The sequence below is a fragment of the Convolutriloba macropyga genome, chromosome 15 (assembly GCF_964194025.1).
Source record: "Convolutriloba macropyga chromosome 15, txConMacr16.3, whole genome shotgun sequence".
Lineage (NCBI taxonomy): Eukaryota > Metazoa > Xenacoelomorpha > Acoela > Convolutidae > Convolutriloba > Convolutriloba macropyga.
In genome coordinates, this window is record NC_134482.1 from 34,439,537 (window position 1) to 34,511,625 (window position 72,089).

The window sequence follows — 72,089 nt, forward strand, 5'->3', positions numbered from 1 at the left end:
CCAGAATTGAACGCCAAGCGGAGAGATCTCGACGATGACAATGATAGCTTAAACGCTGAATGCGCAGTTTGCATGCAGTATAATAGCGACACTGTGATCTATGACTGTGGACATTGCTGTCTATGTTACAACTGTGCGCACGACTTGTTGAGGTTGAAACACCACTGCCCTATTTGCAGAAGACCAATCAAAGACGTTATTAAAGTTTTCTATGGTTGACAAAGTATATATATAGACTTTATCTATGCGATAAATCGAGTTGGTACTGGATAGAAACAACTCCGGTAATGATATTGGTGTCCATTAATTATTGAACAGTATTTTCGGATTGTTATTCTCGTACTTCTATGTTAATTGATACGAAAATCTGCTTATGTGTAAATTGATTGGGCTAAAAGAGGTCCCAGCAGTTCCCCCTCGTTATAATATGACCATCTATAATTAATATTTCAATACCTTCATTATGGTATATATCCTGTGGTTAGACCCAGCTCTTATAAAGCTTCGCAACCATTTATAAGTGCACAAACATTTGTATTTACTGTTGGTTATAAAAACAAAATTATGTGTGCTTAGGAAAAAGGAGAGTAATCATGCATGGATCTTGTTAACTTAGAGTCCTCTTTTGACATTCGAATATTGACCGGCATTGTCGTAAAGGCCATATGAAGCTTGCTTCAACGCTGGAAATGTTTAATGGTTGGGGAAGACAATATCTTCGAATTTTATTATATGGCTATACTCTTCATTATCTTTTTTTATGGAAATTTCCAGACAATTTTAATTATGGGTTGGGCTAATTTTGTCCATAATTCGGCTTCCTCCGCCCACTTATTGGCTTCTCTATTGTTTGTCCTTGATTGTCTCGCGGACATCTATGGTAACAAGATCCTTTTCAAGGCTGACTAATAAATTTAGATTTGTCTTTGGGGCGTGGTTTTAATAAATTACATGTATGACTGGGTTTTGAAATTTGTGCATTACTTGATAAACTGATAATAATGAAGGTCATATTTCGTAGTTTTGTGTTTATCATGTTGAAAGATTGTATTTTTACAGATTAGTTTTTTCCCCAATTTAGCTGCAATGTTTAATGTGCAATGCAAATCGAAATTGACAACTGTCACGGGCGGTGTATTTAAAAATTGCTTTAAATCTGTATATTTTAGTTGTTATTAGATTAGCTTCAGATTTTGAGTTTTCTATCAAAATTTTTGTTGCATCTACAAATTAATTTTTTATTTCATTGTTCGTCTTAGCTTGTTTATAGTTTAATTTCAGGCTATATAGACGAGAATAGGTCAAATTTTTTTAGTGTGATCGAGCCAAGTCATTTTGAAAAAGCTGTGAAATAATTTATCAAACGATTATTTGAAGAGCCTGCTGTTTAATCAGAAAAATGTTTGGTGGAAAAATCATGTTCATCATTAAGCTAGAATGTTGAGAGCTAACCAACGAATTCAAAGTGATTTATCCTCCTAGAGAATGTGGGATAATTTTTTGATGATGAGTGTAAGGAAAAATTGCCCGCATCAATCGAACTGGTTACTTATCTTTTTATAATTGATGAATAAAAGAGATGCTTCTCGATGAATTGAGAACAAAGTGGTGGCAAACGCACTTCTGATCCTGTTTTCTTTTTTGTTCGAGGATTCGTTAGTGAAAGCTCACTTCTATAATTCAGTTCTCTTAAATCAATCCATTATAAATGTAATACGTTGCGCTGAAGCTTTTTAAAGTATTGCGTGCCTCGTCAATTTGTCAGTTTCATTTAAAAATCCAAATCTCGAGTGCATTTTGTATATCTTGTCCTCACTTTTTGTTTGGAGCCAAATACTGAAGTGCCGTCTGGTTTTTTGTAGCTGTTTTGGTCTACCAAATTAGCGGACTAATCGATTATAGGAATCCTCTTGTTTTCATGAGGAGATAATTAAAATGTAAGTTTTGCTACGAGTTCAATAAAAATTCTTTTTTTTTCAGTTTCAAGGTTAAATGAAACGAAAACAAATATTGCTTCACACGCTAAATCTACCATTGTTAATTTTTTAAGGTTAACGGACATTTCATGCATTCATTTGGAGTTCAGTAACGAAATTTTCCAAATATCGAATCACATCAGTTCCTAAACGTAATTTGAAAACCCCAGAGTGATTCTCAGCTTTGTAGTTGAAAATATGGCTAAAGAGGAAATAGTGTGATATTTTGACGTATTATTTCATGTACGAGATTTTTTCAGTCCTGTCTTCTTTTTTTGGGGAAATTGGACGAGATGTGTACCCAGTATTCTTTAGAAACTGACAGCATTTTTGCGCGACGTTAAGTCTTCTGTTTTATTTTGTTGTATTTTCACTAAGTGTGGCAGTTGGTGTGTACGTATTTGACTTTTTGTTTCCAGAAACAATTAGCGAATATTTGGGTTTTTCTCTTATTTGTACATTTTTTCTGTTATCACTTATCCCAGCTTTTTTACACTTCCAATCAAGTAGTGAAATATTTAAAGTACATTGTTTGTTATATCTTTAAAATTAGATACAGTGCTAGTAGTAAGTGTCGCTAATGCATTCAATTAACTATCGTTGATATTTTCAATGGAGAGATCATTTCATCGGACATATCATGCATTCATTCGGAGCTCGGAAACAAAATTTTCTAAATATCGAATCAGCTCAGCTTCTTATGCGGTATTTTGCTTGGACATTTTTTGTCTGACCTTATTGATTTTTGACTTTTTATGCCGGCAAACAGGATAAACATGAAATGCGTGAGGGCATTAAGTTCTCTTAGAGCTTTTCGACCTTCCAGAATAAGTGTTTGACTCACTGAAACTGTTTCGATTCATATGTTCATAGTGCGAAGTGCGGGTCTTAGTATGACGCGTCCATACACTTTTCCCAACATCAAGCCCATATCTCCAGCCCCTCCTCAGCGATCCAACCGTAACCCAGCGCGCTAGCCACGCTCACCCCACGCCGTTTAGAATTAAGTTAAAGCTAGGTAGCTGATTTAAAGTTCCCAAACCGTTAAAACTTCCCAAACCGTAGCTGACTTCTGACGACGCCAACCACTCGCCAGTCATTTGAGAGCAATTTGCGTGACGTTATACAAGTTATGTTTTATATTGTTGTCTTTTGGCTAAGTGTGTTATTAAGGACAGATATCAGCGGTTGCTAATCAGGCATAAGCGATTCAAAAAGACGTATCAGTTCATAGCTATTAGTGTGTACGTATTTGACCCTTTTTGCTTCCAGAAACTATTAGCGAATATTTACCTCGTTTTTGTACATTTTTTGTGTTATCACTTATCCCAGCTTTTTTACAATTTCAATCAAGTAGCGAAATAATTAAAGTACATTGTTTGTTATATCTTTAAGCCTAGATACAGTGTTAGTAGTAATTGTTGCTCATGCTTTCAATTAACCATTGTTGATATTTTTAATGGAGAGATTAGTTCCCCGGACATATCATGCATTCATTCGGAGCTCAGAAACAAAATTTTCTAAATATCGAATCAGCTCAGCTTCTAAACGTAATTTGAAAACGCCAGAGTGAGTATCAGCTTTATAGCTGAATGTATGGCTAAGGAGGAAAATACAGTTTAATTCTTGTAAGTATTTTTCCTTGGACGAGATTTTTACTGCTGTGGCTAATAATTGTATGCATACTGTGGGGAAATTGAACAAGATGTGTACCGAGTGTTGTTTGAGAAACTTACAGCAATAAGAAGTGAACGACTCATATTTTTTCTATGAATCTTAAGTCCACGTGGAGATCTGTGAAAGCTGTGAGATTTTCAAGGTGGTGTCTGATGCCATCTGTTTTTTCAAATGGATTAATATAAACTGTGAATGATGAATTTAAGCTTTCTTTTGAATGGCTAACATATAGACTTCCTTCATATTTCTTCCCATATACGCCATCAGTGAGAGGGCACTGAAGTTAATTTCCTTTGTCTGTGCTCAATTGCAAAATGACTCAAGTTTTTAACCTTTTTAAACCTTTTCTAGAAATTTATAGAAATTTTCAATCTTTTCTTGAGTGCTGCTTACCTCTCCTTCGCATTTTTGTGTTAGATGGGTTCTCCTTTTTTTGTTCTGACTTTCAAAATTGTTGTGAAAAATTTTTCTGAGCGAGCAAAATTTTTTCACGTGCGGTTTTTTGAAGGAGATCTCTTGTTGACTTTATTCCCTTCAAAAGGCTATTGTAATGATTTTAATGTTAATGATATTGATAGTGTTTCAGGTTTTTGGGTTAATCTGCTTTTTATAATGATTTGAAGGTTTTCAGCTATTTTGTGTTTTAGACTACTTAAGCAATTTTTTTGCCCTCTATTTTGTCTTACCGCCTTAATTGGGGATTGAATAGACATCTATTGCTGGGAAGAATTTTTAGGTGTCAATTTATTTTAGTTTTGATGTTATTAAACAGTGTTTTTGATGAGAACCAAACATTTTTTTTTTCTATTTGACCAAAATTTTAGTTTTATACGATTTTTTTAAATTTCTGTTGTTCCGATTTTTTAATAAAAAATTACCTGTTCTGTTTTTTGTTTTGCTTTTTATCGCTTGAGTAATTTTTAGCATGAGAAAAAAATGCTTGTGATTATTTTTTGAATCCTTAACTTTTTAGTTCTACATACCTGTTGGCTTTTTGTTTGACTAGATTTTTTTGTCTGCGTTTTTTTCGTTGTATGCGTAGATGCTGGCTACTTCAAATGTTAGTTATTTGGTGAAGACGACTTCGAGTCGTTTCCCGAAATTCCTGTATGTTTTTGGATTAATTCACTTGGTTGATTTTTTATTGTCAATGAGAGGTCTAATTAGAGCGCTGATTTAGGTCAAGCTGGAGTAATAAGGGGAAAAAAGCGCACAAAGATTTGCAACCTGTTTTTATTTGCTCTCAATTGAAGATGGTAAGCAATTAGATCAGTGTTTGAGTGTTCTTTAGAATAAGTGTTCGGTTCACCAAAATTTTTTTGAGAAATAAATTCATTGCGATGGGCGGTTCTAAGCGTACCCCTTATCCACTTCAGGCCCATCCCCGACATCACGCCCGAAACCCCAGTTCCTGCTCAGCGCTTCAACTATAAACCAGCGCAATCGCCACGCTGACTTCACACCGGTCATATTTAAGTTAAAGCTAGCCTCCCCAAACGGAAGCCGACTTCTGACGAAGCTAACCATTCTTAAGTTGTTTGAGAGCATTTTGCGCGACTTTAAGTCTTCTGTTCTTTTTGTTATATTTTCACTAAGTGTGGCAATCGGTGTTTACGTATTTGACTTTTTTGTTTCCAGAAACTTAGCGAATATTTGGGTTTTTCTCTTATTTGTACATATTTTGTGTTATCACTTATCCCAGCTATTTTACAGTTCCAATCAAGTAGTGAAATATTTGAAGTACATTGTTTGTTATATCTTTAAAATTAGAAACAGTGTTAGTAGTAAGTGTCGCTCATGCTTTCAATTAGCCATTGTTGATATTTTTAATGGAGAGATTAGTTCACCGGACATATCATGCATTCATTCGGAGCTCAGAAACAAAATTTTCTAAATATCGAATCATCTCAGCCTCTAAACGTAAATTGAAAACGCCAGAGTATCAGCTTTATAGCTGAATGTATGGCTAAGTAGGAAAATACAGTATAATTTTTGTAAGTATTTTGCTTAGACGAGATTTTTACTGCTGTGGATAATAATTGTATGCATACTCTGGGGAAATTGAACAAGATGTGTACCGAGTATTGTTTGAGAAATTTACAGCAATGAGAAAGGAACGACTCATTTTTCTTCTATGAATCTTAATTCCACGTGGAGATTTGAAGGCTGTGAGATTTTCAAGGTGGTGTCTGATGCTATCTGTGTTTCAAATGGATCAATGTAAACTGAATGATGAAATTAAGTTTTCTTTTGAATGACTAACATATAGACTTCCTTGATATGTCTTCACATATACGCCAGCAGTGAGAGGAAACTGAAGTTTATTTCATTTGTATCTGCTGAAATACAGAATGACTTCTTGTGCTAAGTAGAAATTCTTAACCTTTTCCGTGCTGCGTACCTCTCCTTGACATTTTGCTGTTAGATGAGTTCTTGTTTTTTGGTCTGATTTTCAAAATTGTTGTGAAAAAATTTTCTAATCAAGAAAAAATTGTTCACGTGCGGTTTTTTAAGTAATTCTTATTTTGACTTTTTTTCAGTTTAAAGGCTATTCTATTGATTTTAATTTAGTGATATTGATAGTGTTTTGAGTTTTCGTGTTAATCTGCGTTGTATAATGATTTGGACTTTTTCAGCCATTTTGTGTTTTAGGCTACTTAAGTAATTTTTCGCCAACTATTTTGTTTCATTGCTTTCATTGGGGATTGAATAAGCATCTATTGCTTGGAAGATCTGTCAGGTGTCAATTTATTTCTGTTTTGATAATAAACAGTGATCTTGTTAAGAAATTGAAGCAGTTTTTTTAAAATTTGACAAAAGTTTTAATTTTTGACGGTTTTTCTAGATTTCCTAATTTTTCATTTTTTTTAATATACAGTTTTCTGCTTTTTTGGCTTGCCTTTATCGCTTTGGCAATTTTGTGATCTTGATTGCATGAAAAGTTTTTTTGCTTGTGACTATTCGATTTTTTCTCATTTTTTTGGTTCTATTTACTTTTTGGCTTCTTTGTTTGGCTCGAGTTTTGTCTGTTTGAGATTCGTTTTAGGAGTTGATGCTGGCTACTTGAAATGTTATTTATGCAAGACGACTTCGATTCGTTTCCCGAAATTCTCGATTGTTTTTTTTTAGGATCAATTTATACTTTTATTGACTTTTCTTTGTCAATGATAGGTCGAATTAGAGCGCTGATATAGGTCACGCTGGAGAACTAATGGGAGAAAAAAGCACGCATTTTTGTTTGTAATTGAACGCTACTGTGTTTAATTGCTCTCAATTGGATATGGTATCAATTAGATCAGTGTTCGGGTGTTCGTTATGCGGTATTTTGCTTGGACATTTTATGTCTGACCTTATTGATTTTTGACTTTTTATGCCGGCAAACAGGATAAACATGAAATGCGTGAGGGCATTAAGTTCTCTTAGAGCTTTTCGACCTTCCAGAATAAGTGTTTGACTCACTGAAATTGTTTCGATTCATATGTTCATAGTGCGAAGTGCGGGTCTTAGTCTGACGCGTCCATACACTTTTCCCAACATCAAGCCCATATCTCCAGCCCCTCCTCAGCGATCCAACCGTAACCCAGCGCGCTAGCCACGCTCACCCCACGCCGTTTAGAATTAAGTTAAAGCTAGGTAGCTGATTTAAAGTTCCCAAACCGTTAAAACTTCCCAAACCGTAGCTGACTTCTGACGACGCCAACCACTCGCCAGTCATTTGAGAGCAATTTGCGTGACGTTATACAAGTTATGTTTTATATTGTTGTCTTTTGGCTAAGTGTGTTATTAAGGACAGATATCAGCGGTTGCTAATCAGGCATAAGCGATTCAAAAAGACGTATCAGTTCATAGCTATTAGTGTGTACGTATTTGACCCTTTTTGCTTCCAGAAACTATTAGCGAATATTTACCTCGTTCTTGTACATTTTTTGTGTTATCACTTATCCCAGCTTTTTTACAATTTCAATCAAGTAGCGAAATAATTAAAGTACATTGTTTGTTATATCTTTAAGCCTAGATACAGTGTTAGTAGTAATTGTTGCTCATGCTTTCAATTAACCATTGTTGATATTTTTAATGAAGAGATTAGTTCCCCGGACATATCATGCATTCATTCGGAGCTCAGAAACCAAATTTTCTAAATATTGAATCAACTCAGCCTCTAAACGTAATTTGAAAACGCCAGAGTATCAGCTTTATAGCTGAATGTATGGCTAAGGAGGAAAATAAAGTTTAATTTTTGGTAAGTATTTTTCCTTGGACGAGATTTTTACTGCTGTGGCTAATAATTGTATGCATACTGTGGGGAAATTGAACAAGATGTGTACCGAGTGTTGTTCGAGAAACTTACAGCAATGAGAAAGGAACGACTCATTTTTTTTTCTATGAATCTTAATTCCACGTGGAGATTTGTGAAAGCTGTGAGATTTTCAAGCTGGTGTCTGATGCCATCTGTGTTTCAAATGGATCAATATAAACTGAATGATGAAATTAATCTTTCTTTTGAATGACTTACATATAGACTTCCTTGATATGTCTTCACATATACGCCAGCAGTGAGAGGAAACTGAAGTTTTTTTCATTTGTATCTGCTCAAATACAGATGACTTCTTGCGCTAAGTAGAAATTCTTAACCTTTTCCGTGCTGCGTACCTTTCCTTGAGATTTTGTTAAATGAGTTCTCGTTTTTTTTGGTCTGACTTTCAAAATTCTTGTGAAAAAATTTTCTAAGCAAGCAAAATTTGTTCACGTGCGGTTTTTAAGGAATTTTTATATTGACTTTATTTCAGTTTAAAGGCTATTGTATTGATTTTAATTTAATGATATTGATAGTGTTTCGGGTTAATCTGCGATGTATAATGATATGGAATTTTTCAGCCATTTGTTTTAGGCTACTTAAGCAATTTTTTGCCAACTATTTTGTTTCATTGCTTTCTGTGGGGATTTGATAAGCATCTATTGCTTGAAAGATTTGTCAGGTGTCAATTTATTTCTGTTCTGATGTTATTAAACAGTGTTCTTGTTAAGAAATTGAAGCAGTTTTTTTCTAAATTTTGACAAAAAGTTTTAATTTTTGACGGTTTTTCTAGATTTCCTAATTTTTCATTTTTTTTAAAATACAGTTTTCTGCTTTTTTGGCTTGCCTTTATCGCTTTAGCAACTTTACGATCTTAATTGCATGAAAAAAAATTTTTGCTTGTGACTATTCTTCGATTTGTTCTTATTTTTTGTTTGGTTCTTTTTACTTTTTGGCTTTTTTATTTGGCTCGAGTTTTGTCTGTTTTGAGATTCGTTGTAGGAGTAGATGCTAGTTACTTGAAATTTTGATTATGCAATACGACTTCGAGTCGTTTCTCGAAATTTCCGATCCCGTTCTTTTAGGATCAATTTACACTTTTATTGACTTTTCTTTGTCAATGAGAGGTCGAATTAGCGCTGATATAGGTCAAGCTGGAGTAATAATGGGAGAAAAAAAAGCACGCATATTTGTTTGTAATTGAATGCTACTGTTGTTAATTGCTCTCAGTCGAAGATGGTATCAATTAGATCAGTGTTCGGGTGCTCGTTATGCGGTATTTTGCTTGGACATTTTTTGTCTGACCTTATTGATTTTTGACTTTTTATGCCGGCAAACAGGATAAACATGAAATGCCTGAGGGCATTAAGTTATCTTAGAGCTTTTCGATCTTTTAGAATAAGTGTTCGACTCACCGAAATTGTTTTGATTCATTTGTTCATAGTGCGAAGTGCGGGTCTTAGTCTGACGCGTCCATACACTTTTTCCCAACATCAAGCCCATATCTCCAGCCCCTCCTCAGCGATCCAACCGTAACCCAGCGCGCTAGCCGCGCTCACCCCACGCCGTTTAGAATTAAGTTAAAGCTAGGTAGCTGATTTAAAGTTCCCAAACCGTTAAAACTTCCCAAACCGTAGCTGACTTCTGACGACGCCAACCACTCGCCAGTCGTTTGAGAGCAATTTGCGCGACGTTATATAAGTTATGTTTTATGTTGTCTTTTGGCTAAGTGTGTCATTAAGGACAGATCTCAGCGGTTGCTAATGAGGCATAAGCGATTCAAAATGACGCATCAGTTCATAGCTAATGGTGTGTACGTATTTGACCTTTTTTGTTTCCAGATACTATTAGCGAATATTTATTTCGTGTTTGTACATTTTTTGTGTTATGACTTATCCCAGCTTTTTTGCAATTCAAATCAAGTAGTGAAATATTTAAAATGTATTGTTTGTTGTCTCTGTAAACTTAGATACACTGTGAGCAGTAAGAGTAGCTCATGCTTCCATGTTATTGCTGAGTTTACGTCTTTCAAGAAAGAGCAAGAAACTAACAATTGCTAATTTTTAATTGTCTAGAGTCCAACATAACCCATTGAAACTTTCATCGCCATTGGAACATCAATTGAATGGGGAATTGAACAGTGTACTGTGATATCTATATACTGACATATTATAAGGAATAAGCATGATAAGGTACTGGTTTCTGAAAACAAATTTGTCGTTCCACGAGATGTTCAGTTAAAATCAGACTGAATTTTTAGTATCTGTTTTTCGTGAAAAATTTATCGGTTATTATCAAATGATAGCGAAAAATTTAGGTTGTCTTACAAATACATCCCTGCCCTAGGATGGGGAGTCTGCCAAGGCCGACCAAAATGTGACTATTGTGATCAACTATTTAGGAGTTTCTTTGTAGGTTGGAAAAATGTGTAACTAAGGAATATATAAAGTCCAACTATTGAGTACAAAAGACAAACGTTGGCATGTCACAAGGGAAAGTGTTGGCAGATATCGCGGCTGCTAACAAGGCTGGAATGGTGCATAAAGGTTACATGGTCGATAAATATGCGAGATACTTTGTGAAGAAAGTTGTCCATTACAGTCCAGTGGTTCATAAAGAGCATTTTGTTAAATCAAGGTGAACGGATAAAGACACAGTCGCGTGCTTTCAGGGAACTCTTGCATTTCACCGTAAACAAATGTTGTAGTCCTGACATTGTGTGCACAACCTAATATATGTTTTTGCATATGATCATTGTTTTAATAACCTATTAAGAGACCGGGCTACTCATTAATACTCATTAACATTTATTTACGGAATGAAAAACTCTGGCTTGGAAAAATGAAGATAATCATATCCTCAACGGGGGATATTGTCATCAGCATCCTGGTCAATAGACTCAGGTATAACCTTCTTGGCGGTTGCAAAAAAAAAACAGAATATGATTTTCGCATTAGTATGTAAGTGATTCAACCTCTGATTTTTGTTTCATAATCCGTTCTTAATTCTTAGAGCTATTCAGTAGTGGCCCAGGACGTTTCGATGACGCATTTTTTTTTGTCTGACTCGGCAATGGTCTGTTATAGTCTCATTCAGACTGTTTTTCTAAGTTCTAATCTACGTTTCGTCTAATTACTTTGGCAAACACGAATAATGAAAAATGTTAATTGGATAAAATGCGAAGTAAAGCGTTAACTTTTGGGCAAACAAATTCTCAAGAGTAAGAGAAATTGTTTTTTTTTTCATTTTTCTTTGGAGTAAGACCACAATAGTATGGTCTAAAAGCTTAATTTAGAATTTTTAGCCATTCAGTCTAACGATCTTGCGTTTATTACGTGACGCTTAACATTCTGTTGAGTTTCATACAAACAAAGTATTAGAAACTAAACTTTAAAAAAAATCTAAAGATTCTTTTTTCCATCAGTTTTTGGGAAAGATAACAAATCACATTATCTCGTTTCATGATATGGAACGAGATTTGAGCAAAAAGCTAGAGTTTCAACCCAATGAATTGAGTGAGAAAGACATGCCATTTATTTTTCCATAATATGTCATCAAGACGAAATCTGATTTTAACATTGGAAATTATTGTAATTTTTAATCTCTGGAGCTTTTTTCGATTATTAGTTGTTTGAGAGGCAGCAGAAAACATTATGATTGAAAACATCTGTAGTTATTGTTGCGCTCCCTGTGAAGAATTATATCATAACTAAATGATATAAAGTTGCTTTTGAAAATATTCGAAATAAGCTCTGTCATTTTTCAATTTTTTTTAGTGGTTTCAAATAATGTTTTTTCATAATCCGTATCAAAACAAACCTTAGTTTTTCGTCAATGCCTCGAAATATTTTGTTTAAAAAAATAATTGAAGTAACGGAAACTGGCGGAATATTAACCAAAAATGCGAAAGAATAAGTTTTGGCAGTTGAAAACACTAAAATGATACAAGTTTAATAAAATGATAAAGCCAAAATGAGATAATCGCTTTTTTGCCTTGAATGATTACCTGTTGGGGTGGAAACATTGCGCCAGCGCTCAAAGCGAAACCTAATTGTTTGCCTCATGTTTTCTTTCTGTCTATTGAGCTTATCGATTACGGGTAGACAAATACTGTAGAAATGGTATAGTCCACTTTTTTTTAACTATACTAGCATGTGTTCAGTTATGACGCAATGAAACTAAACCAGAAGGCTCACCGATGTGCGATGGCAAATAATGTTACGACTCCGCTCGTCCACAATATTGTCTCAATTTTTTAACCAATTGAAACAGAGATAGACGTGCGTTCAAACTTCGATAGATTCTAAAAAGGGAGAGACGTCTATACCAAGAGTTCATAGCAGTGAGATCATTTTTTTATTTCACTAGAATGAACACTTGAACAAACGAACCGACAGACACGAATCCAACTCTAAGGCAAATTCTCAAGTAAAAAAAATTACCACGTGAAAAAAAAATCACAAGAAAAAACAAGTGAGTCCAAAAGTCAGCCGACAAATACAAGAAAATGACCTCAGCACTCACTTAGAAATATAAATTGAGAATGCAAAATTAGATCAAATTCAAATAGGTTACCCAAGCTATATAATCACGAGGTAAATCGTGATTGAAGTAGTTCATGTTTGCACTTGGAACTTATCAAAAGGTTGCTCTACCTAGTTGGTCATCAATTCAAGTAAACAAGAATATGCGGTAATAAAAAAGAAGATCCTGAATATGACTCAATTTATTTGAAAAATTTAATGCTAACCAAATACAGCCTCACTGTAAATTCCGAAAAACTGAAACCGGGGAGCACAAGCACATGGGATTGAGTTCGAAGCAGCTAGGACGTCTTGTTAATGGGATGCATTATTGAAATGTCAATACAATTTTGAAGAGCAAAACTTTTCCAAAATCTGTTATTATTTCTGAAACAAAATTTAAAAACAATTCGTCCAATGAACGCATTCAAAAAAATTCAATTATGCCTGCTAACTATGACTTGGGGTCTGAACAATTATTTGAGGTAAGTAGTGACCTCAAGAACCCATATATTTTGTTCAGAATATAAATTGAACTTCAAATAGTTATGTGCATAGTTGTGCTTATTTCGGTGCGCAAATTTGGTGCATCATGAACGTTATAATTATTTTGAAACTTCTCAAATAATAATCAGTCTATAGAACTTGTATCCTAAAAATCTTTTTTAAAAAATACTGCGACGGTGGATCTCACGCAAAGGTGTATGGAGACATTAGTGATGGATCTCCTCTTGCAAGCCAAGAAAGTGAACAGACCAGTGAGGCAAATCATCTGCCTCGGATGTGGTTTCAGTACATTCTACATGCGACTGAAAGAGGACGGGTTTGTTCACTCGAGTAGAGGTATTTCAAAGTATGTGGAAGTTGATCTCAGGGAAATTCTTATCCACAAAAAGAGAATCATGGAGAGGAATAAACTGATCAAAAAGTGGTCAATTTGCGTCCAGTTGAATAATTGAGGTATTCAGTTAGTGTAAACTGAGTGTTGTGGTTAGTTGAAAACGCATAAGTGTGCAATTTTTGGGAATGATAGACAAAACAGATCCAGGCAAAAGGAACTCCGAAAAATACTTAAAAAAAGACTAATTTAGCCCCATAATTTCATGAGCAGGCACACCTGCTTCAAAAATGGGCCAGTAATGGATCTTAACCAGCATTATACTTGCAAGCATAGTGTGCTAGCCATACATCAATTGGGAATAAACTCGAGAACTTGAGCATCTCATAACTTTCTCTTGTTCCTCGGGCATTCATGTCCTGCCAAAAATACGTTGAACAAGTAGACCTTGTAAAGCTGAGGTTGTACGCTCGATTGATATTAAGCTTCTCTCAACGTTCCAACAATGTTTAACGATGCAACAATATAGATCTTTATAATTATTCAATCGAATTGTTTGGCGCTTGTTTGTGCTGTTTTCCAGTGAGGGTCTCTATCCACACTTGAAAACTCTTAAAAGTGGCATTGCGTTTGTCTTGTGTTCCGTCGTGCTATGTTCAACTGCCCGGCATCAAATGGTTAAATTTTTAGCCATTTTAGTAAATCATACTCCGTGTCTCCTTGTGTACCATTTCACTGGCGGAATATTGAAGTATACATCTTTTTTGTTCCGACCCCACTTGTGGGGGAAGGAACTATATACTCAAATGGGTTTTTTTGTTCAGTCAATTTCGGCCGATCGATATATTCATCGTAGAGAACTGTGCGTGGTATCATTATAAAGCTCGTCCAGCCTAGAATTTGAAACTAAAAAGTTTTTTTTTGAATTTCGTATTTTTCGAGGAGTTATCGAGCGTTGAAGTTTTGTGTGAACGCGTGATATTTGGTATGATTTCGTTCACTTTTAGTGTATTTTTTCTTCAAATTATAATATTTTCGAAAATTTTTCAAAATTAGATTTCACGCCACACAAGGAATCAGTTTCAAATTCCTAATACACGAACGGCGATAAAAAGACTAGTTCTGGTCTCATAGGGAAGTTTACTATTTAAGGAAATTTGAATTCTATTTGAGAGGTTTTTTTTTAGAAAACTTCATATTTTTTAGGTCACCGAGAGACTGGTTACTTTTCACTTTTCATATCGATGTTTGGTTAATGATTAACTTGATTTACAGTAAAATGACGTCTAATGAACAAAAAACACGTTTTTAAGGAATTGCACGTGTTTTTTATGGCTTGGATTCTGAGCTTTTGTAATTTTTAATTAAATTTTGATTTTTTTTTGAGGTTTTACTAATTTTTTGGAGCCCTATGGCATAAAATTGTTGACTAAAAGTGCAATGGGTTTCGTAATGAGTATTAGTCGAGCTATTCCGTGCTTTGATTGGAAAGCTAATGGCTGTTAAGACTTTATATATAATTTTTCGAATTTTTTTTTTAATTATTAACCGACCATAAACTTTTTTTTGTAAACTGTGAATCAGCCTCAGTACTGACAGGATCCCCTTCCTTTCTGCTTCAACCAAAACTAATCTGTTTTATCTTCTAACTATTGGTTTGATAAAAATCGATGCGCGAGTTTTCTTAAATTTTTTTGGACATTTGGAAAGTTTTTGGTTTTCTTTTTGGTTCTTCTGAAATCTCATGACATAATCCTATTAATGTTAGTTCTGATTGGCTTAGAAAGGACGTTCAATGGATCATAGATAAAGTTTTTAGAGAAAAGCTTGTGGTTTAAATGGCTTCGACATTTTCTCGCACTTTTTTTTTACTGATTTTTCGGTTTTTGCCTGTCTTTGTTGTTGTTTTCATAGTCATTAGACCCATCTTATTGATTAGCCATACATGTCAAACATCTTTGTCTTTCTATTGTGTCATGACTGAGCGTATTTATTGACTTCTGTTGAAAGCTATTGAACTTATTGTCTGTTTAGACTTTAAAAATAATTTTTCAAAAAAAAGTTATTAACCAATTTTAAACTTTTCTTTATATGTAGGAAATTCTCAGTATTGACCAGAACCCTTTCCATTTCTTTACTACAGCAATTTAATTTATTTTGGTTGCGGTTTTTTTCTAACTCCTGGTTTTATGGCTTCGATGCCACAAGATTTCAAAAAAAAATTTAAATTTTGGGTATTTTTTCATTTTTGATTCCTGTTGAAATCTCCACACATTATCCTAATATTGATAGCTTCCATTGGTTTTGTGAAGACATTTAATTGAGCATAGATAAAATTTTCAGACAAAAGCATTTGGTTTTACATGGCTTCGACACCTTCTTGCACTTTTCTAATGAATTATTGGATTCTATTTTCGTTTTTGTTCCCAGTCATAAGACTTATGGTGATATCCTATTGATTACCCATGCATGACAAACATGTTTGTCCTTCTATCGCTCGTGCCTGAGCGTATTTTTTAACTTCTGTTGAAAGGTATTGAATTTAATGGCTGTTAAGACTTCAAAAATAATTTTTCGAAAAAAATTTTTCTACATTAACCAATCTTAAACTTATCTTTGTGAACTGTACGAACGTCTCAGTAATTACCGGAACTCCTTCTTTCCTACTTCAGCAATAATAACCTAATTTGCGGCTTTATCTTCTAAATACTGGTTTGATAAAATCGATGCGCGAGTTTTCTTAAATTTTTTTGGACATTTGGAAAGTTTTTGGATTTCTTTTAGGTTTTTCTGAAATCTCATGACATTATCCTATTAGTGTTAGTTCCAATTGGCTTAGAAGTGACGTTCAATGGATCATAGATGAAGTTTTCAAGGAAAAGCTTATGGTTTAAATGGCTTCGACACTTTCTTCTTGCACTTTTCTAATGAAGTTTTGGTTTTTGCCTGTATTTGTTGTTAGTTTCTTAGTCAATGACTTATTGTAATGTCTTATCGTATCGATGACTTGTCAATGGCCAACATCCTTGTCGTCCCATCGAGGCATAACTCTTGTGCTCCCATCGAGCGCTTTGATTGCCTTTCGCTGAAAGCAATTGAGTCTAATGGCGTTGATACTACAGGTTTTCTCAGAATATTCGTGTTTTTAATGTATTTGTTCATATTCATGGATATTTTGATGTCATATTGAAAAAAAGAATCTCATGTTGTTAAAAAATTAATGGATGATAGAAAATTCATTACCGAAAAGTTATTTTTTAATGACTTCGACACTTCGCTCGCTCATTTTTTTTTGAATTGTAATTTTTGCCTATTTTTTGAATCTTTAGGTAGGCGTGAAATGCTGACTGGTCTCAAAAGCTTGTGATTGAGTATTCAAGGATTGATGTTACCCGAGGCAGTCATTTTGTAGCGAATAGTCTCATTCGAAGTTTATGATATTATACATTTTCAATTATTTTTTAAACTTTTCAGTTTTTGATGTTTTTTTTTCGTCAACTTGTAGCTTATTCTCATCATTGAGAGGTGTCATTCAGTTTCTTGTATTCGAAAGATTTAAATTTCCAGTGATATCATATCGGAACTGATGTTTTGTTTGTGGACAATATGCGTTTAAATAAAAGTTTCAGTGGTGTACTTGTGTTTCTTTTTTAATAGCCGCACAGCGATAGCAGGGGCTATTATTGGCCTTCTCTTGGTTTTTTATTTCGTCGTTGTGATTTTTGTTACGCACATATGACGTCACAACAACTTCAAATCTGCTTTTTGTTCATTCGTTCATGCAATTTCAACTGAAAGGCGTGTGTGACGTCATTTTTCGCTCTTAGTGGAGAGAGTTTTTTCTTCATTCGCGTGATTTAATTTTTGGTCACATTAGATTTACCTCACTCCCAAAGATGACTTCCTCACTTTGAAATTGACTTTTGTATACTTTAAATCAAAGAGATAAGGTCAAATGGGTGTGATTCACTCTAAATGAAGGTTATTTAAGGGCAGCTAATAGAGGCAGCAAAAACTTATACAGATGTTTACTAAAAATATATAACAAATCAGCCTTCAATGAAGACGAATGTTTTGGTCTCTCTTTTTTTACTGTTTTTGAGACTGCAGATCTACGAAGCTATTGCGGCTGTTTTCTGGCAATCTGCCAGCTATGTTTTCTTTTAGCTCATTCGCGTAATAGCAGATCCCAATGATTTTCAAATGTGGCCCAATTGCACTTATTTAATCTTTCAGTATAATTTTCGTTGCATTAGTCTGATTGAAAATGGAAGGAAGAATACATAGTGTTCAGATAACATCTAATGATTATAATGGCTTCAATTATTTGTGTTTTCGTAAATTGTTTAGTATTTTGAGATTTTTTTCTGCTTCTGTAGTCTGTTCCTATGCCTTAATCTAACCAACGACAGGTCCTATTGGTTTCATAATGAATATTTAGTAATTTTATTCAGAAATATTTTGTTAAAATCTAATGTTTTTTAAGACTTTAGAAATTGTTCGGTTTAAAAAAGTTGATTGATTATTCAATTTCGCCTTATCATTTCCTTTTGTTCTTTTAGTTACCTAGTCTCATTAAGGAAATTTGCCATCTGCTGTATAGTGTGGACAAAGTAAATTTGTGCAGTTAAGGTTTTATACGATTGCATTTTGGCGTTGTTACTAGGTGCGTTCAAATTTTGATACTTAGTTTTTGCCGTGAAAATTTTGTTTTTGCTTCTTTTGTTGTTTGTTTTTTTTTCTCGTTGTTTCTTCAATGAAATATATCGTCAGCGCTGTAACGAGGCATGACATTATAAAATGCAATAAGTAGTTAGGTTTTCAAACGTTTTTTTAACCTCAGACATCTATTTTTATTATCTCGTCATTTGGTTGACAATTAAGTCAAAAGTGTAGATGAGCTGGGGTCGGAACATCATGTGCGAACGCACATTAACGAGCATCCTTGTTAGCATACTATTTTTAGCGTCATCCCTTAACGTCATTCAAATTTACCTCGTATTTGATTTTTGTCTTTTGATTTTAAAGCCTGCTGGCTTTTCAACTGGGTGATTTTTAAACCTTTCTTTTCATTATCTGTTTTGTACAGCCGGTTTTTTTATCAGTAACAAATCTGTTCGCATAGTTATTACTGCGGATATTGAGCGAGTTAACCGTTTCCTTAAATATCGATTGAAGAAGAGAGTGTATTTCTCAATTTGGTACAAAAGGAGACACGGAATATGATTTACTCAAATAGCTAAAGCAAATCAAGCGGACAATCAATGACATCGAATAAGACTGCATCTCAGATTGCCCAAAGTTTAATATCAACAAATAATTCAACAAAAAGTGACAGTCAGAATAGCATCGATCAAGTTATATTCATTAATAAGTCGTAAATGAACTTCACCAGCTCCCAATTTTTACGAGGAAAGAATTTGCAAGCCGAAGTTAAAAGGCTCATACTTCTTTGAGATGCATCCTTAAGTATTTTAGTTATGACTTTGAGTGTTTTTAAATTATTGTAAAGCTTGGGAGATCGATAGTGAGTTGAGTAATAGCGTCCACTTCCCAGCCGGCTGTTTTTGCGCTCTGTTTTAATTTTAAGAAATACGACTCGAAGAGGAGTATTGGTAGCCAGTCTTTTACTAATGGCCACAAGCGATAGCTGGGGCTATTATTGGGCTTCTATTGGTTTTTTACGACTCGAAGAGGAGTATTGGTTTTCTTAAGGTTTTTTTTATCGGAAGTACTATTTGTTCAGACGGCGTTTTGACCTAAAAGCGAAACAGAGTAAAATTGCCGTACGAACTAATTTTTTCTGAGAGAGTTTTCAAGAGTTTTTTGATCATGCTCTTCGCTCAGTGATAGACTTTCCGACTTTGAAAAGTGTTTTTTTACAGAAACCATTTTAAGCCGTTTATTTGTCCTCTTGAGGCATTTTTTTATAGTTTTTTTCAGAAATAGTTTTTTTTAATAAAAGCTGTATTAATATATGAACCACTGCAATTGATACCACAGTGTTTTGAGTCTGATAATGCGTTTTAAATTGTAAATGAGCACATTTATTACAATTTTTAAATTCATTTTTGGCCTTTTTTAATTTTTTTTCAATTTTGGATCTTAAAGCGATTTTTTTTGAAATCGGTGCATATGGCAATTTAACTTTGATATTTCATGCATTGAATGAATCCTTATATAATGTGAAATTTTTTGTTTTAAAGAATTGTACACATGCTTGCCCGATTTTGGCAGTTTTTTTCTAATTTTCTCAGTTTTTTTGGATTTAATTACGAGAAGAAGTCTTTTTGTGCACTGTCAGGGATCCTAATTTACTTTTACTAATAATCGAATAATTTTGTGGCGTTTAGTATTTGAAATTCTGAAAGATTTTCGTAAAAGCAAATTTGACAATTTTAATGCAAAATATTTAATTGTTTCCAATCTTTGAGCTATGGTTCTACATTTTAATCTATAGAGGTGATTAGCTGCATAATTTTATGCTAAATAAGGAAATGAAATTGTTTTTTACTTCACATTTTTCTCAATTTGATTTTTAACTTTCTAAAATTGAGAAGTTTTTTGTTATGTTTTTGTTTGTCCTTATTCTACGCTTTCTACCATGTATCCGTGCATCATTTTTCCTGAGACCTATAATTCTTACCATCTCTGCTTTTGCCAGTTGTTAAAAATTGATTTTAGCCCTTTTCTTAGATTTTTATGCTGCGGAACTGAGAATTTGCTTGAAATGCTGTTTAAATATATTGACTGATCATTACTTTCTACGATTAGCATTGATTTCTTAATTTCTGTTTCAAACGTTTTTATATCCTGTTTCTTTTGTCTTTTTGGTGATTAATTTGCTGATTTTCAATTCTTTTTGCGATTTTTGACCCATTGTATCGTTTAATTGAATTTATTGGTAAAGGATTTATAGCCTCATGACCGTAGGCTTGTTTTAATACAAAGGATACAATTTTCTTTTGCTGCAAAATTGTCTCCTTCTGTGCATTTTGATTAAAAAAAATTGAGAAAATTTACACAATTTTTTAAAATTTTTCTTTAAAAGTAGAGATTTTTCTCCTTTAAAAGTCGCAACCACTGTTTTTTGCTCCTTCGTTCAATGCAGTTTCAACTGAATTGCATGTGTGACGTAATTTTTCTCTCTTTGTGGAGCGAGTTTTTTTTGTCCATTCGCGTGATGAAGTTTTGATGGTCACACGTGACTTACCTCACTCTCAAAAATGACTTCCTCTTTCTGAAATTAACTATTCTTAACTTTATTCCAAAGAGATGAGGTCAGGTGAATGTGTGTCACTCTAACTGAAGGTTATCTAGGAGCACCTAATAGAAGCAGCAATAAGGTATACAGTTTCCATCATTTAACAAAATATTACTTTTTCGGCTGTTTCGTTTTCTATCTTTTTCAGACTGCAGATCTACAAAGCTATTGCGGCTATTTTCTAGCAATCTGCCAGCTATGTTTCTATAATGTTCGTTTTTCTCGATAAATATTTATTCCAACCAAATGAATCAAATGGGTAAAATTTGAGCTATTTATGGCATTTCGGCGTTTCAGACGCATTCTAGTATTTTTCGTGTCCTTTAATTCACTAGCTTATTGGGCGAGTTTTTTTGTTGATTGAAGATGGTTTTTAGGTGTTTTGGTGACCATTTCGATTGGTTAGTATTACTTCGACATTGTTTTTTTTAATTTCAGAAAATTGGCTTATTAACGTCAAATTGACCTAATTTTATCAATTTTTAAAGCTTCCAGCATTTGCTTTTCGATTATTTTTTGTCTTCAACCGTTTATTTAGAACGAATTTTTTGGTGTTTTTAAAGAGTACACTTGAATGTTAGATAGGTCAGTTTTGGCTGAAATAGATGAAACAATTTTTATTTCTTGCAGACTTTTAAAACTTGTAAAGTTTTTCGTCCGACTTTTTAAGCACTCTTAATCAAAATTTTTGATTGATTTAAAAACACACTTCATGAGCTCGTAATTATGTCGATTGCGTAATAGATTGTGTAATTGAAGTCTCAATTTGAGTAACGTTTCCATTACTTATCTCATAAATGCCATTTATCGAAATCAAATTAATTAATCATATGAATGTGGAATTGACCACCTCAAAGAAAAGACAAAGATATATACCAAATGATAGCAGCTGATTTCAAGACGGTCAAAAGCAACTTATTCAAAGAATTAATCAACCATGCGCCGACTGAAAAGACAACATTACTAATTGCAGATTGCTCGCTCATATTTACACCTTCGAAGCACAGTGACAAGATTTTAGTACACATCGCAGATCTGTACTCTAGCTGTTTCTGTGTGATGATAGAGCCGTTCAATATGTACGATGTGTTCGGGCATTTTGTGATGAAGTATTTCAGAGATTATCATTTACCCCTGGAGTCACCCATGCATTACAGTTCCTTGAATCAGATCAAAGCTAGATTGAAACCTCTATTTGACAATATTGGTAATTGCTTCTGATTATCTATAAGATGTTATTTTAAAATGTGACTTATATAATTGTCTATTTTTGAAATTTGTAATTTTTCGGCAAAAGTTTGGTTTATCATCTACAGGCTGGTTTTTTTGTGGGAAAACAAATGAATAATGGATTGAGTACTATTCATTATATCCACAATAAGATCTTGACGCGAAAGGTACCTTCTTAACATGAAAACTGGAAACTGCGAAAGTATAAGAATTTTTAGATAAAAACCAAATTATTGATTGAAAATTTGCGGAAGAATGGATTCTACGCAATTAAATATGTTTCTTGTCATGATTAATAAGAATTGCTTGCGAACCCTCAAACAAATTTTGTGGTCAAAAATCATCAAAATCAGAAGCAGTGTTTGTCAGTTACTGTTGAGTTAAAACATGCCGCTCGACAGTGTATAAGCTCCAAGCTTTACCAAAAGTTACAAAAATGTGATTTATTCAACGAGTATGAAGAACTGTTTCATTTAAACTCACACATAGCTCTGTCTCTGACGTCACGGGGTCTCGAAATCCCGGACTTGTTTACTCATATCGACGGAAACATGTGTCAGTGTTGCTCTGTGCTGGGTAATGTTGAGTTTTCAACTTTTATCACCAAAGTTCCAGTAGCCTTCGAAATCAAGATGGAGTATTGTGCGTTCAGGCATTCTTCAATGTTCCATGGAAACAGGCAAGCTTCGATTATTTCAGGATCTTGCAGAATTTGGTTGCCTTGTAACAGACGGAATATATTGCGTCATTTGTGAGCAAATGTTTTTTTATGATATGTTTAAAATATTTAACTTTAGCCCCATTTAAATTTAAGTAACTAAATTAATTTTGGCCAGTTTGTGTTAAATTGATCAATTGAAACCAAAAGTTCGTAAAATTTTCTGTTCGTATAAAACTGTCTTTCTCTAAAAGGCAGTTTCTAAGGGCCGTGAAAGAAAAAGGGACGAAGCCCTTATTGGCAATATGATGCAGTTTTTTCTTCGAAGTTTGTTCCAAATTGCTCGTTAATAGCTACCAGAACCAAATCTTTTGTTTTATCCTAGGACAGTGGATGAGAAACAAAATAACAGCTGCCGGAGTTGCCAACTTTTTCGGCTTTTGGGCAATTTCTTACCAAATCGATTAGGTAGATCCTTCTTTTAAAAAGAGATGGCGTGCTAACGGCACTATCAAGATCTATTCGAAGCTCAAAAAGTAAAATTTAAAAGTTTTTCCAAACATTTGAACTTCTGTGAATTCATAAACTATGGGAATAGAAACCAGATGACGGCATCAAATGTCTCCCTATTTTACCTGAATTTGAGAAACTTGAAAATTTATCGTTGAAAAGCTTCATTAAACTTCGCAAGAACTTCGTTTTAAACTTTTCAAAAAATGTTAACTGATGCTTTTAAAGGGTAACACCGATGCTGGTTTGTTGGCATTAATTAAAATGATTATTTCGATAGCTTTTTAGGGCTGAAATGTTTCAGCACGCTTGACTCTGCGTTTACGGTGACAGGAATTATTCTGTTTAATAGCCGCAAAGTAATAGCTGGGACTATTATTTGCCATCACTTGGTTTTTTACAATCCAAAAAATTTGAATTGTAATGTTGCTCTTGACGTTATTGTAAGATGCTTTCACACCTTTTTCCCATGACTTTGAGCTTTCAAAACGAAATATACAGTCAAAGCTCAGCGGGCATCAAGTTTCATTGGATGCCCTTGGGTGGAGGGGGGTAGTTGCCTTTCGTGTGCTTAGACTGGAGCAGTTTTTTGGAAGGCTTTAATTCAGGAGTTTTTGAGCTCAAAATGCTGCAATTTTTCATTTTTTGTCTTTTTTGAGTTTTCTTTTTGATCAGTCTTAAATTAACGTTTGTCAATGTTTATAAAGGTCTTTTGTAAGACATAATATGTTTTGATACTGCAAACATTAAGACGCAAAATGATGCTAATTTTGCATTTTTTATGTTTTTCGGAAATTTTTGATTATTTTGAGTTTCCTCTGCCCCAGGGAACCTCCTCTATGGTTTGATAATATGATATTGCATAGTTGTTAGGGACAATTGATGGGTTTTCAACATTTTAATTTTCAGGTTTTTTTTGCAATTTTGGTAATATTTTAAATTTTCTGAGAATTCTTATGCTCCGAGTTTATCGATCTTTATGGATCAGTGAAACTTCTTTAGAGCTTAAAAGTGGGTTACTGGGCAGTTTTTGAAGAAAATGAAATGTTTCTGTAGATTTTCATATCAAGAATTTTAGCAACATATCAATAAAATTGCGATTCTTTTCGAAGCTTTTGAAAATTTTTGTCATTATCTGAGTTTATTAATCTTTGAGGTCCAATTAAATTTTTTAAATCTTGCGTATGGTTTACTGGACGGAGATAATGGTTTGAACATATTAATATAGCGAAATTTAGCAACTTTGAAACGGTGTGTGATTTTCAATTTTTTAAATAAAAAGTTTTTCATTTCTCGTGGTTTTCCATATTTAGTAGCCAATAAAACCCCTAACAAGGCTGGTTCGAGGGTTAATAGGTATATCCAAGTTGATCGTTGATTGATTTGACATTTAGGGTAAAAGCTTTAAGAGTTATGCAATGATTATATTTTTGTGTAGCTTGTTTGCTTTTAGTTTCTCGAATTTTGACTGTTTGCATTTTTGCTTCAAATCTGCTTTTTGTTCATTCGTTAATACATTTCAACTGAATTGTGTTTCTGACGGAGATGTTTTGTTCATGTGCGTGATTGAAATTTTGGTCACACGTGACTTCTCAATCTTTACTTTAAATCAAGGAGATAAGGTGAAGTGAGTGTGTGTCACTCGCATTGAAGGTTATATGAGAGCGTCTATTAGAAGCAGCAATAAGTTAAACTGGTTTGTAATCAAAATATAACCACTCAGAATTTAATAAAATTAAGTTTCTTTTTGGTCCGGTTCTTTAACTATCTTCAAATGAACAAATTTATTGCGGCTATTTTGTGGCATTCTGCCACCTATGTTTATAATTGATTCTTTTTAACAATAAAATATTAACAAATAAATATAAAATGTTATATGATAAATAGAAAACTGATAAACTTACATTTTGATCTTTTACATACAACTTACATTGTGATCTGCTAGCTCTCAGAAAAATTTTGTCCATTTTTCAATACCAGTTAAAACTGAATTAAAAGAAACCTGGTTACGATATCGCATTTTTGTGAAGATTATCTTGAGACCAATTGAAACGTTGTACCGAATTTTTTCTGAAGGTTTTGAAAACTTGAACTATTTTGAAGAACTACTTAGAGAGTTTTGGCGGTTCTTTTTCATACGAAATGTAGTGAAAAATTTCAAAATAATCGTTTTCTGAAATAATGAAAGCGAAATGACTGTTTTAAGTGCGTTAATCAGTCGTTTGTGATTTTTTGTAATCTCCAAATTTTAATAAAAAAATTGTCTTAAATTGTTATTTTTAAGTTTTTTCAGAGCAAGCTAAGCTGAAATACTTTTGACGTTCTATGTAAAATGTGACTTGATGATATTGTTTTTGATCTTTTTTTTCTTATGGTGCACTGTTTAGCGCATGGTTTAATTAGCGCGGGAAATGAGTAGTTTTCAGACACGATTTGTCTCAGGAGTTTTGAAGTGGACCTAAACTTCGAAAGTAACTTTTTTTCAGGTTTCACTTTGTTTTTTTTTTCGAAAGTTTGGTCAATTTGTTTTTTAGAGATTTTTAAGGATTTGAAGAATTTAAGGATTTGTTATTTACCTATAAATGTTTGTCCTGCGTTTTACCTGCTATTTAACTCGTTTCTTGGTTTTTAATCTCCTCTTACTTGACAAATTTTTCTTCGACTTTTGTGTTACCACATCCTGCGGTAACTGAATTGAGCGAGTATACACTTTTAATTAATATGAATTGCTTGCGAACCCTCAAACAAATTTTGTGGTCAAAAATCATCAAAATCAGAAGCAGTGTTTGTCAGTTACTGTTGAGTTAAAACATGCCGCTCGACAGTGTATAAGCTCCAAGCTTTACCAAAAGTTACAAAAATGTGATTTATTCTGAGTATGAAGAACTGTTTCATTTAAACTCACACATAGCTCTGTCTCTGACGTCACGGGGTCTCGAAATCCCGGACTTGTTTACTCATATCGACGGAAACATGTGTCAGTGTTGCTCTGTGCTGGGTAATGTTGATTTCTCAACTTTTATCACCAAAGTTCCAGTTGCCTTCGAAATCAAGATGGAGTATTGTGCGTTCAGGCATTCTTCAATGTTCCATGGAAACAGGTAAGCCTCGATTATTTCAGGAGCTTGTAGAATTTGGTTGCCTTGTAACAGACGGAATGTATTGCGTCATTTGTGAGAAAATGTTTTTTATGATTTAGTTAAAATAATTAATTTTAGCCTCATTTAATTTTAAGTAACTAAATTAATTTTGGCCAGTTTGTGTTAAATTGATCAATTGAAACCAAAAGTTCGTAAAATTTTCTGTTCGTATAAAACTGTCTTTCTCTAAAAGGCAGTTTCTAAGGGCCGTGAAACGAAAAGGGACGAAGCCCTTATTGGCAATATGATGCAGTTTTTTCTTCGAAGTTTATTCCAAATTGCTCGTTAATAGCTACCAGAACCAAATCTTTTGTTTTATCCTAGGACAGTGGATGAGAAACAAAATAACAGCTGCCGGAGTTGCCAACTTTTTCGGCTTTTGGGCAATTTCTTACCAAATCGATTAGGTAGATCCTTCTTTTAAAAAGAGATGGCGTGCTAACGGCACTATCAAGATCTATTTTCGAAGCTCAAAAAGTAAAATTTAAAAGTTTTTCCAAACATTTGAACTTCTTTGAATTCATAAACTATGGGAATAGAAACCAGATGACGGCATCAAATGTCTCCCTATTTTACCTGAATTTGAGAAACTTGAAAATTTATCGTTGAAAAGCTTCATTAAACTTCGCAAGAACTTCTTTCGTTTTAAACTTTTCAAAAAATGTTAACTGATGCTTTTAAAGGGTAACACCGATGCTGGTTTGTTGGCATTAATCAAAATGATTATTTCGATAGCTTTTTAGGGCTGAAATGTTTCAGCATGCTTGACTCTGCGTTTACGGTGACAGGAATTATTCTGTTTAATAGCCGCAAAGTAATAGCTGGGACTATTATTTGCCATCACTTGGTTTTTTACAATCCAAAAAAAATTTGATTTGTAATGTTGCTCTTGACGTTATTGTAAGATGCTTTCACACCTTTTTTCCCATGACTTTGAGCTTTCAAAACGAAATATACAGTCAGAGCTCAGCGGGCATCAAGTTTCATTGCCCTTGGGTGGAGGGGGGTAGTTGCCTTTCGTGTGCTTAGACTGGAGCAGTTTTTTGGAAGGCTTTAATTCAGGAGTTTTTGAGCTCAAAATGCTGCAATTTTACATTTTTTGTCTTTTCTGAGTTTTCTTTTTGATCAGTCTTAAATTAACGTTTGTCAATGTTTATAAAGGTCTTTTGCAAGACATAATATGTTTTGATACTGCAAACATTAAGACGCAAAATGATGCTAATTTTGCATTTTTTATGTTTTTCGGAAATTTTTGATTATTTTGAGTCTCCTCTGCCCCAGGGAACCTCCTCTATGGTTTGATAATATGATATTGCATAGTTGTTAGGAACAATGGATGGGTTTTCAACGTTTTAATTTTCAGGTTTTTTTTTGCAATTTTGGTAATATTTTAAATTTTCTGAGAATTCTTATGCTCCGAGTTTATCGATCTTTATGGATCAGTGAAACTTCTTTAATGCTTAAAATTGTGTTACTGGGCAGTTTTAAATATAAAATGTTATATGATAAATAGTAAACTGATAAACTTACATTTTGCTCTTTTACATACAACTTACATTGTGATCTGCTAGCTCTCAGAAAAATTTCGTCCATTTTTCAATACCAGTTAAAACTGAATTAAAAGAAAACTGGTTACGATATCGCATTTTTGTGAAGATTATCTTGAGACCAATTGAAACTTTGTACCGAATTTTTTCTGAAGGTTTTGAAAACTTGAACTATTTTGAAGAACTACTTAGAGAGTTATGGCGGTTCTTTTTCATATGAAATGTAGTGAAAAATTTCAAAATAATCGTTTTCTGAAATAATGAAAGCGAAATGACTGTTTTCAGTGCGTTAATCAGTGGTTTGTGATTTTTTGTAATCTCCAAATTTTAATAAAAAAATTGTCTTAAATTTTTATTTGAGCTGAAATACTTTTGACGTTCTATGTAAAATGTGACTTGATGATATTGTTTTTGATCTTTTTTTTCTTATGGTGCACTGTTTAGCGCATGGTTTAATTAGCGCGGGAAATGAGTAGTTTTCAGACACGATTTGTCTCAGGAGTTTTGAAGTGGACCTAAACTTCGAAAGTAACTTTTTTTTCAGGTTTCACTTTATTTTTTTTCGAAAGTTTGGTCAATTTGTTTTTTAGAGATTTTTAAGGATTTGAAGAATTTAAGGATTTGTTAATTACCAATAAATGTTTGTCCTGCGTTTTACCTGCTATTTAACTCGTATCTTGGTTTTTAATTTCCTCTTACTTGACAAATTTTTCTTCGACTTTTGTGTTACCACAACCTGCGGTAACTGAATTGAGCGAGTATACACTTTTTCTCACTTTATTAACTTTGGGTTGTTTTAAATGGACAAATTAGTAATATCAATTTAAGGGTTTTATTTCTACAAAGACCGTTCAAGATTTCAGTAGAGCCTTTGGCCTTACTATTAATCTCAGTGGCCTTCAATTTAGTCAACGCGTTCCGAATAATATATTCTGGCGGAAACATCACTTTGAATAAGACCTATAGGGTTTCCAATCCTCCGAATTGATATCAGAAAGGCCAGTTTTCCCACAATTTGTGGATTGTTTAACGAGTGAATATCAATATTAATTTTTGACTAATTTTTCGACTTCTACTTGTGCTGCTTTTAGGCTCTATGTCGCTGGTGGTTTTGGAAAAGTAGCTGGCAAAAAGGTGGAACAGAAAGTTGGAGGTTTGCGGCTTTTAATTATTTATGAAGTGAAGGAGAAAACAATTTCGAAAGTTAAACAATTGAAAAATATCTCAATACAAAGGCTCAACTCAACAATGGATCTTTGTGGAAAAATAATTGTTATTTTTGGTGGCAAAGAAGGTTCTAGAATATTAAATGACGTTATTACAATAAACACAGACACCTCTGAGATCAAGCTGCATCAGGTATGCTTTGTGCAGTTATTTGGTTTTAAAAAAACCCTATCAAATGTTGAAGCAAACAGTATTTCAAAATTCGCAAGAGTGGGTTTTTTTATTTTCCTTGTCTTTCACGGCCGCGATTGTTCAAACAATTTTACAGGGTGGAATATTTTGTTACGTTAAGACTATATCTCGAGATACCGCGAGGAAATATCCATCTATCCAGGAGCATGATAACTAGCGCTGCTCTTTTCATGAACCAAAAGTTAGTCTGGGTTTTTTAGTCGGTTTTAATAGGATTGCTGAGTTATTTAGGTTTTGCTTCTTTACTTAAATCAGACCTCCTTAGGGTGATGCTACTAAATTTATTACGCAATGATGATTGTCTTCAAAGCTTTCAAATAACATGCAATTGGCTCTAATTTAACGGAAGTAAAATTTCACATTGATAGAATCTTTTTTGATTCTGTCTTTGAGGGCAATTTGTGTATAAATGTTTACAGCGTTACCAGATTATCTGCTTCTGGTGTTTTTGGTGGTAGACCTTACTTTTTAAAAATTTTTTGCTCATTAATTGAAGTCACATTTTGCTCATTAATCGAAGTTATTTTCGAGCAACCGAATAAGTGCTCAAAGTTCACCCGAATTTTTTTCAATTGCACAAAGGTTTTAGTTGTAAAAATTTTGTTTGGGTCAGGCTAGGTTGTGGAATATATTTCCCGCGTCCAGATACAGACATGCAAGTGGCGTTTACTCCAAATTTACCGACAGTGGCGACAATAAAGGGCAATTATTATTCATAGACGGGGGTCGAAATTTTACCAAGTGTTTCAACGACAGTTATTGTTATAACGCTTCAAACGATAAATGGACAAAAGTTAGAACTCATGGCGACTCATTACCTGCTAGACATTCGCATTCATTGTGCGCAAGAAGTGAAAATTCATTTTACTTATCTGGTGGTTTATTCAACGATTCAGAGTTTGATATCAACACTTCGCTTTATGTTTTGGAGTTTGCGGATCCGTTTCAATGTTTGGTTTCTGTAAAGAGCAGAAATTTGCCTCCAGTTTTTGGACATACTTCTCATGTGTATTGGTTGGGGTTTCGACTGATATTATTCATTTTCTGCTTTTGATTTTGCAGAGGGCTCTTACCCAACTCTTGCCCAACCCTGACCTATCATAATTTAAAAGAATTATTTATTCTTGGAAATGAGGATATTATTCAAAAAGTGTTTTTCTGCTAATTTTCCAGAACCCTGTGATTCTAGATGCTTCCTTTACAAAATAACAAAAATCTACGCAAAAATTGTGTTGCGGTGCCTTTGCAGAAGGCACCACGAGTCATTTTTGCTGTCAAAATTTGAGTTTTCTAAATTCTAAAAATTTTTTTTAACAGTGTTTCTTCAATTTGCATTTTTTTAATAACGAAATTCATTTTCTCTCTTTTTTCTTCGTTAGCGAAGTCTGGATGTTCGCTTGAGTAAGCACCAATATGCCGTAGAAGAGGGCAAATAGTAATGAATTGTTCAAAGTTACCATTTCAGTTCTGTGTAATTCCTTGAATCACCCTATTAAAATTTTTTATAAAAAATCGTTAAGGATACCATATATGTTGTATCCATCTGGGCGCGCTGTGAAGTAGGTCGAACGACCTCGTTGCGTGTCTTTTCCTAGCTTGAAGATTAATATGCTTTGCTGATCGTTCTATTCTATTGTAAATTTTGTTTTTCTCTACTAAATTTATGCTATTCTGTATTTATACTTTACAAGCGAGGATAAATTAACTCTCTCTCTCTCTCTCTCTCTCTCTCTCTCTCTCTCTCTCTCCCTCTCTGTCTGTCTCATGATGTTTGCGGAGGGCTGATGGGTTGCAAGCGTGCACTCGTTAAGGGCATGAGCGGTTTTCATTTGGGGCATGAACGGAAACGATTCCTAAGTGATAAATTGACCTTAAACGTAGTTTATAGCAATTATATAAGTCATGTGGTCTTTTTATTCGTTTATTGATTGATTTTTTTACCTGAAGTTTTGACTTGTCAAGTAACTTATTCACGCTTGATATCTTGTTTTTGCGTGATCTAAATCACCTTCGTTCACAATCCAAGCCGCTAACTTATTTCGCAGTTCACCACTAAATTTTGGGGCGTTTGATATTAGTTGAAAAATTTTCTGCTTTTGCTTTGTGAAAGTTAACGAAAACTACTCAGAGCACTTAGGGGAACAGAAAAATAAAAAGTAGTCTATTGTCCCTAAAATTTGTCTCCTCATGTCTCCTCTTAATTCCCTACCTGTGAGTTTTAATATAGTTGAATCGTATGCGTCATTTTATCTCCCTTCTCTCGGCGGTACTCGGTCCCACACATCGGAAGAGAAAACAAGGAAAAATGATTTCTAAATATTTTTTTAAAAATATATAAAATAGCGTATGATTTGCTATAATCTAAATTTTATGAATCTAAATTTTCGGATAAAAAGAAAAATTGTCAAATTAAATTAGATTGAATAGATACACATGCTCAAAGGTTTGGAAAAGAGTAAGTTTCTGACTTTATTTTATAACGCATTTTCTGTTGAAAACAAATAATATACATTTGACCACTTTAAGTTGTCAAGTGGATTAAAAATTTCCCTTTAGAGTGGTTTAATTTGTGTTCTAATTTCCACGAAGTAAACGGTGACAATTTTTGTCTAATCTCTACAAAATTACTTTTGCCTAATCGAATTTTTGCTTATTAACTCAGTCTACCAACATTTTAATGTTTCTGAATGTTAACAGAAACGCATTGCCACGCAGTTCAACTGCTATAGATTTCATTTCCAGTATGTAATGTCCTTGGAAGAAGGACGTGTCCAACTGAGTGCGTTAGCCGCGTTTCTGTTAACATTCAGAAATATTAAAATGTTGGTAGACAGATAACAGATTCTTATTTGTCTTTTTTTAAATCATGGTGTCTTGATGGTGGCTTAGTTTGGTGCCACAGTCGGGGTACCATTTGAAAAGACTAACAAAGTCGAGATAGGGTAATTTCCGTACCGTAATTTCATGGTCGAGCTTACAGATAAAGTCGACCCAAAGTCTCCATACGTGGACCCACGGTAAATTCTTACTCAAAATGCTGTCGACGCAAAGTCTTTTAACGGTGTCCCGCTTTTTCACCCCTATTTATTTAACCCCGATTTATTCACCCCTAGATCATTTAACCCCTCTATCATTTCATCCCGATTTTTAATCTTTTATATTAAAGGGCTATTAAATTAGTAATATAATCATTTGGCCATGCATCGCGGTCCATGGTCATGTCTGGCGGGCCATGGCCATGCCTCAGTGGCCCGTGGGACTGAAGCATGGCCATCTGTTCGCATTTAGACTTCCTTGATGTTAAAATTCAGCGATTATATTGATAGACCAGGGAGGTCGGTTGAGAATAATCGTATATTGCTACTATAACTTTGCTTGTATGAACTGTTGAATGAATTAACGAAGTACAATAATGAATTAAAAACAAGCTTAATTTTCAAGACGTTCTTACAGAAAATACCCGAAAAAACTGCATTGGTCCAGTCTTCTTGGTCTTAAATTACGCATATTGATCTCAATTCACTATTTAGCTTAAATGTAATGGATCTTGATTTCCGAACTCATGTACTAATTACAGAACAAATGTTTTTTATTTAGATCTTTGAGTTGAACGTCTCGACGCCTCTCTTCGTTAAGCAACTATTTCCTAAAATTACAATTATATTCTAATATCCCACCTGCCCCCTAATTGTCAAATAAAAAGCGACAAATTTGGTTTCATTTTTAAATTTTAGTGGTCTATGATACGCTCTTATAACATCGTTTTGAGCCCCTTAGTGCAATTATACCCGTCCATGGCTAACTAAGGCACAAATGACCCCTGCATGTCGTTTGAGAGAAGTTCGACCGACATACTTTGTTTTCCTTGAATTCCCGTAATCAAAGACAGTCGAAATCCTTTTCCGCATCTATGTGTTCGAAAACGAGGAGTCAGTGGTTAATGTTAGTGGGTGGGATTACACCCTACTGTCCCTACAGTCTCATCACAATGTATGATTTGTCGTCAATGAATGTGAAGACACAAGTGAGAGTGGGAGGCGACTGTCTCATGTCGAATCACACCAGGATTGTCGCTTCATTGGTTACAAAACCACTCGATTGTCCGTCTAGCTTGATCTTTTTATTCCTCCCGGGCGTGGACGTTTTTCAAATCAGCATAAGTAACGAAATAGTGCGTGTTTTTCTCTGATCATAGTTTGTATAGCCTATTAAAAACTTATTATTATAAACGGATTATTAGGTTACATGACAATTAACCCAATTCCATTATACCCAATGCCATTTTACCCAACCTGCCCTTTTACCCAATGCCAACTTACCCAATATTCTTTGATCTTTGCGTTCATTTATCTGATTGCAAATTAGCAGTCGCTTTACAATAATGTTTTAAAATACTTATGTGGACAATAGAAACCCATGTTCGGTTGTGATAGTTTCATATCATATCCCACCGGCCATTAAATATATAGTCGACTAAATAGTCGTTCTGGTAACTTTAACAATAGGGTAAATTAAAGTTGGCATAGGGTAAAATGGCAGGTTGGGTAAAATGGAACTGGGTAAATTGCCCTGACAACGATTATTCATTTGGGGAGTAATTTAAACTCATGATTAATTGAATTAATAATAAAATGTTTTCAAGTAAGTTAGCATTGCTGTACAAACCAGGCCGCACAGAACCGCCACTTACTTGATAGGTCATCAAAAGGTCCGATGGTCCGCGTCAAGTGATGCCAGTAGCAGTACTAAGACAGATTGTCAAATGCTTAAGATGCAAAGGATTTGAAATGATCGGCTGAATATAGTTGGTTATTATAATTTCGTTATTAGCTGAACGAAACTATTTGTTGGTTATTGCTAATGTAATTATCTCTAAAACTATACTTATACTGATAACGTTTCAATTTTTTTTCTTCAAGATTTGTACTTCTGAAATGAAATTGGGTTTAAATTTTAATATAAATTTCAATATTTTTATTCTTACTCCTTGTCGTTTAGGGCTAAGTCCACTAACCGCGTTTGAACTTTTTAACTGACGGGATGATGTTCTTTTTGACCCAACTGACTCTATTTCTTTCTTTGTTAAAAGAAATTCTAGACTATTGATTTCGCATTCCGATCTAAGTATCTCTGTTAATTTCTTAAAAAATTCGAAAATGTGCAAATCTTTGATCAAATGCATTTTATACATTTCTCGATTTTGCAGTGTTGACTCCGTCTTTCTTTCTTTTAAGATGATTCTGGCAATTTGTTTTACTTTTGTTTGGAGAGGTAGAAGTGTTGTCTTGCTACTGGTTCCGTAGACTAAAACACCATAATTTAGTATTGCTTGTACGTAAACTTTATATGTTATAAGAAGGTGTGCAGTTGTTAAAATTGATCTCAACTTATAAAACAGACCAGAAAATTTGGATAGTTTCGCACATAACTCGAGGATATGCCGATTAAAACTAATTTTTTTATTAATATGTACTCCTAAGTATTTTAAAGACGTTTTTTACTGATCGCATCGTTCTGCAACATTATCTCTTGTTGAGAAGATTTTCTGATTGCTTTCAAATTCACAAGGTGCGTTTTTTCTAAAGTGAGTGTCAGTTTGTTTCGCAAAAAATAGTCGGCTACAGATTCGATTGACTCCTCAATTTTTTCTTCACTTGAATACGCATTTTGCTTCAAAACAGCGTCATCAGCAAACAATTGCAGTTGAGTCACCGCAGAACTGCAGAATACAATTTATATAAACTAGAAAGAGCAGTGGTCTTAGCACCGAGCCCAGCGGTACTCCATATTCTCTTGGTAAGAATTCAGACCTAAACTCGACCGATTTGAAGCATTGCTGTCTGTCTCTGCTTCGTAAGCATTCCCGCACTTATGTATTGGAATTATTACAGCTTCTAATATTTTGGAAAAGTTCCATTTTCGAAACACTTATTTACTAAAAACGTCAATGTAGGAACTATAGCATACTCTATTTTTTAAGTACAAACTTATTGAGTCCGTCACAATCAGTGCTATATTTATTTTCATTTTTTTAATGACTAGTGATATTTCGGCTTCATTTGTTGAGGTCAAAAACATGCTATTTAGAGTTCTTTTTTGTCTTCCATTTTTTTGTCGGGGGTCAATTACTTTATTCGACAAAATTTTTCCGATAGTTGTGAAAAAAATATTACAACTTTCAATCTGTTTCTCAGACAACTCTTCTTGTTCTTTTCATGTATTACCACTCACTGTTTTCATTGTATTAAAAAAGCTACTGGAATTGTTTTTTGCGTTTTTGTGCAACAATTTCTGATAATAGATTTTTTTGTTTTCTCTTATTTTCTTTCTCATCTTATTCCTGATTTCACTGAAATTTTCCTTGTTTTTATTTTTTGTCTCAAAAAAGTTTGCAATAAACTCTGTATTTTGCTGCTAAATTCTTTGTACTGTTGTCACTCCAATTTGGTTGCTGAGAAGGTTTTGATTTTTTCTATGGCATATAATTGTCAACTTCCTCAATGATAGCTTCTTGGAACTTTTCAATAACGAGATCACAATGCAAAGCATAAAATTGCGACATAAGCCTGCCTAATTTGTCTCTTATTGTAAAAACCATTTTCTCTGAAGTTAAATGGTTTTCAAGAACGGCCCAATCTCTGTAAACTTTGTTTTTCGGTGGTACAGTTTTTTCAACGTAATCAGAAAACACTATTTGGACAGTATATCGATCACTTTCTGCAGACTTGATGATTTCAATTTCTACTGTCTTCGAGCTGTAGACTACGTCAATATTAGTTCTCGACTTTGCTGTTTCTGTAGTATACCCAACGTTTGACATATTGCTTAAGTTGTAAGAACTAAAAATGTCTTACTTTTGTAAGCTTGATGTTTTTGCTACTATGGTCATTGTTAAAATCTCCGCAAACAATGTGCAACTGTTCCGGTTCCGGAGTCAGTTCTTCGAAAAACATTTGACATGTTTCCAATATTTCATTTCTACTTGTATTCGGTTTAATATAGATCACTGTTAATAAAAAACTTTTGCCATTTTTGTGTTGATTTTCACAGTTGAAATTTGAATACTGGTACAGCTAAATTTTTTATTAATTTTACTAAGCTTACTTTTAATAAGCTTACTTTTGTAAGCTTGATGTTTTTGCTACTATGGTCATTGTTAAAATCTCCGCAAACAATGTGCAACTGTTCCGGTTCCGGAGTCAGTTCTTCGAAAAACATTTGACATGTTTCCAATATTTCATTTATACTTGTATTCGGTTTAATATAGATCACTGTTAATAAAAAACTTTTGCCATTTTTGTGTTGATTTTCACAGTTGAATACTGGTACAGCTAAATTTTTTAATAATTGTTTGTGGTAAATCCATCCTTAAAAAGATCCCGAACCGACCTCCTTTAGAGGTATTGCGGTTGCTTGTAGCTATCTCCTGGTAGCCATCAAGGTTAATGCTCTTTGTGGTAGACTGATCCTTCAGCCACGTTTCTGTCAAACATATTGCCAAAGGCTGACTCTCCTGTAGTTTCATCAGCCCTTCAAACTCGTTCAAATTTTTTTATACCGATTCTGGTCTGCGAGGGCCATTTAAAGGAACCTTTTTGCCCAGCCACCCTTAGCAATGGATTAACGTTATCCTTATTCAAGCTAGCTGCTTGGACGGACGCTAGTTATATTAAGGTGATTGATACAATTTCTTACGGAAGAATTCCTTTTCTCTTAAAATTATCCGCGAGCGGAGTAGCACTCAATATTGTTTCTTTAGAAGGGGCTCTATGAGCAAATTATCAGTTGACGAGTATCTGTTTGTGATATAACAAAATCAAACAATAAATTTTTTTTAAATCACTGCATTCAATTGATCGATCATAATACAAATTTTAAGTTCTTAAATATGGAAATCGTAAGCTGAAAGCTTTTTAGATTCGAATATATCTGACGAGTTTAACACGTCTCCCATAATAAGTGAAGTTTAATATCGTCTGCAATAAATAGATTTTCACTCTAACCAAGAAAAACGGCATAAAAGTACACCGTATTGAAATTATGGGTTTTTATTAGACCCATAATAAACAAGAAGTTTCTTACTTGGAACATAATGCCGTAGCATTGCGATAATACACTTTGCTGAGCTAAATGTATAGTTTCACGTGCTGTATATGAGATAGATAGGAAAGTTTTGAGTCGCGATACACTTCGGGATACTAACATAAACGTGTTCTAACACAATATCAAAAAATTCAATATCAATTGTCTGGTTCAAACGTAGTTTTAAAAGCTTTTGGTACCATGAAACCGGCCATGAAATTCACTCTTGCTGCAACTAAAATAGTTTGGATCACAATTTCGTATAAAACTTGCGGAGATTAATTTGTATTATTTTATAAGGCATAGTTGATGAAGCGACAGTGTAATCTATGTGAAGTCACCTTGTGAATAACGACGTGTTGTGGGTGGTAGGTGGGGGAGGATTCATGGCTAATTTCGGCACCTTTTTCAACAATAGGATCAAGTGTTATAGAATGGAGGACATTATGTCAGCTACCCACAGTGCAAAAGAGTTCCCTCCATTGGGAGGCAGCACTCGTGGCTCTGTGACTGTTGTTGAAAAAAGGTAATTGGTCTGTGAGCTTTTGCTCCGCTTAATGTTTTTTATTCATGCAATGAAAATATTCAATTTGAAAAAATTCCATTTGAAGAAAATATTTAAATTGAGGAAAATTTTAAATTTGAAGAAAATATTCTATTTGAAGAAAATATTTAAATTGAGGATAATTTTAAAATTGAAGAAAATATTCAATTTGAAGAAAATGTTTAATTTGAAGAGCATATTCAGTTTTGTGGACTAGATTTGGAACCTTCACCCAAGAGTTTTTGTATGTGCATGGGTTCTGTTTTTAGATCTCCCACCATCCCTTCCCCAGCTTTCTGGGCATAAAAACAAAGCTTACTTTTTTTAACATTGTGGGTGGTAAATAGCTATTTATAACTGGGTTCAAACATACCTGGGAGGGGGTAGGGTTGGGTTGAAAGAGGGGAGCCGAGTAGTTCACACAATATAACTGATTGAAATTTTAAAGAATTTTCAGAACTCCTCCTGTTCTTAGTTTCCAGTGACTTTTGGTTGGTGTGAGACTAAGGTTATAGCACTTATTAAGACTGGTCCTTACTTTTCAAGTTTCGACGAAACGTATTTTGCGCAGTTTAGTCATTGAAATGTATAATTAACAATAACCTCATTTCAGACCCCAGATAAGCCAGTATGAAGGTATTACTGATAACCAAGTTATAAAAGGTGGGCAATTTTTGTTCCCCGAACAGAACTGCTATCAAATTTTTGGCATCAATTATAGCATCCAAATAATGTTTTCCAATCGGTTGGCGAAATGAAATCCCTCATAAGGCATTTCTATGAACTGTTATGTAATTTAATGTCTACCTGCAGCTCAGCACTGGACGGTGATAGTTCCAACAGCGGAAGTGGAGAACAGCGCAGGTATTTCGAGGAAAAGGAGAAACAAAGCAGGCAAACTGAAAAACAAGAGGTAAACCCGAGTCGGAGCAGGATTGACTCAGATCTCGAAGAACAAAATGACAGCAAGGTCTCGAAAAGCAAAGTTAACGAAGGTACACTTACATTGCGAAGAATTATACTTTGCCAAAAAGGCTCATATCGTTGAAGGGGGGGGGATTGGTAGTAATTTGCGTACATAACCTGCATGGTGATAGTGTTAAATTACTCTCGAAAGTCTTTCATGTGTCATGTGTTGAACCAGGGTCTTCTTATATGTAATTAATTGCTCTCAAACAAAGTCTGTGGCAATTATATTAGTCCTGCGCTCTTGGTCTCTGCAATTTTTCACTTGATCGATTTTTTGTTTGACGCTTTTTAATAGCCGCGTCCTCAATTCTAGGCGGCTATTATAGCGCTCCTAAATTTTTTACAATTCAAAGAATTTGAATTGTATTGGGGCGCTGTCTTTTTTTTAAGATCTGTTCACATATTTTCATGATTTTTGAAGTCAAATTGGAGTAGTGATTTTGGTCACGCCAAAACAGGAAATGGAGCGAAAAAGCGAGTGATTTTGCGGCGTGAATTTTTTTCGCTCTAATTTTAAAGTTAGAGGGAGAAAACAGTGTTTGAACAAAAATTCGGTTTCTCGGTAGTGGTTTTTTGTTCACATGCGGCAATTTCACTCTGATTTTACTGTTTTTTCGATATTTTAGATCGGACTTTTTTCTAAATGGTTTTCCCAATCCATTCACAGCTCACTCTTGGCCTAGTTTTTTGTTTGTATTAAATTTTCATTTCTCGCTAGTGGTTTTTTGTTCACATGGGGCATTTGACATTGATTTTTTTGTTTTTTTTTTCTTATTTTTTTCATCTGATTTTTTTTAAAAATGTTTCTCTATTCACTCATAGTCCATTATAGGTCTAGTTTTTCTGTTTAGTCAATGAAAATTCTTTGAATTGAACGTCAGGACTTGTCCTGCTATGTTTTTTAGATTTTTGTTCTCACTCAAAAAAATGACTTCTGAACTCAATTATGAAACTTTGAATTTTATGAACATTTACTTATTAAAGGTCAATAGTGTGCATCTAAGTAGTGCCAAACATATATGCCCTAATTCTTGATTATTAGAGTCTTGAGTTTTTGATTTCGAATATTAGTTTTGGGATCTTTTCCGTTTTTGCCCCCCCCCCCCCCCAAATACTGCACGTGCATCTGGGGGGTGCAAATAATATGCGCCCACTAAGCTGAGGGGACACAAACGGAAAAGATCCTAATTTTGAAAAGCCCTATCAGGGCTTTCTCCTTATAGAGCTTATGTGTCTCATAAAAATGACAGTCCGAAGCTAACCCAAAAAGTCTAGTGGTCTATTAAAGGACTGGTGGTCGATCTGTCTATTTTATTTCTATAGTTGTTTCAATTCATGTAACGCCACAAGCGTCTATCGCGGCTACGTTCCGGCAATCTGCCGGCTAGGTTTAACTTGTCGTACTCAAAAATGGGATAAACAGGTAAAGCTCTGATGGCATTAATTGGATGAGCAGCTCGCTTAGAGCCTTACGCCTACTAGTATCTGAGTATGCGATTCACAGAAACTGTTTTGGAGACAAAATTTTTGGTGTATTTAGTGTGTTTGCGGTGTGAAATTGTCTCACTCTAAGAAAATTTTCATGTCAATGATGTTTTTCACAGAGGGTGCGCATCAGGACGAAAATTATGAGGCTGTTGATGACATTGATTTGCGGGAAACTGATCACCTAGAAGTTGAAGATGCCGAATCAGATATGTCACCACCCAATTCTCAGTCACCAAAAACTAAAGGAAAACTGAAGGTTGGCAAAAAGAATCCCCGCGCACCCAAGGGACATGACAAATCTCCTGTGAAACGAAAGAAAGGCTGGTTAAATCTAATGTTTGCTGTTTGCGTTCTATTGGAAAGCTTAATGCATCAATGCAAACGCTTTCGCCGATTTCGGTTTAAATGGATGACAATAGGGAACCGTAGACAAAGTTTATGCTTGTGTATATTGCTTAGTTTGCACAAATTTTTTTCAAGTTTTAAAAAATTAAATCCAGAAGAATGTTTTTCGTAGCGAGAATTTTTTTAATGACGGAAGATAAGCTGAATAAATATCTACCATTCGCATATTGGCGTGTGCTGTATCGATACAGCACACACCGAAATGCGAATGGTAGATATTTATCCAGCTTATCTTCCGTCATTAAAAAAATTTCTTGCTATATATTGAACATCACGACCGAGCTAGAGATCTACAATTCTGCATTGCTTTTAAAACGAAGAGTGGACAGCCCTCAAATTAAAAAAAAACATCATTTGAGATATTCAATCTTAAGGAATTATGCAAAAAAATGAGAATTTTCAATTGTTCTAAGTGTCGCGAAATAGGTGATTTGATCACTGTTCCTCGGCAGAATCAGGTGGAAAATGATTGACCGACTGAGCAAAGTCTATAATTGCTTTCAAACAAAGTTTTTAGCAATTATATTCCTCCTGGGGTCTTAGACGCATTTGACTTTTTTCGTCGTCGCATTTGACTTCTTGTCCTCAGAAGCGTCGGGATGAACATGTAAAGCCCGGAGGTCATTAACTTCTCTTAAAGCCTTTGACCCCTACCACGCGCGCCGCGCTGGCCCCCAACACCCCCCCCTTTAATTAGGCTAAAGCTAGCCTCCCTAGGCTGCAGCTACTGACAAAGCCAACCGCTCAAAATAGTTTGAGATTATTCTAATCCAACTTATTGATGAGCCAAAACAAAACCAATTTTTAACAGGGATTATGTTGTTTCTTGGAAATTGAATTTCAATGGTTGCTTTATTAAAATAATAGGGAAATTGATAAATTTTAGTACTGCCTTTGTTCTGTATCTTGAAAAGACTTAACTCCATTCCAGATAATTTTTATTCTATCGCTGATCAGTAAACTTGACCTTTTAAAATTGAATTGCCCTCAATTTTTTGAAAAAAAAAACAACTTCAGCCGCAACTTCAATTTTTCGATTTCGTGGTTTCTTTTTCTATTTTTGATTTGCGATTCAAAAAATAATTGTATTTGGGCACTGTCTTTTTTCTAGATCTCTTCACACATTTTCATGATTTTTGAAGTTAAATGGTTATTTTCGTTACGCCAAAACCAGAAGTGGAGCAAAAACTGGAGTCGTTTTGCGGTTCAGAATTTTTTCACTCGAATTCAAATTCAAGTGAGAAACGACGCTTGAACAAACAATTGTTTTTTCGATAGTAGTTTTTTTGGTAACCCTCAATTTTTTAAATTTATTTTTAAAATTATTTATTAGATTGGTTAGAGAAGTTGTGATTTTGGATGTGAGAACTTTAATAACAATGAGTTATAGTCCAGTAACACTGATCTTTGGGCAGACTTGTGTTGTGTATCAACGAAATCTGATTCTTTAAAACAGGAAATAGTATTTTGTTAATATTGTAACAGAGGTAACAATTTTGACGGAGATAGCATTATAAAACATAGCTGGATAGATTCAGCACGGTGCGCTAAAAGTGTTGTAAATTAATGATTTATTTGTAACCGTGAAAAATTTTGTACAAAGGGAAGTTACTCAATCAGCATTACTTATCTGTCGAAAAATAGATTGAGCAAAATTAGAGTTTCAGCAATTACAGTTCTTCGCATTTTTGTTCGCCTCTAAAACAGTAGTGGTCATTTTTTAATCATTTACATAACAAAGTTGCGTAAACATAATTAAGAGTATTCATTTGATTTGAGATATGTAGATCAAATTTCTTGTAGTTTGAATTTTTAAAAATAATTTTGATTTTTCCATACTTTGCTTTGGAACCGGTGATCAGGTTTTGATTTGGTTTTTATTGTGCTAACCGGACGCCATAATTTAAGAGTAAAATCGGCAACTTTCCAACCCATGTATTTGAAAAATGTTACGTTTTGTAACAGTTTTATAGTTTCAAAAAAGATTCTCCTGAAAAATTTGAAAAAGTTAAAATTTGTTTTCAAGTCACCGATTTACTTGCAGCCGTGATCAGCTGTCTCAACTTGCATAGGTGATGCTCCAAAAGATCCTATCAAATTGTGGATTTTCAAAAATACTCAGTGGTGCTTTAAAACAGGTGATAGGCCCTAAGCGGCCACTTGCTTTGGTGCTCCTCAAAATGGACTGATGAAATTTGTAATGTAAACTAAACTTGAGTACTAACCGAAAACGAATTTATTTATATTTATTATAGCTGCGAAGCTGTAAGCTGAGCGTAGCTATATTGCGATGCTCTTGGTTTTTTTTTGTTTCGTCGTCTGACGCTTCATTTTCGTTTTACATTTGTTCTAGAACATTCTGTCTCGTCACTGCTTAAATAGCTTTTTCGCGCTTGATTTCACGCTTTCTGCGTGACCTAAATTGCGGTTATTCAGAAACAGAATCTGTTCCTAAAACAAATTTGATTGTAAGAAAACAGATTGTATGGTCCGACAGCCGAGTGGTTAAGGCGACTGGCTGTTAATCCGGAGATCGCCGGTTCGAGACGCGACAGGGAAAATTTTTTTGCACCCAAAAACAACCTCCTTTGAAATAAACTTGTAAGTTTTATAGGTGGCGGCGATAACTATTATCAACTCACTTCTGTATCTTTTTCCATCTGTATTTTACGGCACGCAAGTCTATTTCGCAGCTATTCCGGCAATCTGCCGGCTATGTTTATTTTTTTTTGTGTTAAAATAGCCCTCTGATAGAATTATCTGCAAGTGCCCTTCTGTTCAGATAAAACTGCGCGCAATCGAGGTAATTTGAGCGAAGACGACAAATCAATATCTAAGAGCAAGAGTCGAAGTGACCTCAAAGAGAAGGATGTTTCTGAGGGTCAATTATATGAAGAGACTGGGTTGCAAAAGGCCAGAACCCAATTCGAAGTTAACAATGAACCAGTTAGCAACCAGGGGGGTCAGTACGAAATAGCACCCATTGCTAATATGGAGAAGGACGCGGATGATAAGAATTCAAAAACGGTCAAATCTTCGAACAAAAGTCCAAAACTCAATGAAAAGAAACAAGGATAGAATTCAGGAATTTAAGAATTTACTTGCAGTTAATTTTTCTCGTTATAGTGAAATTTGTCAAATTGAGAGCTCACTGTGTTTCGAGTATGCAATTTGGTATGCTAATACTTTAATTAAATGCATAATTTGCAAAAAATAATTGACGTTAGAAGGCCTTACTCTTTGGGCTAACCCAGTCCTGCTAATCAAATTATAATTTAAAATATGCAGTGGTTAATTTAACTTCATTTAAATTTCGGTGAATTGTATAAAATATCTGTTTGATCAAGAAAATCAATCTGAAACTTTTAATTAGTTGCGGAACTGGAAAATTTATCATTCCGTATTTATCTGCCGCAAGATTTCATCTCTAAAGTAAAGAACATCAACAAACACGGAGAATCCATCGCACCAAGTATCATTGTCTTTTGTCTCCTTAGTAGAAAAACTGGCGATTCCATAAAGACATTTTGGCCGAGGAATTGCGCATTCTAGGACATATAGTGGACTTCCTGCATCAAACTTACATATGTTTGAGCCCTCGAAAGCTGCATCAGCGCAAAGTATGCTTGGAGGACAATGTTCAGGCCTAAAGATACCTGGATCGTATCCCGAATACTTTGCTTCTATGAAGTAGGTCTCCATCAGAATACCTGAAACGGGGTTTTCCTGATTAAAAGATCCGCGCCGGAAATTACTGGAGTTGAACCCAATTGTTGCTCAGACTCGAATTTTTCCGAATATCGGTAACAAAAAAATTGCAGGTGCCGGAACAAATTTTTATAGCTGCGAAGCTGTAAGATGAGTGGAGCTATATTGCGGTGTCCTTGTTTTTTTTAAATCCAAGAAATGAATTGTATTGCTGCTCTGTTCCTTACAATTCAAAGAATTTGAATTTTATTGGGCGCTGTCTTTTTTATGACTCGAAGAGAAGTAATGATGATGTATTCTTTTTTAAATCGGTGACTTCTATTTTTAGAGGATGTGTTTTAGAAGAAGGCAAATGCTGCGCGCACGTAAAGAGTAGTGTTTAGGTCAATCTGCTGAACAAAAGTCAAGCAGTCAGAGAGAGACTTTCAAAGTGGTTTTTTGTTTCAACTCTTATTTCGTCATATAAAGGTATTTGTCTCAATCAAAGAAACTGGTGTTGGTGCGTATGGAGGCTTGTTTCATCATCTAATAAAACAAATAGACTTGCGGGCGCAATTTTTTGATATTTTTGCAATTTTGCCCTAATGGATGCTTTTTTAGTTGTTTTTAATAGCCGCGTCAGCAATTACACGCGGATATTATAGCGCTCCTAATTTTTACAATTCATAGAATTTGAATTGTATTGGGGCGCTGTTTTTTTTTAAGATCTGTTCACATTTTTTCATGATTTTTGAAGTCAAATTGGAGTAGTGATTTTGGTCACGCCGATACAGGAAGTGGAGCGAAAAAGCAAGTGGTTTTGCGGCGTGAAATTTTTTCGCTCTAAATTTAAAGAGTGAGAAAACGGTGTTTGAACAAAAATTCGCTTTCTCGCTAGTGGTTTTTTGTTCACATGCGGCAATTTCATTTTGGTTTTTACTGTTTTTTCGATTTTTTGGATTGAATTTTCTTCTAAATGGTGTTTCTGGTTCATTGATAGTTCATTCTAGGCCTACTTATTTGTTAGAACAAAATTTTCATTTCTCGCTAGTGGTTTTTTTCACTTGCGGCATTTTGACATTGATTTTCTGTTTTTTTTTAAATTTTATATCTGATTTTTGAGAAATGGTTTTCCCAATGCACTCTTAGTCCGTTCTAGGTCTAGTTATTGTTTAGTCAATGAAATTTCTTTGAATTGTACGTCAGGACTTGTCATGCTAAGTTTTTTACCTCGTCTAACATATTTTTTTTTCGTCTCCCCCTGACTTCTTGGAATTGACTTTTTCAATGACTTCAGTGACTTCTACCGCTTTGCATTTAAAAATTGTGTTTGTGACGTCATTTCTGCTTTTAGGTCATTTGCTTGACCTACGTCACTCAAAAAATGACGTCTGAACTAACTTATGGAACTTTAAATTTTATGAACATTTACTAATTAAAGGTCAATAGTGTGCATCTAAGTAGTGCCAAACTTATATGCCCTAATTCTTGAGTAATAGAGTCTTGAGTTTTAATATCGAATATTAATTTTGAAAAAGCTCCATTAGGGCTTTTTCCTTGTAGAGCAAATGTGTTCCATAAAAATGACAGTCCAAATCTAACCCAAAAAGTCTATTGGTCTATTAAAAAGGTGGTGGTCGATCTGTCAAACTTATATCTTTAGTTGTTTCAATTCATGGTAGGCCACAAGTGTCTATCGCGGCTATTTTCCGTCAACCACGACTATGTTTGTAATCTTTTTCTATTTTTAGCATCTGGGACTTTTTGGTTGAACGTAGCTATTTTAGGGGTTAAGGTGATTTTTTGCTAAGACTTGACAGTTCAAGTTTTTATACACCACAATTTTTAGTTTGTGGTATTTTCGTTCCAATTTTTCGTTGTTTGACTTTTTTATTGTTGTGTAGCGTTTCTCTGACTGAAGTTGAGTAGTGCACTGATTGAGCCAAACAATGTTCAAAAAGGTTTCCTAAATATCAATCTAGAGGTAGATAATTAAACTTTTTGGAGTTACATGTTTAACAATTTTATTAGTTTTTTTTCAGTTTTTCCTTTTCCTCCGTTTTCTCTGTATTTAGCATTCCTTTGTTTTTTATTGCAAAAGGTGGTTATTTAATGTGTGAAATCTATTTTTAGTTTGAATAGTGTTCTGGTTAGCGCAACTTGGAATGGAATTTTATCAGATAATTTTCCAGATAGCCGTTTTGGACGTTCTCATGTTATCTTTCCTCGTTTATTGTTTCTAAATGATTGGCAAATTGAGTTGGAACGCTCTTTTTTTCTCAGTGGCTGATTGGAGCCCAAAGTAATTTGTACTTCCTGTCGGTTCCGGGATCTTCGGGCTATGTTTTATCATGATCTGTTCGCAGTTTTTCATGATTTTTGAAGTCAAATTGGAATACTGATTTTGGTCTCATCGAAAGAGGCAGTGGAACGAAAAAGCGAGCGGTTTTGCCGCGGGTTTTCTCAATTTCTTTCTGAAGTAGAATGGGAAAATAGTGTATGAAAATTCGCTTTCTTGCAAGTGTTTTTTTTTGTTCACATGCAGCACTATGGCTTTCGTTTGTATTGTTTTTTTTAAAATTTTTTCGATCCATTTTTTCTTCTAAATGGTTTTTTGAGTCCATTCAAATTCCATTCGATGTCTTTTTTTTGTTTAGTCAATGAAAATTCTTTGAATTGTAGGTCATGGCTTGTATTGCTGTTTTTTGTGAGATGTTTTCACACAATTTTCATTGACTGTGGTTTTTCAAAACGGGAGAAACAGGTTAGGCCGAGCGGGCATTAAGTTTTATTAGAGGCTCATTGTTGGCCTAAGTAAATGTTCAAGTGCCTAGAGTGTTGCAGCTGCAAGGATGGACGTAATTTGAGGTTAACAGGTCACTTTTAGAGTTTTTGAGCTCAAAATGGTGCAACTTCTCATCGTTTTGTCGTTTTTAGAGTGTTTTTTTTTATTTGTCTTGAACAACAGAATGTGCAATAGAATTGTTTTCAACCTTTTGATATAACGAATGTTCGCAATTTTTTGATAAAACTGGATATTTTTTTTCAAATTTGTTTTCACGTTCCTAGTTGATCCATTATTGAGCCCATCAAACTGTTTAAGGTTCGAAATTGGGTTACTGGAGAGCCTCTGATGACAACGAAACCGTTCTGAAAGTATTAAAATCATGAGTTTTTTTGCAATTTTTCACTGAACTTTCCAACCGAATTCAAATTAATTAATTTTATCGTCATTATCATCCTGTATCAATCAATATTTAACGACCAGTGAAACTTATCACGTCTCGATGTTACCGGAGAGATTGCAGAGAAAAAAATGATTTTGATTAGATCATTTTTGCGAATATTAGAGATATTCTATAAGTTTTGCAATTCTCATTTTTTAAATACTTATAGTTCGCGACTATTGTCTTTAGTGGCCATCAAGCCCCTTTGAAGTTTCGTGCGTAGGTTAATGGGTATTTATAACGGGATGGAATGTGGTCTTTAACGGGACCAATATTTGGTGAAAGCTTTAAGAGTTTGAGCAATGATTATATTTCTGTTTAGTTTGTTTGATTATTTTATTTTTCCAACTTTTGAGATGATACTGTTCGTCTTTTTGGCTCTCATTGTTCAATTGATCTGCTGGTCAGGTAGAGTAATTCTAAGTGTTTCGTTCAATTCATAGGATGGCATTTCAGGACTTGCCTTGTTTTGTTTTTGTTTCATCGTCTGACGCTATTTTTGGTTTTACATTTGCATACACCGCAAAGCTTAAAAAAATCAATTTTCTGAATGATTTCTTCCTCTCACTACTTGCATTTGCGCGTGTGAAGTCATTTTTCACTCTTTCTAGCAAAAGTGTTTAGATCATTTGGGTGATTAGATTTTGATCACACGTGACATACCTCACCAAATAAAACAATTTTAAAACTTAGTTTCGGTTTGAAAATAGTTTAAGGTCAAAGGAACCAATGTGTGCAGTAAAGGCCCCTAAAAAAGTTTTTCCGGAGTAAACTTCAAAAAGGCTTTTTTATTCGTCACTGGATGTTTTTACATAGTTTCTTGAGCGGTGCCCATAAATTTTGACCTATATTTCTGTTTCTATCGGGATTATATGGTAGCAAACATATTTTACAGCTATTCCGGAAATCTGCTGACAATGTTTTTGATTTTCAAGACTTTTGAGTTGAATTCTGAGCAATTACGATTTTTAAAAAACAAAAATTTGCAGCAGGATTGAGCGGTTTTTGATTTATTAGAACAGTATTATAACTTGGTTGGTGAACTGAGAAATAATTTCTTTCAGTCAACTTTTTCAGCTCAGTTTGATCTCTGCGCGTCTGTTAGTTTTGGATATCTCTTCACTTACAAACAAGTTAGAAACGAAATCAAAATTAGTTTTGAAGGATTTTTTTCTGATTTTTTAAATATGGTTTTCCTGGAATCATTTTGGCCAATTTTGACAACGAAACTTGTCTGATTATATTAATATCTCGAGTTTTAGCAATTTTTCATTAACTTTGCAACTGAATTCAAATTTATTAAGTTTATCGTCATTATCATCGTTTATCAATCAATCGTTAACGACCATTGAAGCTTTTCACGTCTTGCAGATATGTTACTGAACAGACTGTAGAGAAAAAAATGATTTGATTAGATCATTTTTGCGAATATTAGAGATATTCTATAAGTTTTGCAATTCTCATTTTTTAAATACTTATAGTTTTCGACTATTCTGTCTTTAGTGGCCATCAAGCCCCTTTCAAGGTTTGTGCGTAGGTTAATGGGTATTGATACCGGGATCGAATGTGGTCCTTAACGGGACCAATATTTGGTGAAAGTTTTCAGAGTTTGAGCAATGATTATATTTCTGTTTAGTTTGATTATTTTCTTTTTTCAACTTTTGAGAGGATTTTGTTTGTCTTTTTGGCTCTCATTGTTCAATTTATCTGCTGGTCAGGTAGAGTAATTCTAATTGTTTCGTTCAATTCATAGGTTGGCATTTCAGGACTTGCCGTGTTTCGCCTTGTTTCGTTGTTTTTTCATCGTCTGACGCTATTTGTCGTTTTACATTTGTGAACACTGCAAAGCTTGAAATATCAATTTTTCTGAATGATTTCTTCCTCTCACTACTTGCATTTGCGCGCGTGACGTCATTTCTCACTCTTTCTAGCAAAAGTGTTTAGGTCATTGGGATTACATTTTGATCATACGTGACATACCTCACTCATTAAAACAATTTAAAACTTAGGTTCCGTTTGAAAGTAGTTTAAGGTCAAAGGAACCAATATGTGCAGTAAAGACCCCTAATAAAAAGTTTTTCCGGAGTGAACTTCAAAAAGACTTTTTTATTCGTCACTGAATGTTTTTACATAATTTCTTGAGCGATGTCCATAAATTTTGACCTATATTTCTGTTTCTATCGGGATTATATGGCACGCAAGCATTTTTCACAGCTATTCCGGAAATCTGCTGACAATGTTTTTGATTTTCAAGACTTTTGAGTTGAATTCTGAGCAATTACGATTTTTAAAAAACAAAAATTTGCAGCAGGATTGAGCGGTTTTTGATTTATTAGAACAGTATTATAACTTGGTTGGTGAACTGAGAAATAATTTCTTTCAGTCAACTTTTTCAGCTCAGTTTGATCTCTGCGCGTCTGTTAGTTTTGGATATCTCTTCACTTACAAACAAGTTAGAAACGAAATCAAAATTAGTTTTGAAGGATTTTTTTCTGATTTTTTAAATATGGTTTTCCTGGAATCATTTTGGCCAATTTTGACAACGAAACTGCTCTGAATATATTAATATCTCGAGTTTTAGCAATTTTTCATTAACTTTGCAACTGAATTCAAATTTATTAAGTTTATCGTCATTATCATCGTTTATCAATCAATCGTTAACGACCATTGAAACTTTTCACGTCTTGCAGATATGTTACTGAACAGACTGCAGAGAAAAAAATGATCTGATTAGATCATTTTTGCGAATATTAGAAATATTCTATAAGTTTTGCAATTCTCATTTTTTAAATACTTATAGTTTTCGACTATTCTGTCTTTAGTGGCCATCAAGCCCCTTTCAAGGTTTGTGCGTAGGTTAATGGGTATTGATACCGGGATCGAATGTGGTCCTTAACGGGACCAATATTTCGTGAAAGTTTTCAGAGTTTGAGCAATGATTATATTTCTGTTTAGTTTGATTATTTTCTTTTTTCAACTTTTGAGAGGATTTTGTTTGTCTTTTTGGCTCTCATTGTTCAATTTATCTGCTGGTCAGGTAGAGTAATTCTAATTGTTTCGTTCAATTCATAGGTTGGCATTTCAGGACTTGCCGTGTTTCGCCTTGTTTCGTTGTTTTTTCATCGTCTGACGCTATTTGTCGTTTTACATTTGTGAACACTGCAAAGCTTAAAATATCAATTTTATTGAATGATTTCTTCCTCTCACTACTTGCATTTGCGCGCGTGACGTCATTTCTCACTCTTTCTAGCAAAAGTGTTTAGGTCATTGGGATTACATTTTGATCATACGTGACATACATCACTCATTAAAACAATTTAAAACTTAGGTTCCGTTTGAAAGTAGTTTAAGGTCAAAGGAACCAATATGTGCAGTAAAGACCCCTAATAAAAAGTTTTTCCGGAGTGAACTTCAAAAAGACTTTTTTATTCGTCACTGAATGTTTTTACATAATTTCTTGAGCGATGTCCATAAATTTTGACCTATTTTTTTGTTTCTATCGGGATTATATGGCACGCAAGCATTTTTCACAGCTATTCCGGAAATCTGCTGACAATGTTTTTGATTTTCAAGACTTTTGAGTTGAATTCTGAGCAATTACGATTTTTAAAAAACAAAAATTTGCAGCAGGATTGAGCGGTTTTTGATTTATTAGAACTGTATTATAACTTGGTTGGTGAACTGAGAAATAATTTCTTTCAGTCAACTTTTTCAGCTCAGTTTGATCTCTGCGCGTCTGTTAGTTTTGGATATCTCTTCACTTACAAACAAGTTAGAAACGAAATCAAAATTAGTTTTGAAGGATTTTTTTCTGATTTTTTAAATATGGTTTTCCTGGAATCATTTTGGCCAATTTTGACAACGAAACTGCTCTGAATATATTAATATCTCGAGTTTTAGCAATTTTTCATTAACTTTGCAACTGAATTCAAATTTATTAAGTTTATCGTCATTATCATCGTTTATCAATCAATCGTTAACGACCATTGAAACTTTTCACGTCTTGCAGATATGTTACTGAACAGACTGCAGAGAAAAAAATGATCTGATTAGATCATTTTTGCGAATATTAGAAATATTCTATAAGTTTTGCAATTCTCATTTTTTAAATACTTATAGTTTTCGACTATTCTGTCTTTAGTGGCCATCAAGCCCCTTTCAAGGTTTGTGCGTAGGTTAATGGGTATTGATATCGGGATCGAATGTGGTCCTTAACGGGACCAATATTTGGTGAAAGTTTTCAGAGTTTGAGCAATGATTATATTTCTGTTTAGTTTGATTATTTTCTTTTTTCAACTTTTGAGAGGATTTTGTTTGTCTTTTTGGCTCTCATTGTTCAATTTATCTGCTGGTCAGGTAGAGTAATTCTAATTGTTTCGTTCAATTCATAGGTTGGCATTTCAGGACTTGCCGTGTTTCGCCTTGTTTCGTTGTTTTTTCATCGTCTGACGCTATTTGTCGTTTTACATTTGTGAACACTGCAAAGCTTAAAATATCAATTTTTCTGAATGATTTCTTCCTCTCACTACTTGCATTTGCGCGCGTGACGTCATTTCTCACTCTTTCTAGCAAAAGTGTTTAGGTCATTGGGATTACATTTTGATCATACGTGACATACCTCACTCATTAAAACAATTTAAAACTTAGGTTCCGTTTGAAAGTAGTTTAAGGTCAAAGGAACCAATATGTGCAGTAAAGACCCCTAATAAAAAGTTTTTCCGGAGTGAACTTCAAAAAGACTTTTTTATTCGTCACTGAATGTTTTTACATAATTTCTTGAGCGATTTCCATAAATTTTGACCTATATTTCTGTTTCTATCGGGATTATATGGCACGCAAGCATTTTTCACAGCTATTCCGGAAATCTGCTGACAATGTTTTTGATTTTCAAGACTTTTGAGTTGAATTCAGAGCAGTTACGATTTTTAGAAAACGAAAATTTGCCTCAGGATTGAGCCGTTTTTGATTTAATAGAGCTGTATTATAACTTGGCTGCTGCACTGAGAAATAATTTCTTTCGGTCAACTTTTTCAGTTTCGTTTGTTCACTCCGCGTCTGTTAGTTTTGGATATCTCTTCAGTTACAAACAAATTAGAAACGAAATCAAATTTAATTTTGAAGGATTTTTTTCTGTTTTTTAAATATGGTTTCCCTGGACTCATTTGGGCCAATTTTGACAACGAAACTGCTCTGAAAATATTAATATCTCGAGGTTTAGCAATTTTTCATTAACTTTGCAACTGAATTCAAATTTATGAAATTTATCGTCATTATCATCGTTTATCAATCAATCTTTAATGACCATTGAAACCTTTCACGTCTTGCAGATATGTACTGAACAGACTGCAGGGAAAAAAATGTTTTTGACTGGATCATTTTTGCGAAAATTAGAAATATTCTATAAGTTTTGCATTTCTCATTTTTTAAATACTTATAGTTCGCGACTATTGTCTTTAGTGGCCATCAAGCCCCTTTGAAGTTTCGTGCGTAGGTTAATGGGTATTTATAACGGGATCGAATGTGGTCTTTAACGGGACCAGTATTTGGTGAAAGTTTTCAGAGTTTGAGCAATGATTATATTTCTGTTTAGTTTGATTATTTTCTTTTTTCAACTTTTGAGAGGATTTTGTTTGTCTTTTTGGCTCTCATTGTTCAATTTATCTGCTGGTCAGGTAGAGTAATTCTAATTGTTTCGTTCAATTCATAGGTTGGCATTTCAGGACTTGCCGTGTTTCGCCTTGTTTCGTTGTTTTTTCATCGTCTGACGCTATTTGTCGTTTTACATTTGTGAACACTGCAAAGCTTAAAATATCAATTTTTCTGAATGATTTCTTCCTCTCACTACTTGCATTTGCGCGCGTGACGTCATTTCTCACTCTTTCTAGCAAAAGTGTTTAGGTCATTGGGATTACATTTTGATCATACGTGACATACCTCACTCATTAAAACAATTTAAAACTTAGGTTCCGTTTGAAAGTAGTTTAAGGTCAAAGGAACCAATACGTGCAGTAAAGACCCCTAATAAAAAGTTTTTCCGGAGTGAACTTCAAAAAGACTTTTTTATTCGTCACTGAATGTTTTTACATAATTTCTTGAGCGATTTCCATAAATTTTGACCTATATTTCTGTTTCTATCGGGATTATATGGCACGCAAGCATTTTTCACAGCTATTCCGGAAATCTGCTGACAATGTTTTTGATTTTCAAGACTTTTGAGTTGAATTCAGAGCAGTTACGATTTTTAGAAAACGAAAATTTGCCTCAGGATTGAGCCGTTTTTGATTTAATAGAGCTGTATTATAACTTGGCTGCTGCACTGAGAAATAATTTCTTTCGGTCAACTTTTTCAGTTTCGTTTGTTCACTCCGCGTCTGTTAGTTTTGGATATCTCTTCAGTTACAAACAAATTAGAAACGAAATCAAATTTAATTTTGAAGGATTTTTTTCTGTTTTTTAAATATGGTTTCCCTGGACTCATTTGGGCCAATTTTGACAACGAAACTGCTCTGAAAATATTAATATCTCGAGGTTTAGCAATTTTTCATTAACTTTGCAACTGAATTCAAATTTATGAAATTTATCGTCATTATCATCGTTTATCAATCAATCTTTAATGACCATTGAAACCTTTCACGTCTTGCAGATATGTACTGAACAGACTGCAGGGAAAAAAATGTTTTTGACTGGATCATTTTTGCGAAAATTAGAAATATTCTATAAGTTTTGCATTTCTCATTTTTTAAATACTTATAGTTCGCGACTATTGTCTTTAGTGGCCATCAAGCCCCTTTGAAGTTTCGTGCGTAGGTTAATGGGTATTTATAACGGGATCGAATGTGGTCTTTAACGGGACCAGTATTTGGTGAAAGCTTTAAGAGGATGAGCAAGGATTATATTTCTGTTTAGTTCGATTGATTATTTTCTTTTTTCAACTTTTAAGAGGATATTGTTTGTCTTTTTGGCTCTCATTGTTCAATTTATCTGGTGGTCAGGTAGAGTAATTCTAATTGTTTCATTCTATTCATAGGATGGCATTTCAGGACTTGCCTTGTTTTGTTTTTTTTTCATCGTCTGATGCTATTTGTCGTTTTACATTTGTGCACACCGCAAAGCTTAAAAAATCATTTTTTCTGAATGATTTCTTCCTCTCACTACTTGCATTTGCGCACGTGACGTCATTTCTCACTCTGTCTAGCAAAAGTGTTTAGGTCATTTGGGTGATTAGATTTTGATCATACGTGACATACCTCACTCAATAAAACAATTTTAAAACTTAGGTTCAGTTTGAAAGTAGTTTAAGGTCAAAGGAACCAATATGTGCAGTAAAGGCCACTAATAAAAAGTTTTTCCGGAGTGAACTTCAAAAAGGCTTTTTTGTTCGTCACTGTTTGTTTTTTTTACATAATTTCTTGAGCGATGTCCATAAATTTTGACCTATATTTGTTTCTATCGGGATTATATGGCACGCAAGCATATTTCACAGCTATTCCGGAAATCTGCTGACAATGTTTTTGATTTTCAAGAATTTTGAGTTGAATTCTGAGCAGTTACGATTTTTAAAAAACGAAAATTTGCTGCAGGATTGAGCGGTTTTTGATTTAATAGAACTGTATTATAACTTGGCTGGTGCACTGAGAAGTAATTTCTTTCGGTCAGCTTTTTCAGTTTAGTTTGTTCTCTCTGCGTCTGTTGGTTTTGGATATCTTTTCAGTTACAAACAATTTAGAAACAAAATCAAAATTAAATTTTGAAGGACTTTTCTGATTTGTCAAATATGGTTTTCCTGGAATCATTTGGGCCAATTTTGCATCGATTTGTTTACACTGTTTATTTTTTGAGCTTCGAATCGAAGAATTTGATTCGAATTCCACGATCAGTCTTTCATCTTGTTTGAGTTCATTCTTGGGAAAGGCGTGGAAGGGTATATTATTCTTTATAAACAGTTCAACTTTTCAATTAAAATGCATAGTTTGATGGCGTATTGATATGTTTTACAGATCAATGCAACATCAAAAGCTTTTCAAACGCAAAAAGAAAAGAATCAGCTTAAAAAATCATTTTTTCTGAATGATTTCTTCCTCTCACTACTTGCATTTGCGCACGTGACGTCATTTCTCACTCTGTCTAGCAAAAGTGTTTAGGTCATTTGGGTGATTAGATTTTGATCATACGTGACATACCTCACTCAATAAAACAATTTTAAAACTTAGGTTCAGTTTGAAAGTAGTTTAAGGTCAAAGGAACCAATATGTGCAGTAAAGGCCACTAATAAAAAGTTTTTCCGGAGTGAACTTCAAAAAGGCTTTTTTGTTCGTCACTGTTTGTTTTTTTTACATAATTTCTTGAGCGATGTCCATAAATTTTGACCTATATTTGTTTCTATCGGGATTATATGGCACGCAAGCATATTTCACAGCTATTCCGGAAATCTGCTGACAATGTTTTTGATTTTCAAGAATTTTGAGTTGAATTCTGAGCAGTTACGATTTTTAAAAAACGAAAATTTGCTGCAGGATTGAGCGGTTTTTGATTTAATAGAACTGTATTATAACTTGGCTGGTGCACTGAGAAGTAATTTCTTTCGGTCAGCTTTTTCAGTTTAGTTTGTTCTCTCTGCGTCTGTTGGTTTTGGATATCTTTTCAGTTACAAACAATTTAGAAACAAAATCAAAATTAAATTTTGAAGGACTTTTCTGATTTGTCAAATATGGTTTTCCTGGAATCATTTGGGCCAATTTTGCATCGATTTGTTTACACTGTTTATTTTTTGAGCTTCGAATCGAAGAATTTGATTCGAATTCCACGATCAGTCTTTCATCTTGTTTGAGTTCATTCTTGGGAAAGGCGTGGAAGGGTATATTATTCTTTATAAACAGTTCAACTTTTCAATTAAAATGCATAGTTTGATGGCGTATTGATATGTTTTACAGATCAATGCAACATCAAAAGCTTTTCAAACGCAAAAAGAAAAGAATCAGCTTAAAAATAATTTTGCAGGAAGTGATATTGTAGAAGTTATATATCAATAAGCATAAAATTCAAAAATTACCAAAAGCTGTTTTTTATTGTGTTTAAATTCCTCAAACTCTATGCTTTTTACTGATGAACTCAAACTATCAGCTGGTTGACTACTACAACAGAAGAAAGGTAGTTATTGGGTGTTAATTTCAACCCTCGTTAGGTTTGGAAATGATTTTCGATAAATTGTTCTCAAATTTTTTGTCTTCTTTCCATCAATGTCTTGCAAAGAAACTCTGTGATGGCAATAGTTAAACTCAGTTTACATTCATTTCTAAGGGCCAATGTTAAACCTTCGACCATTGTTACCCAACGCAAATGTTTCAAAATAAAAAAAAAATATTTTTATCATTTTAGGATGTATTGTTTCTCTCTCATGATCACAAACTGATTTATCCAATTTTTGCACGACTTTGATGAAAACTGAGGTAGATTAACTTTGCCCACAATGTCAAGATATAACGAAAGCTGAGGTAGGTTATTGTTGCTAAATATGGACCAGATATGAAGATGAAAACTGTTTAAAATGAAAACTGAGGTAGCCTAAACCTTCCATACACTGTTAAGATGTGATCAAAACTGAGGTAGTTTAACTTTGCTTAAGATGAAAGAGATATGAGGATGGAAACTGTTAAGAAAGTGAAGAAATTTTGTTTCCAATTTTGAATCCTAATATTTTTCTTGAGATTCTGCCCCTAAATTCAGCAAACATCATTGTTCTGAGATTGAGATTAATTTCACTAGTTATTCACACGAAAGCTGATACCCTGTTTTGACCGAATTATTCATCGTTGTCTCCGTCGTTTTTTCTTCGGGGGAGCTTTTCCTTATTTTGAAGTCAGCTTTCTGTGCATCTTAAATAAATGTGAGGAGCATGTTCTGACTTTTTAACCACTTTTCTAATTGGAGCTTGTGTTTCCAGGTACTGAGAAGAAAAACGGAACAGGAACACCGTAAGTTGTTATTCCTTTTATATTATTAAGCTTGGGAATCTTGAAAATTATGTATCGGAATTGAATTCTGTTGCATGTCAAATAATCCTTATTGTTTTTATTATTTTCCAACCCTTACTACTGGAACTCAGCGGTCCTGAGAAAATTTTTGGTTGTCGAAAGTTAGTTCATCAGAGCAATTGATGCATTCCAAATATGTTCAGTACAACTATCGTCTAAATGTTTTTTTTACCTGTGATGTAAATCTTTTTATTCAATTTATTTTAGCTTGTTTGCAGCAGACAATACGTCGGACAAAAACATAAGACAAAACATTCCTTCGGAAGTTCTGTGGTAGAATTTCTAATTTAATTTCCATATCCATGTAACTCTATGAGTGATTAAAACCGCTAAATTTATTTCAAATTCATATTTATTATTTCGTTATTTGATCGATTTGAGGTTTTTAATTGATAGATTTTTGGAAAAAAACGTCTATTGAGTATGACAACACCCTATTATGTATTTATTAAGCAACTGCTGTTTTAGGTTTGAGTTTTACCTTTTTTTAATTATTTATTGGAATATTGAGATTTAGAGTCATGAAACTAATGCGCTGCTGCCTTAGTTTCTACATAACTATGGTCTTGACAAACTTCGATAAACAGTAAAAACTTGTGGAACAAAATATCTAGGTAAATTCTTACAATTTTTGCCCTTTTAACCTATCAATTTTATTAATTAAAGAATGAAGTTTTATTCAATTGAAACATTTTGTGTGGGGAAGTTTGTCAATCAGAGGTTCGGGACATATTGCGAACCCTGGTTACCGATCCTGCTTTTTATTCTTTCACGCTCTTAATTTCTTAAATTTTTTTGCTTGTCAGTGCTTTGGAGACCACTGAAGCAGTTTTGTTACCTTTTTTGAATATTGTTACAGTAATTTTTCAAAGAAATTGTTTTGCATTGAGCTTAATTAATCCGAAAAATTTCCAACGTGGTGGATAGATGACACTATCACAAGAAAACTACTGATACGTTTCAGAAACCTGAATGTAGCCTAGAAAACCCTTAATTGGTAATAAATAAAATGAACCAACGTAATTAAACCTCTTGCAAGAACTATGACCACAATGGCAACCCTTTTTAATAAGGGTCATTTATTTGAAATAATTTCTCAAGCAAACAGCAAAGATGCCAGACTTGGTGTGTCTGCCTTCCGATTTATAATGGCGAGACCACTTTCGTCAAAAAAGCCCTGCTACAACAACCAAACTTTTGAAATGGGGGGGATAATTTTTTTTTGTAGGGAGAGGGGATTATTTCAGAAAGTAGACTAAAAAGTGCCTGGAAAAATTTTGAGCGACTTCTGTGTAGATGAAACGCCCATGCCACATACGCCCAGAATGTCACCTGCCTTTGCCTCCTCATCCGAACACAGTGGAATGGCAGTTTCAGGGCTTAGGGCGTGTTTCAGTTTCAGCATGGCAAGATCTTGCACTGGAATGCTGTTCACATAGTGGAACCTATGTCGAAAGAGAAACTCCAGAAGTAGTTTTTCTGTTCATCCCATTATAGCCACCCTTCCCTCCCTATAAATATATAATAGAGGAAAAGGGGGCATAATTGGTAAAATCCTAAGACACAGAAGAGCCTTAATTGGTACTCTTTGTTTCAAGAACGAATAGATTTCTACACTTTCGGAGGGAAGTGCCAAATTATTTAGAATTGATTGAACGGCGTGGTGCTTTTTTAATCATGAAGTCCTGTCTCCAGATTCCAAGGTTATCTATCTACAACAAGATGTCTTATAGTTAGTCCCATAAAGTTGTAACTAGCGAATGTCTCAAAGGTCAATTTTCAAGATTAAAACATTCAGGTATCAGCATATGATGTTCATATGAATGCTTCAAGTTTTTCGAACGTTTTTTTTTTTCGTTTCAACTTTATGGGGCTAACTATACCACTCGGTTCAAAAAGTTGGATCTTTTGTTTCTAGTACTGTTTTAATGAGCATAGGAATTGATAATGGAAACTACAACTAATCTGGCAACCCCAATGATTTATGTTCAAAATTTTGCAAGATTTGGACTCAGCAGAATTTTTCTCGTTAAGAAATTTTAATTTATTGCGATTAGCTATGGAATGTTCCATGCGCCTTTTTAAGAACATTAGATGTTTTTAAAACAAGAACAATATATTTGCCTTCTCAGATTAATTTTGCCTACTAGAATTCTATAATTTGTATTAACTACTATAATTTATATTATTTTCAATAACTGGTATTAATTGTTAACATACCCTTGGGAAATGATAATTTTCTCAACATTGACTACACGTGTATCGCGTTGAGCAAAGTCTTTGTGCATCTCTCCCACTTGGACTGCCAACTTCTCAGCTAAACAAAAACACATTTTGTTAGTTTATCAATTAAACGGTTCCGGGTTTTCACTGTATTAGGCTTTGAAAATGAATTTAACTATGGTCAAAATCACACTGCAATCAACTCTTTTGACATTACCCAAGTTGATATATAAAAACATTAAATTGAAATCAACGGTGAGGAAAAACAATATACAGTCAGGTAATACGTCGTCAAGTGATAACAGGGCCAAATTCGTCCTAATTAAAATAATGAATTTCCTCTGTAGTTTTTGTTTTAAATAAGGGCTTTATGACTTTAAAACTACAAATTTTGATTCAAAGTTTTGTGATTAATTGTATATTTTGTTCAAACGTGTGGTTAGTTTTTGAAACTATTGCTATATCTTTTTAATGACAAGCTTCATGGACCAATCAAAGCTTTATAAAGAGTTGACTGGCTAGCTTATCTTTTTAGTGGCTTCAAAAACATTTAGTTTTTTTTACCGAATCTTTGGCTTTTGTCACTCTTTGTTGATCTTTTGTAATTGTAAGACTTATTCGGATTAACTCCTAACTTAGTCTCACACAAGATACTCTTCGATACTCTTTCTTGTAGACAAACATTAAAGTCTAATGGTTTCAAAATTAAATTGATGTTTTCTGAATTGAACGCCAATTTTTTTAATACTAAGCAATATTTGTTTTTGTTGTCTTATCGCATATTCAAGTGATGATCCCATTAATGTTCACTTGAGATTCGCGTCAACAAATATAAAATTTTTAGCTAGTGTCTATTAGCTAGTGATTTTTTATGGCTTCAAAACGACGTTTTTTTCTAAAAGAACGTTTAGAGATTTTAAGGATTTTAGAGATTTGTTATTTTATTGTTATTTTTTGCTCCTACGGTTAAATTTCATTAATGTTATGTCCCAGTGGCTACCTGAGGAGTTACATGTGAACTCCTTAAGTATTTTCTGGTTAAAAGTTAATGATTGTTCTGATCGAAATTATTTGGGTTGGAGAAATTTGATAGCTTTTTGAATACTCCAATTACGGAAAGGTGCAATCTGTTTTCTGGTGAATCACAATTGTTGTAGTTCAGATTTTATCCCATTGTGTTTTGACGTTGTTGCCCTAACAAAAATTTGTTGTTTTTCTTTAAATTCTCGTCTTATTAATGCTGAATTTTATCGGAGATTAATGCTGCAAAGCATTATTCAATTTTTTAATTTCCCACCTTTAGCGTGCTTTTTCGAGCATGCAATATTTTTTTTTTCGAAGAGTATATACATTTCTGAAAAATTTTCTATCTTTTTTTCTTTTGAAAGACAATTCAGCCAATAATGTGGAAGAACATTATGTGCAAAATTAAACTCCCGAACAACCATGTTAGCATCATAAAATTAAACCTATTGGTCCTGAATACACATACAAACTTCAAATTATGACCATGAGATTGTTTTAGGACAAACGTTTTGCCTCAGGATAATTCGCTTTTAATTTAGCGTTTACTTTACTGGAAAAAATATTTCAACTGTTTACTACTACATGCAAAATATGGAAATTTTGTCTGAATATTGTTTATTTATTTTGTGTTATGCCAAATAGCAACTAGTTTGATAAAAAATGACACACTTTGATTTCCTAAATTATATATCACTTTTTCATTTTCTTAAAAAACCAAACTATTAGATTACCTGTTCACGAACTGCAAAGTTTCCAACATTAGCAGTTTAACATAGGATTCTGCTTCTGTTTATCTATTAGTTGTTTTTAAAGCTCTTGTTGACTAAAAATATGTCACCTTTGAAAACAACTTTGAAGATAAGAAAAGCAGAATGTGTTGATTTTTTTTATCCTTATGCATTTTACTCGTTACTAAAGATATTTTTTATTTTCGTTTTTAATAATGGCAAGGTTATTTTGCATCTAATTAAGTTAGAAAGTAATCAAAAATTATAACCAGTACAGTGTAATTAACACAACTCCGCAAATATCGATGAAACAAATAGATTAAATACAATGAAAGACTCATTTATAGCTTTCATTCGTTGATGGCTTAATAATTTTTGTGTTATCGCATGAGTTATTGACATAATCAAATAGTTCTCCCTTAATCTCAATTTCAAGAACTTTGTCGAAAAAAAAATGTTAATAGCACGGTGGCACCTTGACTAACTTATTTTTCAGGTAATACTATGCTACTCTCAAAATTAGAAATTTTTTTGTTGGAATCGTAGAAATTTTTTAAAAAAATGGACGTCTTTGCTAATTATTGCTTAGAAATTGCTACCGAAGCTAAAATTATATCCTACAACTTGGGTTTATTGTCGAAATTAGGATTTGTTGTAAAATTGGAGGTAAGTTTTATTTTAACAATTGAAAAAACGATTTTGAGAACTTCAAGGGCTCTAATGAAAAAATTTTTGATTGTGAAAATTGAAGTATTGAGATGAAGGGCTTTTTTTCATTTGGTTTTTGAATTTTAATAAGAGTTTCTAAAATTGAAACCCTGCCTTCTAAAGAACTGAAAGGATTATAATTTTTAACTTTTATCAGATAAAAACAATTATAAGAGAATGTTCAATTTTACTTTGAAAATTAGTCTTTCCATTCAGCTATAACTGCCAAAATAGCACTTTGAGGGAAAGAGCTAACAAGTGACAAAAATGATTAATAAGATTTTGTAATTGGGTCGCATTCTGAACATTAGGTTGTGTTTTTGAGTGGAACGGTGGCTGCAATGGAAACAAGCTTGGTTCTTGGTTTCTTACTTTATAGCCAGATGAGAAAAATGACATTTAGTTGACATTTACTTCTACTCAACCCCCCACCCCCCTAAGACTGAAATAAATGTCTCCGATTAATATTTTGTTATTCCTGAGGCACCTCTTTTGATATTTTGTGTTTGTAATCTTTTAGTAAACAAGTATTGCATGCTTTTCCACTGATAATTACGTCTCACATGAAGGTTTATGGTTGTATAGTCCCTCACTTTACTATGCTGCATAAACCACTGTTAATGCAAATGCATGCAATAAATCAAATGAGCTTACAAAAACTATAAAAAACTCATAAAGGGTAGGTGTGGGATAGATCCCGTTAATAATAAGTGATATATACGCGACTGTCCGCCCCTGCTCTGGATCGCGGACCTCATCCTGGTTATTAAATTGTTTACATTAATTAAGAAAAATCACTAGAAAACGGGGCCAAGGGCCAGTTCTCAGGTCTCAAGATAAAAAAACATTATGTACGATGAGAAATTGACGTCATGCCTTTCAAGTTCTGAAGAGTGTGAGCCGCGGACAGTACCCAATAGGGGTGGATAATTGTAGCACTGCAGAACCAATCTCTCTTCTCATCGCCATTAAATTCACGTGAAATAATTCGTGCATAAAAAGGCCTGGCTACACTGCGAAATCCATTGATAATCAAAATATTAACGGGAAATCTTGAAGGCTCTCTGTCAAAACTGGGGTTTTGGTGTATTGAAAATGTCAAAACGGTCCATCCGCAAATAATTATTACACGTTTAATTAAATTGAGTAGATTCATTACTGATTACTGACAACAAGTACAGTCACAATTGGTGACTGGAAAAGTTTCTGGAATAAGTCCAAATTTTGAAAGTTATTGAATTCACCGTCGGGTCAATCTGATTTGTAGTAATGAACTCGAGGCGAATTGTTTGATTACTAAACAAAAAATAACTAATCAAATCAAAGCTCTCTAGAAGTTGTGTACTTAAGTAGCGAAGATTAGATCAATAGCGAAGGTTATGTATATATGTCAAAAATAACTTTGACTACTAGAAGACGAAAACAGTATGATATCAAAAGTTTTTATTCTTACCTGAATGAAGTGGGGAGAATAGATACAAACTTTTCATGGGTGGAAAAATGAACTGAACTGTTGCAAATTGATTCATTAAACTGTTAATCTGCTGTTTTGATAAGCGTAGTCATGGTAAGCAAGTTAATTGTTAATTCAAGTTTCTGAATAAAAAAATGATGAAAATTGAGTTTACTTGTTTCAACCAATTCAAGGTATAAATATTGATTCAAGGCAAAGCAGTCCTACTCAAAAAATGAGCTGCAATCATTTGTTAACTCCACACGTGAGGTCCAGAAAAAAAACTGATTGCAGCTGACGGAAATCTTATTTGTGGTAATTTCATTAAATAACCAATCAGAATCATGGAATTAAATTCCATGCCTTTTAGTCTTCCACATTTATCTGGACTAGGGGTACTAATCTTGATTCATCATTTTTTAACGTTTCGTTAAGAAAACGATATCATTCTACGTTTTTTTTTCTAGTACAGACTTCATTAATTACCATCAAGTATATAGCACTAGGCAAATTCAAGCTTCTACTTCGCAGGTCAGCAAAAAGATTAGCTCTGTAGCGATAAAACTTTGAGGCAGTAAAAGCAGACTTTGAGACAAGGTCTTCCTTATTTAGTTCAACAGTTGAGGCAAAATTTTAAACACAGCAAAAAACTGCCAGCAGAAAATGTTAATAACGCAATAATAAGGGCTCAGCATCTTTTAGTAAACAAACTTGCTATGCGATATAAAAAAATCCCTATAGATTAATGCCAACGAATTTACAATACTAAAACACAATTACGTAAGATTGCCTATCGCGTGCTTAAACACGTTGTCAAGAGCAAGCCCGTCTTTTGATCCTCACGCTCTTCTTGGCCTCTCTCAGTTTCCTATGCTTCTCTTGGTCAAGGGGGAAACACCAATTCTGCTGATGGCTACTGGGCTAAGAAGAAGAAGAGAGTTGCAGCTAGAAGGTTGAGTTGAAATCTTCCTCTTCGGGATAGGGTAGCTGGAGAGAGGGCCAAGTCTGTTGTTGAAGCTCAAAAGGTCCGAACCAATAATCATGAATTTTTCAGCGTCTTTTTTCCTTCTTTTCCGTTTGCTTTAAGTTTAACCAATCAAAAGCATTGACAGCAGAGCCTTGCTTCTTTGCTTTTGGTAACACATACCGCATCGAGCATGGACTTCGAATTAGCGGCACTCTCCTCAGCATCCCCTCCTATTTTATTCAAGCATACCCAAATCAATCACGACCACACATCCATATTTCCAGTCAATTACGTTTTTATCAAATTGCACATGTGTTTCTATTGAATGAGGGGTGTGAAATTGGTACCTCCTTGAAAAGGGCATTATAATTCATTTTATGTTTTTATCAACCACTTGAGCCTATTTCTGTTTTCTTTTCAAATACACTTTTCAGTTCTATCTCTATTGTTCCATTACTCTCTTGTTCTCCGAGGTCCTATTATTTTAATGTTACAGCTCAAGAAGCGCATAGCTTATCTTTGTCAAACTCCAGATTTGGAGTTTTGGAAACCGCTGTGAGCACTGCGGCAACCGCTTAATCAACTGCTATGCTGGAGACCGTTGCCTCCTCAGAGGCGCAAAACCGACGCATAACTCAGTTCACGATACCCTGTTCAGCGACCTCGAGCTATCGAGAGGGTCATGTGATCGCAATCGAGGTCACCAAGATGGTGGCGTGAGACAAAATGGAATGCATCGGGTGAGAGAGATCCAGTGACGCTGTACCAGTGGGGGTAAAACTTTCAATTAAAAGTTTACAATTTCCATAGAAATGTTGAAATTTCTGTGCAACATTTGCAATACAAGATCTTAAATAGAAGAATGTCTCAAGCAAAATGTCTTAGATATTTTTTGGCTCAAAAAAAAATTGATGCAACAAACTTCGTGACATAGAAGGGTTTACTACTAGGAAACAAGTTAAAAAACAAAACAGTTGTAGTCATAGTTCGTGAAACTAAGCTGACTTATTATGTTAGGATATCTCTGTCTGAAAGAGCGCAACAAATAATGCCAAAGTTGCAAAAAATTAAAATATTATTTCGGGCATAACAAGACAAACAAAGACTTCCCACAAGCACGGCCTTAACTTAAGTTTTCGACAAGGGAGAACGTAAAATCAATTGACTGCAAGAGAAAACTAGTTAAAGATGTCTATAAAAAGCTTTTTAAAGTGGTTTCTGACTCTAGCAATATCTGCTTTATAAAAGCTTACAATGCGGGTTAGAAGTTACTGATGTAATTTATGTAATAGACTTGTGTTTTTTTGGTTTCTAAAATTTTTGTCCATTAGATCAGAATCGATTTGTTTGCCATTTCTATCGGAAATAACTTTTAAATTCTTGTCTCGAAATATCTTTTTCTACAAACATTTTTGAGTGTTTTGTAACTGACAGAGTCTTTCTGAAACAAGTTCTCAATATACTCCTAGCCGATTCATGTGGTACTTGCAGCACTTTTCATCTCAAAAGCGTTTTTTCAATGGAGTCCAAAGATTTACATAGTTTTCTCGTTTGAGTTGGATGCACCCTACAACCACTCAAACATTTCTTTGAGCCAGACGTCAGGACCCCAAGAAAGCATCAAACACAAATTGGGCCGTAGCTCTGATAGGCTTCGACTTGTGATGAAATACTGAACTTGACTTGACAGATAAACACAATTGACTTTAAGAACATTTTCAGCAGAATGGGCTTCGACGAAGACGAATCTGACAGCAATTGAGTGTGCTGCATGATCAACAACAAATATCTTGCTCTAAGTGACCTCAATACCCAAGAAAAAAATCGGAAGGGGAGTTAGAGCAAACAGACTAATCCAAGACGAGATGAAACGAATCAAAGCTTGCAGTTGCTTTTTCTCAAAAGCACACGAAACAGACCCTGAGAAGAATGCAAATGAACCTCAATTTTTTTTTTAAAGAACAAAGTCAAAAACTTAGTAATTGTTGTCGTGGCTTCAAGCAGAAGATTCACATCACGAAGAAGCTTAAGTAGCCAGATTGGCTGCAGAGCTGCCACAGTGTGTGCAATCACAGTCTCCAAGTACCTGAACAACAAATAGAAAACAACGAAATGTATTTGGAGAATCAAACAAATTGATCATGGCATATGCACTTGAGTTTAAACACCGGATTTAATCTAAGTAAACGTACCTGATTTAAATGAAGATCTGCGGTTTATTAAACGAATAATGCTATTAAGTTTTAGGAGCTATGGAACTTTCAATATTGATCATGGTGCTATTATAATTTTTTGAAACCAGTTATCAACCAACCCTTCAGCCAAATTTGCTCCATGTCACAATTGGAATTCATTTAAATCACTGAACTGAATGAAACCCGTGATTTTCGACATTCCCTTTAGTGAAATAATATGATAATGTATGTACAATTTGACCAACAGCAAAAAGAGAACATTTAGTCCTAGACTCAGAACTAAATTTTTTGCATGTCAATCATGTAAAACATTTTAAGCTGATTTGTGTTTTCGGTCTAATTTCTTGCATGGATATGTACCGTAAAAATAAACTAAATCTTCTTTGTTTAAGATTAATTCTCATTTTTGAAATCAGCTTATTGAATTCTTAGAGTCATTTTAGAGACCCCGACATCGGATTCCAGACTAACGACCGACAGAAAAATTTAGGACCAACAGAGTGAATGTAGAGTTAACTACATTACCGTGCCTCATACAAGGTGTAGGGGACCAAATGACTATTTCCCAGCATGCCGCAGAGAAGAAGCATCCTTTGTCATTTCATAATCTCAAAATAGTTAATAACGCCAAGATGGAGTTGGTGAAAACAAAATTTATCTCACTCTGGCGGGGCTTTGAAGCAAAAGTTAGATTTCTTGATTTAATTGATACAAAAACAATAATATCTGTTGCCAAAATGACCGATAATTTACAGTTCAGAAGTCAATTATTGGCCTCGCAGAGTCTTCGTTTGGTATTAAGCCTCTTACCGTAAAACTAGAAGTGTTGCAACTTCACAAATTCTTCGCGAAAGCCAAACAAAGAAATCACAGGCAACAAATCAAGCAACCTGTGGTCTGGATGTTGTCATAATCCGCACTCTAGCAAGCGTTTTACTGCTCCGATCAACAAACCCGAACACCAGTGAAAAAAATGGCACACTTTTAAAAAATGTGTTTAAGGAAATCCCAACTTTGCTTATGTAAAAAGGCATTTCAAAATACAGTTCTCTGAAGAAGAAAATAGTTCAGGATTGAAAAGCAAGTTGTTTTTCACAAAAGATAAAATCTTCAGCACACCTTTGATGCACAAAATATATCTCAATTATTAATCGCAAAATAAAAGTTCAGGTAGATACAGACGCCGACAGCACAGTGATATCATCTAAGATAAGGACTGAGCTTGATAAACCTCAGTTAGATGGCATTGTAAGAGATCTCGAAGATAAAGATGGTCATCATGATGGTGTTCTGGGGTTACTTAAAACTGAAGTTGAGAGGAATAGATGCAAGCACAAACAGAGAACAACTAACACTTTTGCAAAGTGATAAAATATTTGTACTACTTGGAAAAGACCTTGTAACCAACCAAGATGGGAACCAATATTACGCTGAAAATTTCGCTGCTGTAATGCGTTAAGAAAACTCATCTATAATTGATACCAAGATCACATCTATTTTTCTGCAAACCTATTAGAACACCTCTTCTTTATCAAGACAAGGTTACAGTTACGCTGAAACAACTGAACAGGCAGGGCATTCTTGATCCTGTGCAGCCACGTGGAGCCATCCCCAATCATTTTGCAAAAAAGAATAGAGAATTGAGGGACTCAAAAGTGCATATCAATTGCAAGGCCAAGGTTGAGAACCACCCAATTCCAGGCAAGGAGACAATTTTTCATAATCTCTATGGGACCTCATACTTTGGCTTAATTGATCTCTTGACGCCTACTATCAAAATGAACCGGACAAAAAAACAAGTGACATATGATCAACTAGTAAAAATCGGGGCTCTTCAAGATGTGCTGACTATATCAGGGATAGCAAAACTTTTCTTCAATCTTCCAGAAGTGTATCGAATCAACGCTCAGGTGGATCAGGGTTTTTGATATTTCAAGACGATATGTTGGTTTATGGAAATGCCAGGAGAAGTACGAAAAAAATGCTTGCATTCTATTGTGGAGTAGGCAAGAAGAACTCTCCCATTATCGGGAAAAATTGATTTCAATGTCTTTCAACGGTGTTACATTTTGGGATGCACATTTTGTAAAGACATAAAACCACCAGATCTCAAACTTGTTGAAAAAAATAAAAAAAAGAGTGAAAACAGAAACTTAAAAAGCAACTCGAGTACCTTTCAGGCAACAGACTTTCTATGGGAGACGGATTCCAGTTTTTGCAACGAAGCTTTTACCTCTGAGTGGCATAAAAAATAGCGGTCTCTCATGTGACCAAATGCAGAAAAAATGTTGGAGACATAAAAATAGATTATGCGCCAATCCATTTACAGCCGTAGAATTCGCGAAAGTCGCCACAGTTATTACTAACGCCTCTAAAAAAGCATTTGGCAGATTTATTCTGAATGAAAAGCAATGCGTAAAAGACATTTCAGAGAAATGGTCTTCGGTGGAGCAGAACTACAGAAAAGTAGTGCTGGAAGCACTGGCAATCTTCTTTGTAGTCGAAAGAGTGTAGCTTTTTCATACTAATTACACTGCAAGTGGATCATAAACCACTCAAAAATCCCTTGAGCGAGACGAGAAGATCCGGAGACAGCATCAAATGAAAACGCAGGATTGGCCGTAGCTCTGATGGGCTTCGACTTTGAGTTGAAGTACAGATCTTGAGATAATAAACACCACATTTGACTTGAGGGATGGTTTGAGCAGAAAAGACTCCGACGAAGACGAGTCTGACAGCAATTGACTGTGCTGCCTGATGAACAACAATTATCTACCTCAGTAGAAATCATGTGAGCAGAAATCCAAATAGAACTTAGAAGACACATCACAAGACAAAAAGAAACGAATCAAAACTGGAAGCTAGCAAAAATTTTCGAAAGGGGAGAAATGATTCGAAGGATGCGTCAACCATACACAGTAGACCAATCATTAGGTGTCTTTCCAGTGTTTCCTCAGAAATTCAACTATTTAATGTTTGCAAAATCACGCGAGACACGTCCGGCGGAGATTGCAACTAAAGCCTCACTAATAAAGCTAGCGTTGTGGCTTGGCGGTACCTAAGACAATTAAAGTTTCGTAAACGCAAGGATTGTCAATTTCAATTGATTGTCAAAGTTTTCGCGTCACCGAGAGTCAATCATTGGGAACAGCTCCACAAAAATTGTAGTTAGTTTATGGACAGAGGCTATGCTTTACTAATTGTTGAAATTGCTTCAGGCTGGATTGAAGGCTCCCCGCGCGAAATAGAACATCAAAACCTGTCAAAATTTCTCTTAGTCAAATATTCACAAGATTCGGAATATTTAAGACAAAACTTGAGCTTTTGATAATAATCCTGAAAGTTCATATGGTGACAAGAGGTGAGTAATACCACGGTTTAAGTCACCTATTCATGAGCTGTCTTAAGCAGTGGTTTGATTTCTTGGAAATCGAAAAATTGTAATCACTTGTCTATCAAACAAGAGCGAATGTACTAGTTAAAGGAGCATTTCAGGCAAAGAAGCGGGCACTTCAATAGTTGATTCCCAAACTTCACGTGTCATTTGGAGTATTCCGCCAAAAAGGAACTTATAACACAACGCAACAACTCAAAGAGGAGGCTAAAAACTCCATTTGAGGTACAACTGAGACACATAATGACCCAACTGGCAATCACTGATTTTGACTTGTGCGAGCCTATTCCCTTCAAAGCCAATGAAAATAAAAAAGACATTTTGGGCAACTTTTAATAGCAGGATTGGCTTAAATGCTTCTTTCTTACCACTTGAAAACTCAATATGGGCTATTCTAAATATGGGCTGTTCTACTAAACGACAATCAAATTGGGAGACTAGAGTAGGAACTGTGGAAACCGATCCACCAGTGGAGGAGACAATATCTCTATCAAGAGCACAGATGCAGAACTCAGATGCGGGACATTCACATCAAGAACAGGCTTCTGCAGTAATATTGAGTGCAGAGCATTCACAGGCTGAGCTTTCAGAGCCTTCAAGTACCTGAACAACATATAGAAAACAAACAAAAAGATTTGGAGAACCAATTCCCACAAATATACTTATTAAAGGAGGGAGAACGTGATAACAGTCATCAGGAGAAGGACACGTTAATGTGAAGACCCAAATTAGTCTAAAAAAACGTACCTGTTTTAATTAAAGATATGCGGCGTATTAATTTTATGATGCTGGTAAGTTTTAGGAGCTATGAAAGATACAACAGTGATCAGGTGCTATCATAATCCTTTTTTATCTACCATCAATTGACCCCTCCCCCAAATTCGCTTCTTCTCACAATTGGAATCTAATTATACCATAGAGCTGAAAGAATCCCCCGGTTTCGCCAAGTTCCCACGAATGAAATTATATGATAAGGTATATACAATGTGACCAAGACCCAAATGAGAATATTACGTCCGGGACTAAAATCTTGCTTGATACTCATGTAAAAAATTGTCAGCTGATTTAAGCTTTCTTTGTCACTTTTTGCATAGATAAGCACTTAAAATCTAGGCTAATTTTGGTATTTTTTCATATTTTATTTTATTATAAAATTCAGCTTGGGTGGTGTTAGAGACCACATTTTTAACTCTTTTGATTTTTGAGAAGAATATTGAACGCTTTTTTCTGCAGCTTGTCTGATATGATTATTCTACAACGATGTTCTCCATTTTAAATTTCACTGATTAACAACTGCGATAAATATATAGTCTCTATTTTAATTTTCAATCGGTTTTGCTATTTTTAAAAACAAAGAGTGCAAATCGATTACTTTACTATCAAGGTTGAGGTAAAGTGTAAGCCATAAACGAACAGAACTTAGTTGACGTGAGTATGAATTGGTACAATTGACAATTTGTCTGCTAACTCTCAGGGTCTTCTTCTGAATGTTTTTATATGTTTATTGTTTTTTTGTTACTTGATAATGACTCTTTTTTGTCTTTCTGATATTTTTGACCTGCAAAAATTTCGAAGACAGAGCAGGCAAAATGCGTTCAACAGCAACCCACCGGGATTCAACCAATTGACGGAATTAAATCTGTAATTTTGAAAATTTAATAAAGTGTGCTTTCGTGTGTTCGAACAAAGCTCATTCGAAATGGAAATACATACCTGCATTGCTTATTTTCTGTAACGATAAAAAACAAACAAGCGAGCTGACTGAAATAATCTTTTTTTTGTCTCGTTTCGCTGTTTTTGATGATTTTATAATTTTTCATTTCAAAATTTTGAAACAAAATGGTTTTCACTGAAAATTAAATTTGGCTCTTGTGAAACTTTTGAAG

At 34.3% G+C, this 72,089-nt stretch overlaps 3 protein-coding genes across 3 annotated transcripts in view; 2 read left to right on the top strand and 1 right to left on the bottom strand.

Annotated features, from left to right (window-relative positions):
- Positions 1-1,249, top strand: part of LOC142354406 (E3 ubiquitin-protein ligase NEURL1-like) — a 24,302-nt gene extending 23,053 nt beyond the window's left edge. The window contains exon 5 of the mRNA XM_075406691.1: positions 1-1,249. This exon is cut by the window's left edge and continues 116 nt beyond it. Within this exon, the coding sequence (XP_075262806.1) occupies positions 1-219 (219 nt within the window). The 3' untranslated portion in view covers positions 220-1,249.
- Positions 1,250-10,325: 9,076 nt separating this feature from the next.
- LOC142354028 (tRNA wybutosine-synthesizing protein 4-like) lies at positions 10,326-43,832 on the top strand. The gene is made up of 11 exons (XM_075406292.1): positions 10,326-10,584; positions 13,171-13,398; positions 21,430-21,779; positions 22,172-22,481; positions 28,749-29,016; positions 29,690-30,090; positions 32,989-33,139; positions 37,494-37,684; positions 38,516-38,697; positions 40,276-40,479; positions 43,347-43,832. Exons 1-11 carry the CDS (start codon positions 10,430-10,432, stop codon positions 43,640-43,642), a joined length of 2,736 nt encoding a protein of 911 aa, XP_075262407.1. The 5' UTR covers positions 10,326-10,429; the 3' UTR covers positions 43,643-43,832.
- Positions 43,833-70,640: 26,808 nt separating this feature from the next.
- The window catches only part of LOC142354163 (tryptase beta-2-like), a 34,361-nt gene continuing 32,912 nt past the window's right edge, over positions 70,641-72,089 (bottom strand). The window contains exon 6 of the mRNA XM_075406426.1: positions 70,641-70,806. Coding sequence (XP_075262541.1) covers positions 70,641-70,806 — 166 coding nt within the window. The remainder of the gene's footprint in view (positions 70,807-72,089) is intronic.

What these genes read in the sequence shown, in the direction of transcription:
- LOC142354028 (XM_075406292.1), top strand. Translation starts at nt 10,430, where the DNA reads ATGTCACAAGGGAAAGTGTTGGCAGATATCGCGGCTGCTAACAAGGCT. An exon ending in TCAATGTTCCATGGAAACAG is followed by an intron (nt 22,482 to 28,748) that starts GCAAGCTTCGAT and finishes TGCTGCTTTTAG; the next exon opens with GCTCTATGTCGCTGGTGGTT. An exon ending in GTGACTGTTGTTGAAAAAAG is followed by an intron (nt 37,685 to 38,515) that starts GTAATTGGTCTG and finishes GTCTACCTGCAG; the next exon opens with CTCAGCACTGGACGGTGATA.